Here is a 64,508-nt window from a genome sequence, read left to right as displayed (position 1 = left end):
CTGGAAAAAGTTCTAACCATTTTTTATTTTTTATTTTTGGGTGAATAAGTTCTAACTTCCTTGTTAGAAGCAAGGAAGTATATATATATATATATATATATTTCTAAAAGTGTCATTGTTTTGATTATGATCAAGCTTTGATAGTTTATGAAAATCTCAATTTGATCAAAATCCTAAAAAATGATAATAATAAAAATAAGGCGTGCACTTTAAAACAACTGAATAAGAAAAAGATATGATATAGAAACAGCCCTAGCAATAGCAAAGATCAATGGAGGAATAATATCATCATTTTTGTTCAATAAAATACCAAAGTAAATGATTAACTCATTTTTGTTCAGTATCATCAAGCTTGATAGTTTATGAAAATCTCAATTGATCAAAATCCCAAAAAACGATAATAACAAGAACAAGGTGCACGCTTTGAAGCAGCTGAACAAGAAAAAGATATGATATAGAAACAACCCTAGCAACAACAAGGATCAATGAAGGAACAATATCACCATTTTTGTTCAATCAAATATTAAAGTGGATGATTGACTCATTTCATACTAGAAATAATCACATAAAATCTTTTGATAAGATGGATTCCCATAACACTAACTGTATAGTCTATTAGTTTGTGTTTTGTGCCCATTGAACTGAGTTATGTTACTCACAATAACGAAATTAAATATGATTTAGTATCTATAATTTTGAATTTTTTTTTTATAATTCAGCCTTTTAAATTTTAAAATTTTCCAATGATTATTTAATATATTTAAAAGAAATCTAAAATTGAATAAAACAAAACTAATGGAAAAAAGAAGAAGGCTAAAACATTAAAAAGTCATACGTTATCAGATGACCTTACCACTAAATTACTATTTCATTTGAATTATTCCACTCCACGTCTAATTTTTGATAAAACAGTGCAATGCACATTATTTTAATATAAAAAAGACAGTAGGTTATTAGATTATTCAAATAATCCATCATTCTACTAAAAATGGATGAAACATTCGAAATTCGATAATAAACAAAATTAATAATTGCATCAAAAATGTCAATTTAAACAGCTAAATTCTATTATTATTTTTTTTATAAAAAAATTGCTTAGCAATTAAATAGTTGCATGATACTACAGAGATTATATTCAATAAATATTAGCTACATACTATTATTGGCTTGATTAAAAATATAATTTTAAAGTTTAGGTTCGACCAAGGTTAGGTGATAACTTTTTTTTTTTTAATTTAAAATATATCATAATCTCGATTTAAAAGAAAAAAAGGAAAACATTCTCTCTGAATTATCCATAAATATCATAAAATATTGGAGTAGAGGGTTAATTTTTATTTTTGGTAATCATTGAAAATTATAGAGTTCGAAGACAGAAGAGAAGATGATAGTGATGCGCCACCGTTTTGCAAACATGTCCTCATGCCATGTCCTCCAGTTAAGTCAAATCGTTTACTTGTCAAAGCCTATCTTCTCTTTCAATTGAATCTTTCAAATTCAAATGTTTTAAGGAACTTTAATTTACGTTCTTCTTCATTTTTATTTATTTATTTATTTATTTTGGGTATATGGACAAGCATGCCATAGAGGGAGAGAGTAAAGAAGATAGAGATAAGATCAGTATTATACATAATAGTAAGTGACATTCCAATGAACACTTAGCTGCAAAATATATAAATCTTTAAATAATTATAACTGGATTATTAATACTTGTTACTTATTTCTTTATAATTAGAAGTGTGAGTTTTGATTTTAAAATTATTATCCAATAAAACAATGACTTTAATATTACACAAAAATTGTGTTAATGCATACTAACTTGTGAAATATTTTAAGTCTTATGCTGTAACTCAGCTATGTAAATGTTGCCAACCAGACCCTTAGCAAATCAACTTTATGCTTTTACCATTAGTTTTTTTTTTTTTTTTTTGACTCTTTAGATTGTTAAAAAGTTGAGATCTAAAAGTTCATTTATAGTTATTGTACTTTTATATTCACTTTGCCCAAATAATGATTTAATACTTCAACAAACCATATTTGATCAATAATTGGATTTAAATTCTAATATATAATTTGATTTAAAAGTTAACGATAAAAATTTTTTATATTAAAACCATTATATTAACCTAACGTGAGCCTAACTTTATATGTTGCATACAACAAACCAATGTTTTTTTTTAACCAAAAATAAAAATAAACACACTTGGAAGTAAAAATAGAACGACTGTTTCTACACAAAAAAAAAAATGTTAAAGTAGAGTAAAATAAATATAGTCCAAACACTTACAAATCAACTTCATATAACCAAGATTTTTCAGAGTTGATGGGCTTTTAATATGGCCCAAAACCTGAACTCGAGAGACATCCAAAATTGGAGTTACCCAAATTTATGGATTCGAAGCCACTTCAAAGAGAAAGTATGTTTCGCAGTGTTTTTTTCATAAACACTTCTATTCTATAGATTTTTGTCAAATAACATTTTTATAAGGAATCAGTTAGGGGGGATTTTCTAGAGGTATTTTAAATATTATTATACAAAAATGATGGTTTTTAAAAAATTATTATTTTTATAAATGTTATGGACACCCGTAAAATAAAAATAAAAATATACAAATATTCATGACATAAAATTTTTAATCAATTAGGTATTTGATTAAAAATAATGAAAAACACTTTAAAATGCAAAATAATAAAATTGTAAACATTTTATGTTTACAATTTTATAGAAGCATCTAAATTTTATTTTATTTTATTTCTTTTTCCCCATTCGAAAAGCATCTATTCTTTTTCTCACCAATCACGCTGTCAAATGCTTATTTTCCAAAATAAGTGCTTTTAGCTTAAAAAAAAAAAAAAAACCTGCAAATTAGTGTAAGGATCGGTATGCAATGCTTTGATTAATTAATAATTTTTTTCTGTGCTCAATGCTTGAATTATGTTATTGAAAAAAAAAAAAGGAAAAAAAAGAGCTTTTCTTTTGAGAAACTATAAATAGAAAAAAGCTTGAATTATGTAATAATATAAAATAAAATAATTTCCAGATATGCAAAAATGTTTGTTTTAAGGAAAAATTTGACATTTTTTGCAAGCTTTTTGAGGTCATAAGGTGACTTCTACAGCTTCTTAGGGAAAATAATTATATCGATATATATATAAATAGAGATAGAGAGAGAGAGAGAGAGAGAGAGAGAGAGAGAGAGAGAGAGAGAGAGAGGAGATAAATGGACCAAAATAGACCTATTGGGCTGATTTAAGTTTGATGGACCAACCAACACTATTGGTCTGCTTGTTTCAAAATGACTAAGCAAAGGATCCATTTGGATTGTAATCATCGGGCCATTTTGTTGCATTTCTATAATACTGATGGTCAATTTTAAAATTAAATTAATTTTTATACAACTTAATTAAATTAAATTTCTTTTAATTTTACTAAATTAAAAATTTCTTATGAGTGAAAAAAGTTGAATGCTTGAAATACCTATTATTCATTTTATATACAACTTAATTAAATTAAAATCTCTTAATGAGAGCATGAAATTTGAATGCTTGAAATAATTGATAGATATGGAGCCGAGTATTGAACTTAATGTAAATATTTCAAACAAAATACGAGTAATAAAATTTATTATCAAAATCCAGATAAGTGATTTGATATTATTATAAATTTTAAGTTTAATTTGGTTTGTTTTAGCTTTCAAGAAAATCAACTTTAGCCGTATTGCAAAAGTGTAATACGGCTAGAAAATCAACTTTAGCCGTATTACAAATCAACTTTTTATTTGTAATATTTTTTTTATTAACACATATTTTTAAATATTTAACACAATTTTTTTTTATCACAATCATAGAAAATGTTGATAAAAAAAAGTAAATGGAAAAAAATAAAGAATAAAAAATATTGATTATAGGGTTGTTTATTAGCATATCTATAGATTAAGGACAAATGTGATATTAACTTTTTAATAAAAGTTAAAATTGATATTTCAATTATAAATAATTAGACAAACAAAAATAACATTTTGCTATTCCTCAATAACAATTGTTAAAGAATATAAATTTTTGTATAATCAAAATTTTTAAATTTTATCTAACATTTAAAATAGTTTTAAATTCTTTAATAATCAATTGGAAGCTCCAAAATTATTCTCAAATGGAGCTTTACTACCATCAGCATAACCAAGAAAGAGAAAAACAACTCTTTACAGATTGCACTTGAATTCTTTCATAAATCATAAGTCTTATTTGAGGTGTATGTATATATATATATATATGAATAGACGTGGTGAGTTTATTTATTTTTATATTTATTGTAATTTTCTTATAGATCTTTACTGATAATATTAGTTTTATTTCCTTTTTTATATTTTTAAACTAACAGCAAATAAAGTTCTCAAAAATAATAATAACAAAACAAAAACACAAAGCAAATAAAATAAAATAAAATTTAAAAAATAAAAAAGCCTCGGGGCCAAGAGCTGATGAGTTACAACAAGGTTGCTCAGATGGTTCCTTCTCTCTGGGCAATATTTGTCTTTTAAATTTCCAGATGCCTCTTAAAATTGGCTTTTTCATGAGTATCCAGAAAAAGGAAAAAATATTGGCTTTCTATGTAATGGAATGATTAAAAAAACAAGTTATTTAGAAATTGCATTACTCATTCCTGCCAAAAACAGTATTTTTGTTCTTATTCGGAGCTTGAAACAATATCTATATATATATTTTTGAAATAAAACAATATCTAGTTATTAACTTGTTTTTCTTTTTCAAAAAGGAAATCATTTTATCTTCTTTTAAAAAAAATACAAAAAAAAAAAAAATCTTCCTGAATTTTCATCCAATGTTTCAGTATGCTATCTGATTTTGTTTTAATAAATTTTCCTCCTATCATAACATTTCAATTAGTCCCTCTTTCTAAATTTTTATTATAATAAAATTAACTAATATGTTTATAATAACCTTATTTTTTAATAAAATTTGATAAAAAATTTTGTTATCTCTCAATTTTAAAAATCTTTTTTTCTAAAACAATATAATTTGTGTAATTTTTAAAGCAACACCCCCATGAGACTTTGCAAGTATCTTTGGCAAAGTTTGTTTTAATAATGTATTTAAAAAAAAAATGGCAATAATAGTTTATGAGGTAAAAAAAAAAAAAATTGGAAATACGAGTTTATGAGCTTCAAATTTTAGGTTGGATTCAAGTAATCATAGTTCAATTTTATGTTTAATTTTCCACGATTAGGAGTGGATGTCAATTTAATTCAATCAGCTTTTTGCAAATCAAACCAACGAAATAACCAAATCAAACTGAAATGAGAATCACTGGTTTAGTTCGATTTGGTTTTGGCTATGGCCAAATTCTTTATTTTTTATTTTTTTAAAAAAATATTCTGACTTTTTTATAAATTTTAATTTAATATTATTATGAGTGAATATTCATCAAATAAATATTAGTATGGGTCCAAAAAATAATGAACAAGAAGCCTTTCTTACTTGCTCAAGTGCCCACGTACTTTAAGTCACTTTTGAAAGTTAAAATGGACCATCGAAATAAGATGAACCTCTAACCTCCATAGGTCGTGTTGGAAAGGAAATAAACCTACAAGGGTGGAAATGAACCGTCATTGGTTAAGTTGAGATGAAGGTGAATCTTTAATCTTCATAAGTGTAGTTCAATGAAACGGAACCTTTGTAAATATGGAATTTCTAAATGAAAAATCAAACTTTAAAAAGTGAAATCATATCCTTTTATTTGATATGCTTTCGATGGAATAAAATTAGATAGCTGATATGAAGTAGAATCAGACAACCGATTTGATATACCTTCGATTGAGCAAAAACAAATTATTAATTTGATTTTTGAATCAATACTAAGTGATTCCATTATTATAAGAATCAAAGAACCTAACATCAAGTCGAAAACGAGTATATGCATTTTTAAAAAACACGATCCAAATGACAACGAAGAGTAATTTAGGATAGGAATTGACTCACTAAAAGCCATAAAAAAAAATGAATTATTATTTACAAGCAACATAAAGTGGAAGTTAGCACGAAGCTCATATACCGTCAAAAACAATAAATAAGATGAATAGACCGCATCCACCAATTAAGGAAGATGTGGATATAGAAGTTAAGGTAGTGAGAGAGTACTTGTAGCCATCCCACAAATTTAGGGACATGGGGAATTAAGATAAAGAGCTTGAGTATTCTATAAAAGGAAAAGGAAAAATGTAAAAGATCAATAGTCATTATTAAAGTTGAAATTTTATAAAATACTTTAAGAAATATATTGTTGAGGTTTGTTTTATTAACGAACTTTTATTATTTTAGTGTGCTAGTTTGAATTTCTCAAATTTCAATTAAAATATATATTATTAATGTTTTATATTAAATAATTAAAATTCATAAAAATATATTTGAAACATGATTAATTATAACAAAAATATACAAATTATATTCATATACGGTGGGTTTGGTTTGATTTGGTTTCAAAGAAAATTTGTCGAAATTGAATTGAACTAATCAAGGACAAAAACCAAACGGAGATAGTCATATTTGTTCATTTGGTCCATCTGGATCGGTTTATACCCAACTTTATCCACAGCTCAAAGCTTAAAGATAAATAACCTTGTTTCATGCATGACAAAATGAAAATGCTTTGATTATTTTTGAAAATTAATAAAAAAAGGATTTGATTGCTGTTTGGATGGCATTAAAGGGAAAGTCATATATATATATATATATATTTATATATTATATTTTTGACGATTTAATAAATTATTTAGTTCACTATTATTATTGATTATTTAAGAAAAAAAATTGTTATGTTATATTTATGATTACATCATAAGATGAATTAAATTACCAACAAAATCAAAATTATATATATATATATATATATATAAAATAGTTCTACATACAAACCAATCCACACACTATATATATATATATATATATATATATATATATATATTTTCCATTTGCTTACCATTAAGGATGGCAATATTGTTTCTCCAAGAAATGGAAAAAAAAAGGGTAATATCGTTCTGTGAACTGCCCGCCCACCTGCATGCAAGGATGTTAAAATACCCCAGTTGACCCAGATTTCCATGGGGATATATCTAACGGCTCGAGATTCTCCAATTTAAAACCGAAGTTAGGACAGGGACAGGCAAAATACCTTGCTCCATGGCGGGGGTGGGACGGCACATCGAACTTGTCCAATATATATTTATATATAGTTTTTATTTAAGAAATATATTTACGTTGTACATATTATTATAGTCATAAAAAAAATTGTTAATAAATATAAATATATATATATATATATATATATATATATATATATATATTTATTTTGATTGTATATCATGCATGGTATATATAATTATAATAGATAATTTTAAAAATTAATTTTATTCAAATCGAACTAAATTAATTAATTATATTATTTTTTGATAACAAAAATTGAAATTAAAGATGAAATATTGTTTAATAATTGTATATTTGATTGATTGTGAGTTAAAAATTATTTGTTTTATTACCTATTTATAGGTGAAGGCTTTCAAAATTTGATAAGACATAAATATTGTTTTGATTAATAAATGTAAATTTTTCTCAATTCATAAAATCAAATCATTGTTTCAAATTAAATTTATTTTTTCATTATTTAAATTAATTTAAAAATTGACCATGTATAGTTATCACATTTCTTTTAAAAAGATTAAATAAGAAAATCAATTTTATTATTAAAATCTATATATTATGATGTTGAATCATCATAATTAATTTCAAATAATTAATTATATTATGATATTGTAAATAATTAATTTTTATATACTCATAATGTAATTTAATTATATTTCTTATTGTTATTATTATCATCATTATTATTTACCCTATAAACACATTTTTATCTTTTAAGGTAATTTATTTATAGTTAGATATATTTTATTAAGATCAAATAAGGAAATTATTCATTATTGAAATCCATATATTATGATATTGGAATTTCATTTGTTACATATCTATATATGTATATGTATTAGTGTGTGGAATTTAATTATTAATTATTATATATAACATATTTTTATTTTACAATAAAATAAATATAATAAACTAATAAAGATATTAATATAAAGATTATAAATTTTTTAAATATTTTTTATCCTAACTATTTTTTTTTATTGCTTGTAAGTAATTAATTTTTCTATATTAAATATTTATAATATAATTTAATAATAATATAATTATTATTATTGTTTACTTTTTATTATGTAATGTAATTTATTATTTTATAATTAAATAAATATGACAAAGTAATAAAGATATTAATATATAAATTATACAAATAAGAACATCTATTTAATTATCATATATAAAATCTTATTATTTACCAATAAAATAAACATAACAAAACAATAAAAATATTAATATATAGATTATAATTTTTTAAAATATTTTTTATTATAACTATCTTTTTAGATATATTTTGATTTTAAAATTAAAGAGATCTATTTGAGAAAACACTCATTGCCACTGCAAAACCGATAAACTTGTAGAACTAAAAATATATTTTTAGGGAATATAAAATGTCTAAAATGGAAATGAGAGAATAATTTAAGAATTAGAGGAATTTACTAAAGTCATTAAAGACAATTTAGACTGTATCCTAAGTGTGCCGAGCACAGTCCATGAAGATTACTATGTATTACCATACTGTCTAGTGCCTACTATTGTCCAATATTGTGTTTATTGTCCTGATTACTTGATGATGCCATTATCTTAATTTATTTATTATGCATGAGCAAGGTGTATTTTGGTAGTATTTGTATGTGGTTTTAAATTTGATTTTTTTTTGGGCATAATTGGGTTAAATATTTTATGAAAATATCTGTTTAAGTTTTATAAATTATGCCCGTGGTATTTTTATGGTTGCATCTCGTATTTCAAGAAATTGTGGTTTGTTGGTTATCAATGTTTCGTACCGGGTTATTGAATAAAAATAGGTGGGATGGTGTTTTGTGAAAATTTGGTATACTTCCCACTGTGGTTTTTGGAAAACGGTACGGCTGGTTGTTAGTGTTTATTTTTAGACGCACTCATACAGTATTGGTGTTCTGGTGTATGGTGTATGGACACGTGGTAGCACGCGGTTATTATATGGTTTAGCGTGCGGTTATTACTTCACCCGTGAGTTGCCATTGGACCGTGGGCAGGCAAGTTGTTATTGGCCACAGCCGCCCCCCTCCTTGGCCGGGTGATGGTTTTTAGCAGTCGGTACTGTCGGGACGCTGAAGTGACCGCTGCAGGTTTCTCTCTTTAACCTCCCGCCAGTCGGTGCTCGGGACGCTGGGTATTGGAGGGCATCACCGGTATATGGTGTGGTGCGTCGGTGTAAATTGCAATTAATGGTTTAAACCCCAAAGGTGTTCAAAATTATTTACTATAATTTATTATATTTTTATTATATATATTTGGGGTATTTATTTATTTAATTGTTGTTTGTTAAATTATTTAATCCCTTGGTTTTTGGGAGGTATGTACATTGGGTTTTGCGAAAAGGTTTTAAAAAGGGAACATTTCAAACGGAGCGATTGGTGAGAGTTTTGAGGGAAACTATTATTTTCCAACAGTTATTATTATTTATTTATTAATTGTTGGTATTTGTTCTATTCCTTAATTGTTATTACTATTATTTTTATTATCACAAAAGGTGTTCAGTAGTTCGGGTTACTCACGGAGATGATTAGCATCTCACACTCTTAAATTCCGTTCCCTTAGGTGCAAGTGGTGGTAGACGTTCTTCCGGAACGAACCAAGTTTTCCGCTGCTGTTGTGTTTCGAGAAGTACTTCTGTACTCTTTCATTTCAGTGTATTATTTCTTTCAGCCTTGTTGTATTTCTATTGCTTAGCACTTCTTAAAGCTCTGTATACTATTGGGATACTTCTGTTTTATTTATGCACTGGACTGTTGTTGTTTTTGAGAAGTGCTGAACTTTGTGGAACAACTTGTAGTTTGTGGGAGGAATAAGGGGATGTTTTTAGAAGTGTGTTTTCAGTGCAGGTAGTTTGTGGTAAGTAAATCCCTTAGAGGAGGCTCTGTCGGATTTTCCGTTGGAGGGTCCGGTAGGGTTTCCCTGGGATCAGGGCTTGTCTAGGGTTCCGGGGAAGGAATTCTGGACGGGTCCTGACAGAATAACTTTTGATGTCTTATCTTTTTTATATTTTTTTCCTCCATTATTCTGACAAAGTTGACACATGAAGATGAATTAATAATCAATGAGAAATCATCGTCAGAAATATTTTGTTCTTTTCATCAGTTTTCATAGTATATATTGATTTAGCATCTTCAAGTCGATGGCATAGTTAACGTCCATACTCACGATTAAGATAATCATGATTGGGATCGATCCCAAAAAATAAATTGAAATTAAAAAATAAAAACAAAAAAACTTTAATAACTAAAACAGAAGTATAAAATCTAAATGAAATAATGATAAAATTAAGAAAATATAATGAAAATTTTCCTTCATAAAAATTGAATTCTCATTTTTTTTTTGTTTGAAAAACTTCATTTAAATCTTCTTAATTCTATTTTAATCATAATTAAACCCTATATTTTTTAAAAATTACTATATAAAAAACTTTGATTTGTTAATTGTAATGCTTATATGCTATGATTTTAATTTCATAATGTAATAAATCATAAAATATTGATTTTTAATTGAAAAAATTTATAAATGAATCTTTTTAGATAGTTATTAAAAACTAAAAAAAAATTGAGAGATTAGAATAAAATTTTGATAGAATTGAAAGGACCTAAAAAAATTATCATTTTTGTTAATAATGAACTGTTTTCTTGCTAGTATCCATCAGGAATATTAGAAAAGGTGGAAAAATAACATAACATGTCACCAATAGGAGTGGGCAAAAATCGACCTGACCCGACAAAACCGACCAAACCGACCAAACCGAAGAATTTGGGTCGGTTTGGGTTGGTTTTTATTGTTTAGTCGGTTTGGGTCGGGTTATACATATAAAAATGTTACATTTTCGGTTCGGGTTACGGGTTGGAAGGAATTTTAACCCACCCAACCCGAACCGAACCGTTTCATACCCAAAGAGTCATTTTGCAAAAATTATTTTCATTAAATTATTTCTATGAAATTTTGTAAGCCATTGATCTCTCACCATCTAATTACCACCGTTGGATTTTAAGATGAAAACACAATACACAACAGTGACAGCACTCAACACAATCTCAGATTCTCACAAAACGAAATTGAAGCCCTAGCACTCGCGTCGCTAGTCGCCACTCGCAGGCAGCATCCACCGGCCAGCCACCACCCGATTGAACTCCCAAGCAACGCCACCACTTGAACAACCGCCGGCACAGGACCCAGTCCACTCGTCGCCCTCTCGCCGATCGCCATTCGCCACCACTCGTCGCCCTCCCAAGCTCTGCAGGTAAAAATCATGTCCTATGTCATGTCAGATTAAATAGATCTTTGCATCTCACAATTCATGCTAAGGAGGCAATTCATAAAATCTTTTGTCCCAGTTAAAACCTGGTCTACATGATTTCACACATGGTCCCAGTTAAAAATCATGCTAAGGATCTTGTTTTTCTTTCATGATTTTAGCTTTTTGTGAATTAGCTATTTCAAGTCTGACTTCCCACTTTAAGTTTAAGATGCATGGACGTTCACCTACACCAGCAGGACAAATAATTTAGAAACCTTTTTTTATTTTTATTTTTTTGTTTCTTTTTCTTTCTTGTGTTGGTTAATCACTCAAAATCATTGCAAGCAAATACTGCAACCAAGCTAACCTGAGAGATGGGAATGTAAGTCTCCATTGGCCATGTACTCGTATATGAGCCCTGTATGAGGTCCATCATTGCAGTATCCAACCAGTTTTGTTAAGTTTACATGATGGACTCTCATCAAAACTTTTACCTGGATTTTAAAAAAATATATAGGATGTGTGACTCTAATTGCTATATGTAAATAGATATTGTATGAATTACTTATAATTAATCGCATACCTCGGCAAGAAATTGTTGATGTCCTTGGGCGGTGGATGAGGAGAGCATTTTTACGGCTACTTGAGTCTTACCTATTTGGCCATAGTAAACTTTTCCAAATCCCCCTTCACCAAGAATGGTTGCAAATTTGTTGGTTATTCTTTGTAACTCAGAGTGTTTATATTGTTGTTTGTTTGATTCAAATGGCTTATTTTGTTGAATGGTGGACTTGGCAGTATCTGTCCAATTATTATATAAATTCATCATAATAATGTTCATAATTATGTACAAGCTAAACTTAAAGTACAAGCTGCATATATATATATATATATACATATATATATATATTTTATTTATATATTTATATATATGAGGTTCTTTTCCTCAAGTCACTCAAAATTATTTATGCATAACTAAAACTTTTTGTCTTGATAAATATGAATAAAAACCTTAACCTGCATTTTTTGTTCACAATCGCAGAATATATTGGAAGAAAGCTACTTCTTCAGTCACCTTCAAGGACCAAACAGCTTGCCTGAATCACCTGTTGGACAGGCTTCTCAAACTCTCAGCAGTCAGCATTAATTTGGGCAGTGAATCTAATTCCTCTCCAAATGGTAGAACAGATGTGGCAGGTTTGATAAGCTTCTAATTCTCTGGAATTTATTCTCTTTTAATTTCCTTTGGTGGTTGTTTCCCATTACTTAAAGAATCTATGCTATTTTAAATACATAAAATATTATACATGGAAACTATGGAATGCTGTTTTTTCTAATCAGTCTTAACACCAGGAGTTTGGATGGAAGAAGTGTATAGCAAACTTTTTTTTTTCTGTTTTTTCTAATTAGTATTGCAATTTTATTTTTTTTATTTAGCTTTGTGGTCTAATATATTTTTTTCCCCTGTTTTGTAGATAAAATCAAACAGCCTATCGTGACTTGCATAAATCGAATAGCATTCCTTTTCTTCGTTTAATTCCAAGATCACAAACAATTGTGTGATTGTCTATTATTTGGAGGTAAGTTACTTAGCCTTTTTCTCGTTATTTTTGCATGTGGGAAGGTCAAAAATTGCTTTTGGAAAGTGTAGTGAAGCATAAGCTGTGAAATTGTTTGCTGTGAAGTTTGGAGATTGTGAAGTGATGTGTGACTTGATTGCTGTGAAGTTGTTAATATAACCTGGCCTGCTGATTTTGAGAGCTATATGTATATATATTTGTATAAATATATATACATATATTATATCTATAGCTTTGTATTTTAATGATAAAAAGCAAACTTAATTAAAAGATCCTGATGGGCATTTTCAGTAGGGTCCCAACTCTACCAATTCCTGTCTGTTCAACCAATTTTTCCTTTCTTGTTTCTCTTTATATTAAATTAATCTAGGCAAGAACTAGCTGGTCACAAACCAACCAGCAAAATCTTCTTCCATGAAGTGCATCTATATGTTTGTTTCAAAAAATGAAACAGAATTATGAATTATTCTCAACAATTTTCTGTATATGAAAAAGGTAACACCATGATTTTTCACTCTTTTTTTGGACTGGATAAGCGAGACATTGAATCCGAGCTACAAAAGCTAGCTATTCCCAATACTCATTATTTATCAAAAATTCTCTTTATAAGCAAACTCTCAATGTTCATAATTTGTGGACCAAATTTCAACCAAATTTTTTTTTTCAACCATATACATGATAAAGATCTTTGCTATTATTGTCTGCTTGGTTGTCTAGAAAATAACATGGCCAAAAAACGTTTTATGGGGTCTCAAAATAATGGCAGAAGAAGAAAAGTTTCCATGAACATATCAGCTGCAATTGTTTCTTAGACTTTCCCTGTTTTGGGTACAAAATAAAAAAAAAAAAGGGACTAAAATTTTCTTTACTAGTACCATTAATGAATCCATTTTCATTACTACCAGTTCTGGGAAAATTTTCAATTGGTATTAAATATTTCTGTCTGACTTTCTTCACTAGCGGTACTTCATTCATATTTCACAAATGGCATTGCTTTCATCACATCCATTTTCTTCTAATTAGTATTGTTGACAAATAGGCATGGCCTACATTTTATTACTTATATATAATATACATATCCATTAAATATTCTCAGACAATTGTAGACATAGAAAATGGGTGAGAACTTGTTATGAAAATCTATTTGTGACATTTTCATAATTTATGTGTGGAATTGTGCATGAAATTTGATTATGCTGCTGTTTTTTTTGTATATATGTTTTTCAATATGTTTATTTTGTTTTTAATAGGTTCTAGATGGATGAGGGCCACAATGATTTGTATGATATTAATGAATTGGAAGAGTATTTAAATGAATCAGATAAAGCTGAATCTCAACCTTCACAGTTGGATAAACCTTATAAAACGCAAAAGAGAAAACCTTCTAGGGCTCCATCTTGGGTTTGGGAACATTTTGAAAAAATTCCAGATAATGATCCAAATAATCCTAGGTGCAAATGTAAACATTGTGGGGTAGATTATGCATGTAATACCAAGAGATGTGGAACTAGTACATTGAGAAACCATTTGATGAACCAATGCAAAAAATACCCTAATAGGATGGAGGATAAAAAGCAACAAGTTCTTTCATTTGAAAGTGGTAGTAGCAATTTGGTCTCTATGAGTACAACATTTAGTAAAGAGGCATGTAGGCTTGCATGTGCAGAAATGATCATCATTGACGAGTTACCATTTAGCCACGTTGAAGGAGAATGGTTTAGAAAGTTTTGTAATACTTTGAACCCTAAGTTTGAACCGCCATCTCGTAGAACAATTTCTAGAGATGTGTTTCAGTTGTACTTAGATGAGAAAAAAATTTTGAAGAGTGTGTTTTCATTGAGGAAGCAAAGGGTTTGTCTTACGACGGACACATGGACTTCCATTCAAAATAACAATTACATGACTCTTACCGCTCATTTCATTGATGATGATTGGAAGTTGCATAAGAGAATTTTAAATTTTTGTATTGTGCAAAATCATAAGGGTGAGACAATTGGTAAGGTTATAGAAAATTGTTTGATTGAATGGGGTATTGAAAGGGTTTTCACAATAACGGTTGATAATGCTTCTTCAAATGATGTGGCTGTTAATTTTTTGAAAGGAAAATTAAATTATTGGAAAGGAAATGTTTTGGATGGTGAGTTTTTACATGTTCGTTGTGCTGCACATATTGTAAATTTAATTGTGACATTTGGATTAAGGGAAATCCATGATAGTATTGCTGGAATTCGTAATGCTATTAGATATGTTCGATCATCTCCTTCAAGGTTAAGCAAATTTAAAGAATGTGTAGAGAAGGAGAAAATTGAATTTAAAGAAACCGTGGTTTTGGATGTGTCTATTAGGTGGAATTCCACCTATTTGATGTTGAACTCGGCTTTGAAGTATCAAAAAGGTTTTGATAGGATGATAGATGATGATGGACATTATCTTGGATATTTTAAGGAAGATGAAGTAGGAAGGAAGAGAGCCGAACCACCTCTAATTAAAAATTGGGATAGTGCAAGGGTTTTTGTGAAATTTCTTGCTACTTTTTATGAAGTTACCTTAAAGTTTAGTGCCTCTTTGACTGTTACTTCTAATATATGTTTTCATAAATTGAGTTTGATGTATAATGCACTTGTTGAATGGAGTAATAGTCAAAATCATTTGATGGCCGATATGGCAAAGAAAATGTTGATAAAGTTTGACAAATATTGAGGTTCACTTGGAAATGTCAACAAGTTGTTGCTTATTGCCATTGTGCTTGATCCACGATATAAGCTGGAATATGTATCATATCTTTTTGAGGATGCTTATGAAAGTGGTATGGTTGAATCTTTGACTAGGGATGTAAAAGATACTTTAGTTAACCTTTACAACTTCTATAAGGAAATTGATTCTATGAATGGGAGTTCTAAAGTATCAAATTCAAATGATGGTCAATCAATGCAAGCACAACAAAGTGGGATGATGATGGAAGCATAGATGATCGTCGGCGTTTGAAAGAATCACAATTTAAAAAAAGAAAAATGGAGAAAAATGTATTGGAAATAAAGAATGAGGTTGATAAATTTTTGTTTGATCCATGTGAGGATGTGGAGAGTGAGAAATTTGATATTTTGGCTTGGTGGAAAAATAATTGGACAAAATATCGAATTTTATCTCAAATTGCAAGAGATGTATATGCCATTCCAGTTTCTACAGTAGCATCCGAATCTGTTTTTAGTACCGAAGGGCGTATTCTTGATGCATTCCAAAGTTCATTGGGTCCAAAAATGGTGGAGGCTTTGATTTGTTCTCAAAATTGGTTGCAATCAAAGCCTATGACGTATGATTATAGAGTTGAAATACCAATAGAAGATGTCACATATTATGATTCTATTGAATCGGGTAAGAATTTTTTTTATTATTATTATTTGTAATTTTATTTTTATTATCTTATTTAGAGTTTTTAAAAATTTTTAGTAATATTTACAACTTCTTTTAGCTTACTAATTAATCTAATATCATATTTTAATTTGTTTAGGAGCATCTTGGGTTACAAAACAAAGTTTACCTCCACCTAATTGATATATGATTACTTGGTAAGTTTGTTGTAAATTCCAAATCATCAATTATTTTTTAAGTTAGATAATATTTTAGTAATACACTTAATGTTTATTGATTGCTAATTATTTACATTTAATGCTTAATGTTTAATGTTTATTTATAATTTTAATGTTTGTTGAAGGATGAATGGAATTTGGTTTATTGAGGTAGTGAGCTTGTGGTTGCTGCTGGTGGCTTTTCATGCAATGGAGAATGTGGAAGAAAACAATATTTAAAATAATTTTCATTTTTATGGATTATTAGTTTATTTAATTATAAGTTTATTTTAAAATTTTAGATTTCAAATATGGGTTGTATTTTATTTTGTAGCTAATAATGGTTGTAGACTTGTTATATACTTTATTTGTTGATGTATGGTTTATAAGTGGATGGTGGTAGTCGTAGATTTGTATTATAGTTGTATGATTTTGTGTTGTATTATTTAATATGTTTGATGTTTAATAATTAACTTATTTGGTATTTTTGTTTAGGTGGATGGATGTATGTTAAAATTATTTAACTTAAAGAATAATTTGAAAAGAATATCTAATTTAAAATATAGATTGATGATTAAAAAGGCCTAAAAATTTTTTTATACAATTTTGGTCCAAAAAATACCAAATTCGAAATATATATATATATATATACAATTTGGGCCGAGGCCCAACACGAAGCCCAGATCGGCCCAAACCGCAAATCCAACCCAAACCGATCAATTATGATTGGTTCGGTTGGTTTCGGATTGTATATTGGGTTCAGTTCGATTCGGTTACGTAACCAATCCAAACCGAATTGGACGATTAGATTTAAAAAAATCTCAAAAACCGAACCAATTCGCACCGAGTCCACCCTAGTCACCAATATCTGACAATTCTTATCTCGATTGCTTAATCATATAGCGTATTTCTTCTAATTTAATTTCTATTTCTATTTGATTTATTTCTCATTATTTCTTTTCTAATTTATTCGTTATTATTATTATTTTGGACGGAAAAACAAGAAAAAGGGGATCTTTAATAGGAAAAAATTATATGATCTTTCAATCATTTATTTTATACAGTTAATTCATAAATTTTTCATATGTGATAAAAATAAATTAATATAATTTTAAAATAATAAATGTGATTTAATGTTTTAAATTTTTTGTTATATTTTTTTCCACGTATCAAAATGTTGGTGGAAGGATCAACAAACAGTGTCCACGCTAATGGATAAGTTGGGAAATACACGGAAAATAGAGGGGTAATTTTGTCTTTACGCTGGTTAGATATTTTCGAGGAGTTAAAATATCTGTCCTTTAGGCTTATCTTTTCCATCATCATTCACGTGACAATGGGCCCCCACCGAGACGCGCCATTGTCAATCGTAGTGTGGACAACAAGGAAGTGGAGATTAATTCCGGGTGTTTGGTAACAGTTTTATGATAACCGCACTTTTCTTCAACGACGACTCTCTCTCCTTTAATTTTTAAAATTTTTTTTATTTTTATTTAAATGACCAAATTTTTTTAATTAATCTATTTGGTTTCTTATGGGCAATAAACTAATGAGACTGAAATAAAAATTTCCATGCAAATTTATATATATATATATATATACGTGCAATATCAATCTACATTTTCTTTAGTCGTTATTTTTTAACAAATTACCATAAAACATGATTATGAATAAATTGTTTTTATTCGGGGTTTATTATTCATTAAATTTTTTAGTTTAAATGGTATTTAAACTTATTTAAATTACAAATATTTAAATTTAAAAATCATTTTTACATTTATAAATAAGATCACATATAAAGTATTTTCTCTTTTTCCTTAAAAATATATTTTACCAAAGATTTTTTTTTTTGGTTCTACAAAAACATATAATTTCAATATTTATAGTTTTCTTTTATTTTATTTCCATTCTGCATGAGTACAATAAAAATATATAAAGCGTTAATATCCCTAAAACCATGAGAGAAAAAAAGGAAAAAAAGAAAAAGAGTATTTTCAAAACAAAAACTAATTATATTTCGGGTGCATCCGTAAAGCAAACCCTAATCAGATTCCATTCCTTCACGTATAAAATAAGTTAAAAGGAAAGAAACAGAAAAATCCAGAGGAAAATAATAGTGTTTGTCGTAAAGGGAACGACTAAGTCTTAAAAAAATAAAATAAAATAAAGTCTTAAAAAAAAGGAAAAAAAAGGGCACAAACTTCAATGAGTTCAGAGTTAAATACGTAACCAAACAGAGGGGAGCACAAACACCGCTGTGAATTTAACCCTAGTTAATAAAGGAGCGCAATGCGCACAGGTTTTCGAAACTAACCCTAGTTGTTAGTGTACCCCCAAAGCCATCTATATAATAAGCATTAGGGCTTAACGACTTCCTTCGTGCTTTGTTTCAGAGGCGGATTACTCCTATTAGATCCACCTCCTTTTTTTTAGTGCGGTGTGGTTATAATTTCGTTTCTTTAATTATCAAAATCAATATTAATGGCTGCTTCTGCAGAGATCGAGTATCGATGCTTTGTCGGAGGGCTTGCATGGGCCACCGACAGCCATTCGCTAGAGCAAGCTTTCTCTCCCTTTGGCGAGATCCTTGAATCGAAGGTCCGTTTGTCGCAGAGATCGGATCTGATCCGTTTCGGCTTTGTCGATCCCATCTGATCCTGTGTTCTCTTTTGTGTTACTCTTCTACTACTACTGCTTCTACTTGATCTATGATTCTCTCTCTGTCTCTGTGTTACTATAATGATACTTATTTTACTCACCACTAATCGGTACGTTCATCTTCATTTTATCTCAAAAGAAGAAGATCGATCGGTTTTTTTTTTTAAATTTTTTATAATTTTTATTTTTGGTATTTTCAACTCATTTATATTTTCAGATCTGACCCGATCTATTTGATTTCATGTTCAGATCATCAACGATCGTGAGACAGGGAGGTCCAGGGGTTTCGGATTCGTGACCTTCAGCAACGAGAAGGCGATGAGAGACGCTATCGATGGCATGAACGGTCAGAACCTCGACGGCCGCAATATCACCGTGAACGAGGCTCAGTCCCGTGGTAGCGGTGGCGGTGGCGGTAACGGTGGTTACAGCCGCAGCGGAGGCGGTGGTGGTTACGGTGGAGGTGGTCGTCGTGAGGGAGGATACAGCCGCGGCGGTGGTGGCTACGGTGGTGGCGGTGGCTATGGAGGTGGTGGTGGTTACGGTGGCCGTGACCGTGGATACGGTGATGGTGGTGCTCGCTACTCTAGCAGGGCTAGTGGTGCTTCCGATGGCAATTGGAGGAACTAGGTTTTTAGTTGTGAGTTGGGGGGGTTAGGCGGGGTGGTGTTTTAGTGGGGATTTAGTTGGTGGGGTGGACCGAGTGTGTTTGTTTCTATATTTGTTTTTCGTTAAAACGTTCCAGTTTCTAATTTTGACCGATCGGGTTCCTGTTACTCTGTCACTGCTTTCGCTCGTAATTTTGATCCGTGGTTCTATGTTCCTTGTTTACATAACAAAAAAACCGTTTGGGAAATGAAGTGAAGTTGTTCTTATATCGCATATCTGTCTTTTTTTGTTTTTTCGGTTCACAATATTTTTTAATTATTGAACTGGTCAAGGGTTGGAAAATTAAATGGATGTGAATTCGTTTTATTGGATAATCATAAAATTCATGAATATGTTGTGGATGGATTTGGAATAATTCGGTTTGGATACCCAAAAAAAAAAATTGCAAGAATAAGCTTTTGATGATGCGTCAAAGTTGAGTTTGTGCACTTGTTTCGTAGATGAAAGTTTTAACGTTACCGACAGATACTTGCGTCATACTGGCATCGGCAGTTTCTTGAATTTGTCAAAAAGAAGAGTTATCTGTTATTAAAAATAAGAAGTAATTTATTATAATAGGAGGTGCCCTGTCTCAATCCTTTTATTTTCGGTGGAAGCTGAAAGTGACCTCGGTGGCAGAGGCTGATTTTTATGATTCTCGAATTATACTCGGCACGAATTAGTCAACAATTACAATATACCGTTGTCTATGCTAAAAGCAAAATGAAAGTTATCTACAACCCTATCAATCACTCAAATGGAGAAATCGAGATAATTTGGTTAAAGATGAGATTTTTGAATAAATGCAACAAATAAAATTCGTGCAGGGCACGATGAGTATATTTCTTTAGAAGTAAAATCTTTCTTCCAATTGGTCCTCACCCTCAAGAGTATATTTGTTTAGAAGTAAAATCTTTCTTCCAATTGGTCCTCACCCTCATGTTTCTACATTTCCCGTATCCCTGGGTAAAGCTTTTTTGTTCTTTTATTTTTGTGTTTTTTTTTGGGTTGGTGACAGGTGTTCAAATTTACTTAACAAATTTTGATTACTTAGAACGCGGAACGGACGAAGACTTAAAATGAAGCTTCCCCTAAATAAGGGACTTACCTTCTTCGCTTATAAGGAGCTTGTAATACACGAAAGGAAAGAAAGTTATTAATTAGGTAGACCCATGAATTAATAAGCCGTTTTAATGAATCCTGCCCTACTCGTGAGTGATTATTTTATCTTAACTCTTAAAAAGTATCTTTAATGGTTTCGCATTGGCACTTATCTGACAAAAAATTTAAAAAACACTTTAGCTTAGATGATATAATGTTTATCAATAATAATATCTATTTAAATTTTTTATCCAATAAATCATATTTAAAATTTTAAATGAAATAAATTGAAATATTGAGAAAGAAGAGAGGAGAGAGAAGGCTAATTTATTATGTATGACTCATTTTAATAAATCTTCTACAAATAGAGAAAATATTTGATAGACAACTATTTTTTTTTTTTTTTCACACAACACTGCTGGAGAAAATTTTTTAAAAAGACTATCTATCATTTTGATGTGGTATAAATTTTTTTAAATAAACCGAACCAATTGACATTCCATTGGCATTTCATTGGAAATGCTCTTATAATGCTTTTTCAATAAGATTGAAATGATATTTCAATAGTAGAAGATTTGTGTAGCTCGTATCACAGTCCACATATGGGGAGGAAGGCTTGAATTTGGCTTTTATACTCGAACTCAAATTGCTAGAGTTTGTTTGAAATGCCCTAGGCTTGTTTTAGATCCTAAGGGACACAAATGAAACATGACTAAACTGCACTAGTAAAATTAAAGTGTTCCAAGTATAATCATCAGCAGTTTTATCTAAGCATAACATGATTTATCAGCAACAACTTTTTTTTTTTTTTTTTAATGTGTCAGCTAGACATGCCATTGATTGAACCAAAGTGTTTTTGGAACAAAAGGAAAACCTCATGGAAAATGCACATCTCACCTAAGTTTCTATTGATATTTGAGTTATAGAGATTTAAACTCGAATGAATTACCTGAAAAAACCAATAGTTTGGGATGTCTCTGCATGGATAGTGACCTCGAGGTTAATATCTAGGATTACGGAAACAACATATTAATTCATGTAATCAGAAGAGCAATGCTAATTATGCTTTCTAAGTATTGAACATCTATATGGTTGTCTTTGTATTTTTGTTCTCAATAGGCTTAAATATTTCGGACTTCTTGAACATTTTGAAGATATAAATGTAAAAGAATTCTCAAATGATAATAGAATATTTAAGCCTATTGAGGACAGAAAAATATACAAGAATTATATACTTTATATGGCAGTGTTAAAAGAATATCATATCCCTTTAAGATTTTAGATTTAAATCCAAACAACAATTGCGAATCAACCCACCGGATAAAACATCACTGACCCTATAAATATAAGTCTTAAATTTATGTGTTTTCTTCATATTTAAATTAAAAAAAATCATGGCTTCAGAAAAGAAAAAAGTAAGGCGAATGTTTAAAATTCAAAATCGAAGCCCACCCAGAAACGATGACAAACGGGCCTTAAATACTAAAACATAAAAAAATAAAAATGAAAAAAGGGGGAAAAAAAAATAAAAATAGGCCCTAACATTTCATAGACATTGGAATGCATCATGCATGTCGATTTGTGACGAATATTTACCTCAAAACATTTGCCCAATAAACTTTTGCACAAAAATCTCCACAAATGAGAGCTAAACGTCCCAAGACCTGAGTGTGTATAAGCACAGAATAAAACTTGCACATCTTAATGAAAAGGCCAAGGCATAGGTATTATTGCATCGAGAAAATGAAAAGGCTAAGACATAGGCATTATAGCATCAAGAAAAATGAAAAAGGCTAAGACATAGGCATTGCAGCATCGAGAATGCTCCGTACTTAAGGAGATAGACAATCAACATTCAACAAATTGAAAGCAGGAAACAAGAACACGGCAAGGGTTTAGATTCACTGAATTAGGTCAGTGGTGTTCAATCATATTTTAGAGTCACAGCAAGGGTTTGCAACCTGGATTTGGGAATCATAGTGATAATAGCTCAACATGCAAGATTATTATATTCTAGCTCTGAGAATTGTCATTTAACAAAGAATAGTGAACCCTTACCCCAGTAGAAGTTTTGTTCTTTTCAGTCTCTATTTTTTTTTTTTAAACAAAAAATACTTTTTTCAGAGAGCAGAACTATCAACCAATAGAATGTTTCTATCACTTGATATGATTCTCTGGACCCTAATAATTGTAGCAAAAGAATAATTTTTCCGTAGTATCACTCTTAAGACTATTTGGGATAAATAAATTGACTTTACATTGCATGATTATAATCAGACTGTTGGAATTATTTTTGACCAAATGTGAGTGTTTCAAAAATAATTGTAATAGCAGAAACCGACAGACTTTACTTCTGACCTGCCTGATCAGGATGCTGCAAACTGTGGTTGATGTTTAAAGGGGAAGACCAAAATTTTGAAAATCACAAACTTCAAACTCAAATTTAAAAATTGTTAAATAAATTTCTGTCATCCAAATCAAACTCACAGCTAGATTTCAATCCCAAAATAATGGAGAAGAAATTTCCATTAGAGAAAATGCTAGTTAACAATCATCAAGAAGAGAATAAGACATAGCATTGACTTTCTGTACTTTCATGAGAACAACAACAAGAAATCAGCGTGAGAATATGAGAATCCTTTCCCCATGCTATCTTGGTCTGTTCCTATGGAATCTTCTGACACTTATATAATCAGCGAACAAGCGCATCGACATGAAAACTTTATAATATTTATATATGGGAAAAAAAAAGATTTATAACTCAACCCTACCAAAGTGGTAATTATAGTACAAAATCTTTCTGGACGTGACAATATACGTACAACTTCATTTGTCGATCCGAGACATGGATGGAATGCTTATAATTAATACTTCAAAATGAAAATTTTAATTAATTAATTTAGTAGTTATCGATTTCTTTCTTTTATCTACTTTATAAATATTCACGGACAATCTTTAACGCATCATATCTTATCCACTATATGTAGACCACATAAGTATTATCAACTCTTGAGGCACTTTAAAATACATGTACATATTAGCTACAACCCTCGTGTCAACTTAAGAATCTCATATAACCAAAAATATATTTAGACGTATAGAAGAAAGAAATGCTTATCTATATATTGCTTTTTAGACTTGTCATTCATACAAGTCTACGCATATCCTCCACATATCCAGTTTTCTAAAAGATCCTTACAAAACCCTAATTCCTACAATTAAATCCACCATTTGTACTCACAAATAGTATCTAAATTCCCGTCTTTGTTCAGATTCCATATGAGAAAGATCCTTATGCTTTCACAGCCAATGTGGGATAGGCCGGCCAATTATGAGTGGTGGACTCTTTTTCTCTCACCAAAAAGTTATAGATTCCTGGCTTTCTTTTCTGTTAAGAGATAATATGACTTTAATCTCTACAATATTACTGAATAAGTACTTATTGCAACCAAGCTTCAAAACTACCTAAACGATCCATAAATACAAATAATCTCTTGGATAGTGAAAAAGAGGTAATTAAAGTTGTTCAACTTGTACACATGGACCACTACTCTAGAAGAAGAATAATCCGAGTGAGGGGGAAGAATCTAAAAATATTTCTTTCAATTGGATTGACACAATGATAAGGATTCGAAATGCTGATGGAAGAGTGTATCTAACAGAATCATATTTTTTATTTTTATTTTTGTTTTTAATTTTTTATTTTCCGTATAGATTCCTAGAAAGTTGCCGAAGTAATTTTCAACCAATGATCAGTGATAGCCCCATTAGCATGTGGCCAGTATCCAATGATCACGACTCATGCAACTTGACCATGCGGGCCTAATTTTACTGTCAATGTTAGTAAACCTTGCTACGTTTCAATCAAACTCTAAAAAGCTGTTATTGTCGGCCAAAAAAAAAAAAAAAAAAAAAAAGAAGTCTAAAGTGGTATTTGTAAGAATAATTTATATATTAGGAAATACAAAAGCAGAATTAACAAAGTTCACAAGAAAGTATCATTTTTTTGATGATAGAGAATATATAATAAATAAAAAAATTTTAAAAAATCTGGGTTAAGAAATTAGTAAGACAAACCATATGTAATTTCAGAGGAAACTAAAGAACTAAATACCACATATTTTTCTTGATGGAAGCTTGTAAAATAACTATGATAAACGAAGTGTCCAAATTTTTAAAGCTAATAACAGTATCAATATTTGAAGGAGTCAAACAAATTAACCTGAGGTTCAAATAAGAAGTTTTCTGCCAAAATCTTTACCCTCCTAGTATGAAGTATTGGTTTACTTAGTAGATTCTGGAAGTGCCTGAAATAGACTCAACTCATGTCTACTTGCGTGATATTGCAAATATAGACTCATAGGTTGGGGCTACCTTGACCAAGTTGCATCGCATAGCCATGGTATCGCACCGCCATACCTCTGATCAAGTTGCATCGCATAGCCATGTTTTCTTAGATTTTAGCTTTTATTTTATTTTATTCCGAAATAGATGTTTGGTCTGGTCAAGAAAATGACGTGGATGATTTCGTGATAGAGGTACTCAATTAAACATATAACAAGAAATTTAATAAGATTCACCTGCGTAGAACTACAAGCTTAATTAATTCAGATATACATGGCACAGATCCAGCTTTATTTTTATTGCATATCTAAAAAAACAAACCATGCATTTTGGTAACTCTTAAATTGGTGCTCGGTTCACAAACAAAACAAAGAACTATCTAAATAGAGTAGCATAATTATGATCTAAATGGACAATTTTCGTTAAAAAACCAAGAAAGTTTGCAATAATTATGGAAAAAACTACGAGGTGCCAAAATTTTCAATTAGGAAACAAAAACTCTGCATTTTGTATTAGGTTAATTTCAAAAACGATACTAATGCATTAATCGATATCGACTGGAACTTGAAATTTTCTAATAGTTGTCAATCATAAACTAGTAGAAGGAAAGAAAACATACATAGGCCATCCGAGCTCGGTAACGCTCTGTTCACCCAAGTGAGGTAAAACTTGTAATCACTTTATAGCTCACCTGTCCAATAACCAATTATAGAAATAAAAAAACAATGATTACTAGACTAAAACGAGCTAAATTTTAAGATCAAGTGGATGATAACTGTATGAACTTAGTACTTTTTCACAGCTCCGATGCACAGTAACTTTAAGAGAGCCGAAGGCAAAATAACAAATTATACGAAGATATCCTTGCTATTTATGGTGATACACTATTTGTGTCTCCTTGATATATATGCTTTGGATCTGCGTAGAAATGAAAGACCAGGCTATTATTTTACTACTCTGTTTATCACATTTAGTTTTCTTCACTTTACAAGGCCTATAAAATATAAACTCGTGTTAAACATTAAACTTTACATAGTACTAAAGTTGCATGCTTCACCATTTAAACGATTTTCACCGTCTAAATATTGTATTTATGAATCATAATGTAAAAACATGTTTTCTATTTTTCATTGATTTTTATGTTGTGGTTGAAATGACAATTAACAGGTCAGTCTAACTTGGCGTCGGTGGTTGCCCCTGTAACCGGAAACCAACCAAAGAGATCTAAGAGTTCACTTAAAAAAAATAAAAAATAAAAAAAATAAAAATCCTCCCCTTAACTGTATAACATAACTCCCTAGCTGTCGGTAATGCTGAAAATAGTTTGGTAACATCTGTTGAACTTTTTACACACAAGAAAGCATAAATTCCTCATTGTACGGATTTAGGTTTGGCCAGCTATAGAGTGCTTGGAATGTTTGTTCAGGACAAGAGTACATTAACAAATTCTATCCATAACAAAGAAAGATTTTTTTCCTCTAATACCATGACTCTTTTTCAAACGATTAGAAAAGAAAATTTTGGTTCATGAATATGATACACGCCTGAAAGTTACGTAAGGTCATTGGATATCATTGTGGTTTTGAAGTATTGGTCCCACACCCAAGACCAGAGGGAAAGAACAGACAGAAGAGTAATCTGCATGAAATCCCATCGTAGGGAGAAAGCTCACTTTGAGATTTCTGCTTTGTTTTTCTCTGTATATTGGCATGCTTATCTCTTTTTCAAGCTTATAGCAGCAAATGAAAATTATTATTTTAACCGGGAGGACGACAGTTTTTCCAAAATCAAATCACGTGAATTTGCTAAGTTGAGAGTTTTTATTACCAACTAGAGGTTTCTAGATATATATATATATATATGCAATTTTTGGTATGTAATGTAAAGCTATCTGTGACCGATCACTAAAGTAAAATTCTCCATTTGGTACGGTATCTATACGAGAGAAAGAAAAGGACTTCAATTACACTCTAATTTTTCTTTTTTTTTCTCTTTTAAATTTTCGTACTCATAAAAAATTCTCGGAGATATTGCTTCCCCTACTGTTTGTTGTTCGTCTTTGTGTAGCTCCATTTTGTGGTTCTAAAGGTGACAAATCACTAAAATTGTACTATCAGCTTTTTTACAAGATTTCTTTTGCCAACTGTAGCTTCCCCACCTCACCACCCCCCTCCCTTTCTTCTCATGCTTATAAAGAGCAGGAATTGCCACCTCTTTCCACATACCATCCCAAGACCCTTTCGTAGTCTTCTCTCTTGACTCTCCTCAAACATTCTTAGTAACATCTTTGCCCTCTCTAATCTTTTTCTTCACATTTTTTTTTCCCATCTTTGACTCTCTAATTAATTTCCTTTGCCTAAAGTTTCAATATTCTTTTAGAAATGGCATCCAGCTCCATGTCCTCTAGCTCATCATGGACTGCCAAGCAAAACAAAGCTTTTGAAAAGGCTCTGGCTGTGTTTGATAAGGACACCCCTGATCGTTGGTACAATGTTGCCAAGGCGGTTGGCGGGAAAACCGCGGAGGAAGTGAAGAGGCACTATGAGCTACTTGTGCAGGATGTCAAGTATATTGAATCAGGACAAGTGCCCTTCCCCAATTACAGGACAACCGGAGGGAATAGCTATGGAAGCACGGCTGATGAGGAAAAGAGGTATTCTATTTCTGGTCAACGTCTTCCCACCTAAAATAAACTTAGTTTCCCATATAAAACATTATTATATATTCCAAAAGCACAATATATATTTTTGTTATATTTACACCCCCTTTTTTTCACACAATGTCATCTACATGAATAAAATAAGCAAACCCTTCAAGCCAATCCCAACCAAGTTATAAGAAGAAATTCTATTGACTCATTATTGACAAATTGGAAGGTGGGCTACACCTAAAAGTGGGATTGCCAAAGCATCATTTAACTCTTAGCTCTAAATGATATTAGACTATTACAGCATTCTGAAGGGATTTTTCATCTATTATATATTTTTTATTTTAAAAAACTAATATTTAAAAACAAGTTCTAATTTATTTATTTTTTTATTTTTTAAAATACAGAATAGATTTGACTTTTGAAATTTAAAAGATTTTTCATTCATTATATGTTTTTTATTTTAAAAACCCAATATTTAAAAACAAGCTCTAATTTATTTATTTATTTTTATTTTTTAAAATACAAAGTAGATTTGACTTTTCAAATTTAGAAAGACAAAAGCATTCTTTATTTTTAATATTATTTAATACTTATCAAATTTCAAAATCATTATATTATATTAATATTTTTTAAAATATTTATTGTTAAAAACAAAAAAAGAAGAAAATAAACATAACAATAAATGTCCATTAAAAAAATAAAAATAAAAAATATGATAAAAAAACATTGTTGAAAAAGTTTTAAAAATTCCCCTCTTTATATTTAAAAATATTCTTTATTATATGAAAAATTCTATTTATTTTAAAAAAATCCTTTGGGATGCTCTTAGTCACTTGCTTTTGAGACCAAAAACCAGCACAATTCTCTATTAGTCAAATATTTCACACAAATATCTCCTCAAGGAACCAAAAAACCCACTTGATTTTCATCTTCCAGATCTAAAAACAGCATTTCCATCATCTTTGCATGCATTACATACCTTGCATCACCTCAATATCGTCTTTCAAGAATCGTATTAGACACACAACAAAAATCATCAAATTCCAAGTCCTTTTTTTATCAAGCAATGGCTATGCATCCATTCGATCATATCATCAAATTATCATGTAATTTGTAGCACACTACCATACACATTTAACTTAAACAATATGTTTTAAGTACAAGTTTTTAGGATGTAATTGCAAATTATCAATATTCTTATTCATCTTTAGCTAGAAGTTATAACTTAATAACCAATGTTGTGAATTTTGCAGGATGAGAAACATCAAGCTCTAGTGAACCATGAAACCATCTAGAATCAACAAGAATAAAGATCCATTCCATCCTAATTTTTAATATTAAAATGTACGCTTTTATATAGTAAAAGCTATATATATATATATATATATATATCACCGATCTATAATAGATCACAATTGGTGATTTTTATTTTCTATCTATGTATTTTGGTATGTTTTCCTTTCGGATCTGTAAGATTTCGCTAATGAAATCGTATTGTTTTTATATTTTATAATTCGAGTTTTCTATACGGACAATAAGATCCAATTAATGAAATTCGCCAATAAAACGGAAAAAAATGCATGGAAAAAAAAGAAAAAAAAGCAAAGCAAAGACAAAGACAAGAACAAATCGGAAAAATCTCTGACCTTTGGCGATAGTAGTTCATCGTAATTTGAGCTCCGAATCTTCTTGAAATCTGAAAGAGCGTTTGTTTGATTCGGAGAGCAAACGAGCAATAGAGAGGGGGAGAAAGAGAGAGAGAGAGTCTGTGAAGCCACAGTAGAAGAAACAGATATAGGCGGGAAATTTTGCTTTAAACAAAATGCGTTTTTGTACTTTTCCCGCTTTGTAAAACATTTTATTTTTCTTAATTTTATTTTTGCCTTAAAAAATAAAGTCTGTATTATTTTAGTGGAATATTATTTTCTGTACTATTTTAGCGGGATTATTATTATTATTATTATTTGATAGGTTTATAAATGAAGTTTAATTTCTAAGTTTTTTTTTTTTTGGGTCTGAGTATATTGTTATTTTTTTTCTTTTTCTACAAATTGCTCAAAAGGGTGGTGTACTATGGTACTAGACCTTTTTGTTTAGTTTTTATTCTTCAGAGTTGTGGACCACAAAAGTTATGTATTCTAGTGTTATGGTTAATGGTCCTCGGTTTTCTTTTGTCTTCAAATTTTATTTATTTATTTTTTATAGCTTTCCACTTTTCAATTATTAATTTGTAAATAAAGGGGATTCTTTCGGTTTCTTGGCTTGTTCGATCTTTCCCATCTTGGCTACCTCGTAATTTTATTTTATTTTTTTCTTATTTCTTTGTAACTAAAAAAACAACACCATATATGGTCCAACAAAAAATATATAAAAAGAAAAAGAAAAAAAAATGTCTTGATCATTTGATATGGACATAATCGATATCATTTATCTATATAACTAATACTTTATTAATTTGCCATTTACCAATGCAAACGTAAAACATTATTTCTCAGCATATATGATAATCGGTAAAACATAGAAATTCATGTAACAATTTAATTTGATTGATTATTTTCATGGTCTATTTTTCCATATTAAATTTTTAATTTTAAAAAGTAAAAATAAAATTAAATACCACTTATTAATAATTATCTGGTAATTAGAAAGATAATGACAAATAGCATTTTTATTTTTATTTACTTTATTTTATATTTGGAATGACAAGTAGCTTAAATATAAAAGAAATTCTCTTGAATTGTCTACATCGATATTTTGGTGGTTTAAAAAAAATATATATATTGTATATATGTATACACAATTCGGTTATAGTTTGCATAAGTTCTGCATCATAAGTGGAGCATCATCAGTCTATTATAAATAAAAAACTTGAGTTTTGATTATATATATATATATATATATATATATATATGTGTGTAGTTAATCTCTTATTAGAATATCCATTTAATCATTAAAATTTTATCAAAGGTGTTTTAATAATTTAAGTGGGCTGGGTGATGTAAAAAGACAAAATGATTTTACAATCCTTAAACCATCCAAAAGTTGAGAAGTGGGATTGTGGTAGGAGAATTTTTTATATGTATGAAGTCAGTTGCTAATTAGTATCCTAAAGTTTTAGAAATATGCAAATTAAATCTTAGGGGGATGTATTCAATTTAGAATTTGAAGGATTTTAAAAGTCTTTTAAAGTTTTGAGGTATTCGATTTAAATTTTAAAGGAGTCCATACAAATCTAATGATATTCAATTCAGATTTTGATTGATTTTATAAAAGTCCATTAAAATCTAGATGTATTCAATTAGGATTTTATAGAATTCTTTTAAAATCTGGTGGTATTCAAAAAGTCATTGATTTTAAAAGACTTTAAAAAATGATGGATTTTAATGGATTTGAAAGGATTTTAACAGGGAAATTGTGAAGAAAATTGTCAATATGAAATCCACCTTTAAATTCAAAGATTTCATTGGATTCTTACAAAATCTTTATGGAGTCTGTAGAATTCCATAACAATCCATCAAATTCTTTAAAGTCTATAATTCATTTTAAATCCATCAAACTCTAAATTGAATACATCCCTCTTAAAGTTTAGAATTGTTTATGTTAAACTTTGAAATTTTATATTTATTATAAAATAGTCTAATTCATTAATGGTGTTAATATTGCTATCAAATGACATCAGCATAATGTCATACTGATGTTATAATTTATTTTTCAGCCAAAAAAATTATTTTTCTATTTTATATTTATGATTGTTTATTTAAAAAATTATATCAAATCCTATTTTATTTAAATTAAAACTCGAAAAAGAATTAAATATTTTTGGATTTAAAATTAGATCAAAACTAAAAAATTTAAATAAAATTATTTTAATGGATTAAAAATTAATAATAATTTTTTTATGTCCAATCCATAAAAAAAGTCCAAAATAAAAAAAAAATTATACCAAAAATAAAATAAATAATAATTTTTATGATTTTTTTATTTTGGTCTAAGAAGAAAATGATAGTAGATCTACCTACACTCACTTGCTAATCAATGAATTTGATAAAAAAGGAAACAATCATAAAAAAAAAAAAAAAAAAAGTAGAAATAGATTGAATCACTTTTGCTTAAAAAGACAAAGATCTAAAAATAATAAAAAAAATTATTAAACCAAATAAAAATATAAAAATAAAATCAATAATTAAATTTATTTTATTTTTCATATTAAAATAAAATAAGAAAAAGCATAAAAAATTAAAATTTATTTTTTATTTTTATTTTTTGTCAAATTATTATTATTTTTTTATGGTTTGGTCATTAAAAAATTATGATTTTTTTTAAAATTATTTTATTTAATTTTTGGTTGAATAAAAATATTTTTATTAGAGCAAAAATTCCAATTTTAGTTTTATTGTTATTTTTTGGTAATTTTAAGTCTAATTTTTATTTTTGTAATTTTGGTCTAAATTTTTTTTGGTTTAGGAGAAAAAAAAAATCATAAATTTTTTTATTAGACCCAAGATTCCAACTTTATTTTTATTTTTTGTCTAATTTTAGGTTCAAAAACATTTAATTTTTTTGAAATTTTAATTTGAATAAAATAAGAATAGATAGAATTTTTCAAATAAAAAATCATAAATATAAAATGAAAAAATAAAAAATTTATTTTTTTCAAATTTTTAAAAATTTTTTGGTTGAAAAATAAATTATAATGTCAGTATGTTGATGTCATCTAATGTTAAAATTGACACTATTAATTAATTGAACCGATTTGCAATAAATTTAAAACTTCAAAATTTAATTCAACCAGTTTTAAACATTAGAAATTGATTTATATAATGCTAAAATTTCACAATATCAATCAACAATTAAAAATGTTATATAATTTGCCCCCAGAAAAACAAAAAACAAGAAAAGTGAGGTGGGCTAAGAGATAAGTTTCCTTGAAATGAGGCATGGATAAATCCAAGATGAAAAGTAGTATAGCATGGTCTGCCAGTTTAGGGTAGAAGGTTTAAATGATGTTAGGTTGGTTTGTTCAACTACTTCTCTCATAGTACGAGAGCGGCATGTGCCTTGGGAGCCTGGGAACTTGTTCATATCTCAATCAAAATGGACCATCCCTCAATTACCTCCACAGCCTAGATTTCTCATAACTCATAAGTAAATGATTTTTTGGATGAACTTGGATTGGATTATTGATTTTGGTAGCTCGTTGTCATGTATGAATATATACAGGTATAGAATGTGGTATTCAAAACATAATAGCTTATATGTTTTAACACTCGGTGTATATTTTATTATCAAAAAAACACTTGGCGTATAATTTATATTTTGGGGATTGTCATTTTATTTCACGTTAGAGATTGGATTCCACCACGAGCTAAATTGTGACTGTTTAATATTTTTGACGAAAAAGGTAACTTAATGAACAAAAAATGCTTTTCAAAACCCTACAAGCTAGAGTTATCCCCTAAATAATGACCCTCTATCTTCTTCTTCTTCATCTTTTTTTTTTTTTTTTTTGAGGCAAAATGACTTCTATCTTTTGGATGGAACATACCAGCAATTAGACCATTTTAATTATTAATTAATTTTTATAAAATTAATATCTATGAAGATGCAATAACAAAAAAGAACTTGTCATATAATAGTAACGGAATGACATCTCGAGCTCCTAATTACTTGAACTATGAGAGGTCAAATACAAATTCACATATAAATTAAATGCTAAAAATCTTAAAAATGAGAATTTAAAATATTATTTAAAACTCATCCGTTTGAACAATCATGTTTTGGATTCTTACCTTTAAAACACATAAAACAGAGAGGGAAAAAAAAAATTAAAAAAAATACTTGGGCTTTGTAACAATTTGGGTCTTCACCAAGCTGTTATTGCTTGAATATGGGCCCTGTAGTCTACTGTTTGTGAATGCTTTACTAGACCCTGTAGTCTCTGTTGCTTTTGATGAATCAATTACCGCTAAAAAGACAACGCACAACCAATGGGTCTTTATTGCGTAGCTCTAAGGGACATGATTTTTATGTTTATCACTTCTGGCTTGTTGTAAAAGCACAGAACCATACTCACTATCTTTGAGCTGTACAACTTCCTTCACTTGAAAGATTTATGCTTATTTGAAAGCTACAAATTAGTAAAAAGCCTTATTCAACAGTGACTAGGAACCAAAGAGGTTAACCACAATTTGCATCAACAATAAAGCTGAGTTTTTAGGAAACTAGATTCTAGACTATTATAACAAGGTAAGATGCTCTAGTTTGATATTATTATACTTTTAAGTGGCAGAGAACTTAAAACATCTAGAAGCACTCATTTCGGTGACTATCTTTGACATTCATAAAATTTAACGAAAGTCATGTTATCAAATTAACAATGCGAACAAAATTTTCTATAACTAGCAATATAATTAGCATGTAAATTGAAACGGAGATGCACAATTTTGAATTTTATTATTCAAGCAACTTTTATGTTCATGAATGGATGCATGAGTAAAATTATCCTTTTGATCCTTAATTAAATAAAAGTGGTGGGTGGATTCTCTGAAGCAGAGAAGATGGCTGTCTTTCAGGTTGACTTTTATGTGATTCCATCAATGGCAGTGTGCCCTATATAGAACTAGTTCTCACTCAAGATAATAATAATTAAAAAAAAAAGAAAAAGAAAGATATAACCATATATCATATGACATCATGATAAACACAGTACAGAGTTATCAAGGAACTGTGGAAACCATCTGATAAATCATATATCTAGATCACTTTATTCTTATGTGCTACAGGGCTGTATAATTTTGTTCAAACTCAAAAAACCACGAACAAAACGACTTTCCCGTCAATTATATGATGAGAAAAATATATAAGAAGCTTCTCAACTTCAGTAAAAACGGTGTTATGGAGCATTACCATCAAAGAGAAAACATTTTCAAAAATAGTTTCAACTTCAACCATGGTACAATAGTTATTATTTTCAATAACATGGATGAATATAAAATTAACTAAACCACTTTCAGAGACCTACATGTTTCCTTAGTCTAAGCTAATGCATAAAGTCTATGCAATACCTAACGATAAACAGCCCCTCCAGAGCATGGAATAGCATTAAGCAAAGTATTGGAAATTATAAACAAATTAGTTACGGTTCTACCTTTATGGACCTATAGACCCATTGATATGTGTTCGGTGAAATGCCGCAACATAAGTGTATAATAACAGCAACAACATTGCTCTGAAAAGCATTAAGCAAAGTATTGGAAATTATAAACAAATTAGTTACAGTTCTACCTTTATGGACCTATAGACCCATTGATATGTGTTCGGTGAAATGCCGCAACATAAGTGTATAATAACAGCAACAACATTGCTCTGAAAAGCATTAAGCAAAGTATTGGAAATTATAAACAAATTAGTTACAGTTCTACCTTTATGGACCTATGGACCCATTGTTATGTGTTCGGTGAAATGCCGCAACATAAGTGTATAATAACAGCAACAACATTTCTTTCAAATCAATGAAATTGGAATGACGACAAAACAAAAGAACAACAACATTTCTTTCAAATCAATGAAATTGGAATGAAAACATTCCTCTTGTTCGTAAAAGGAATTTTCATTGCTAAGCATTCCAAGCTTTTGGAAATTTACCACTAAATTCCTTTTAGTTTTAATAAATTATCAAAATAAACTTCTTCTTCATTTTTTAATATTTAATTTTAACAGTAAAAGATCAAAATTATATTTAACAAAATTATATAACCATATAACATTGATTTTTTTCCTTAAAAAAACATAAAGAAAAGGTTAGATTTGATGAATTGCATATATATATAAAGAAAAGGTTAAAGGAGCTTAGTAATAACTTAAAGAAAAGATTAAACATAAAGAAAAGGTTAGAAAATGTTTTATTTTGTTGTTTTGATGAATTATAATAACTTAATAGTTTAGTAATTAATTTCCAAAAGCATAAAATATAAATATAATTAAGACAAAATTAAAAAAAGTTTCAATGAAATTTAAACCGTAGAGTTTATAACCTACATATGATCAGATAGTTAATCTACTTGATTTCAGTTGTAACTTTACCGGTGATAAATGAAGTATAGGGAAGTTAAAAGCGACGACTTTGATCTTTAAAATTCGGATCCATTTATCTCTAACCCCTAGGGAATGAGGATGAAGTTCATACTTGACGTTATGTTAAAAAATAAAATAAATTTCGTGTATGACGTAAGGCCTAGAAAATTTGTCCGCTTAATTGTCATGTCAAGCTCATCGGCCTAATGGTAATGAAAGCCCACTTTGAAGATTTTATGGGCTTATGTTATGTCAGTTTTCAACCCCATAGAGCAACTAAAAACCAAGCATCATGGTTGGTGAATGAAAATTGCGTTAAAGCACAAAAGGAGCCTAAATGGCCATTATAAAGAGGCTAAAGTCTCAGATTCCTCTAGCTCAAGACAACTACGAATGGCTAGAGGCAAGTCTTTAAAACTGCTAGCATTAAAACCTAAAGAACAATCTAAAGAAAGAGAGAGTTTTGCTACAATATCCGCAGCCTTATTAGTCTCTTTTGATGACCACGCAATAGACCAAGAGTTTGCCTCAAACAGCTGCCTCAGAGACAGAACTTTATCCCTGGTATACCAATTACAAGGATCTTCCTCTGAGTTGATTAAAGAAACCATATTTTATACCAAACATTAGGGTCATTTTATATTATATATATATATATATATAAGGATATGGTGTTTCAAATTTATAATCTTATAATGTGGATGTGAAGAATATATCAACTAAATTAAAATTACTAAACTAATATTGCTTAAATTTATTTAATTTTATATTTATCTAGCAACTTCTTACAAACTTTATAAAAATACAAGGAAAAAAAAAAAAACAATAGGGTTACAAACAGCTAAATCTTTAAAAATCCCTGGTCCCTGCATTATCTTCAACAGCATGTGAATAATTTTATGAACCTCATGCTTATCATATCTTAGGGTAACTTGATGGGGAATTCTATTGAAAAAAGAAAAAAAAAATAAATAAAAAAGGGACTTTTTGATATAAAACTTTACAGGTAAACGGTTTATAGTTCACACTAGAGGATTCTTTTTTTCTTTTTGATAAAATCACACTGGAGGATCTTGGAAAAAAAAAGTGATTGAGCATTTGAAGATTGGAAGGTGACGCTTCGTGTTTATGATGCTCGTAAAGAAAGTTGTATTGTAAACAAATAAAAATGCGGTCTAGGTAAAATTTGCTTTTCCAATATCCTGCGATGGGAAAGGACACTAACTGTGCAAGATTCTTTCCATAATAATAATAATAATAATAATAATAATAATTGAAGATAATGAATTGGCCTAAAACCTAAATTACTTTTTTTAAAAAACAAAGCAGCCCGTAGGAGCACTTTTCCTTTATTTATTTATTTATTTTAATTTTTAATTTTATTTTTATGAGAGCCAAGGAGAACTTTTAGTTGGGCAAACGGTGAACCTTGTTAGTTATTAAATATGTCTTTTTTTTTTTTAAATAAAATTTAAACAGACAAGTAATAAAGTTTATATGAGATAATCGATTGTTTATTATAAAGAGTCTTTTTTAAAAAAATAATTATAAAAGAGTAATTTTTCTTTTTTGGATAAATGGAGAGAATAAATTTTAACATTCACTGTTAAACTGATAATTTATATATAATTATTGGAGAATATCCATTGTTATATCTATCGAAAAAAGCCTTTGCCATATAAGATGCATAAACAGTCTTTTAAAAAATTATTTTTCATTGATGCTGCGCAAAAGATCTATTAAGGTGAAGTATCAAAGACAATATGAGTTAAATTCACCATTTTCTCTTTCACCTCTGCTTATTAATTCACAGCTTCTTCTCTATGCTTTCTCCTTTCATCTTCTTTTCTAGCATGCTAATTTATTTTATTTAAAATTATAAACATGACATATTAAATAATAAATTAAAATAAATATTATCTATTGATAGATACTATATTATTAAAGTTTCAACACTTTTTAAATTTTTTATCATATAAGCTCTAATTGACAAAATTGTTGAAGATGCTATAAAAAAAAAAACAATCATCGTAAGGAGTTGTTCTAGATATTTCAACCATGTATTATCCTTTGCATCCTCCAAGTGATATATAATGATCCTATATGAGATGGCAGTTATATTGCTTATAACTGACAAATAATTTTTTTTTTTTTTTGGAAGATAATTGACAAACTCTTACATATATATAATTTGTTCAAAGCTCTTCCAGTAAAGTAATTATATGCTTCTAAAAAGAGTATTACTTTTATGTTAGTAAACTTAGTAATTAATCAGTTCAGAGCTCAGTCCTCTTCTCACTTGAAACGCATGAATAGCTTATAATTAAATATGATAAATAAAAATTAAAAAAACTACCTGTTACATTTTATTAGTATAAGACTTTCTGTCCAAAAAGAAAGTATATAAAAGACTAATTGTGTCAGTTTCAAGTACTGGCAATATTTTCTTACCAAAAAAGTACTTAACAATATTTTTATTTTATTAGTATTTTACATGCACAAAGTGTTCTTCCTGTACTGTAAAGAAGAACAAGCATATAAAAATAAACTTATTAATAGATTTCCTTTTTTTTTTCTTTTTTTCTTTTTTTGGGTGTTGGGGGGGAGGAGAAATCCACCAACACAAAAATCCGTTATTTATTTTTTTATTCACACAGTACAATATATATTCTTGCCAACGAATTTTTGTTTGTGACTAATTAATTTGATTTATGCAAAAAGTACAACTTAATACTCGTAGTAGTGGATAAGGGAGATTGATAATTTTGGTCGTCATTTTTATTTATTGGCGAATAGAGAAAATTCGTTTAATATTTGAAACACATGATTCATATGCAATATCCTCCAAATTTGGATTTTTTTTATTTTTGGTGTATTAAAATTTTGTTTTAGGTGCATTAAATTTAAATAAATAATAATGATAATAACAATAATAAAACAAACCCGAACGCCTGTTGAAAGCCAACCCAGAGAGCCCTCTTAAAGGCTGCTTGGCCACCAAATGCGGCTGGCAATTCCCTGTCGGTGGACCAATAAAGTTCAGTGGGTCCGCATCCATCAAATCATGAAAGATAAATTCGTGCGCGTTTGTCTGGCTGACATATCCGACGGTCAGAAAAGTGAGAAAGGTGACAGATGACGATAACGATGGTTTTTGATTGTGCTTATCATGAATCTGCATGCATTGAATTCGAGGGCCTGTTGGCAAATTGTCATTTTTTTTTCCCATTTATTATTCGCAGCAGAAAAAACTGAAAAAATGTTTCCCTGTTTCCAAAAATTGCCTGCTGCGTCGAGAGACGTCAAATTGGTGGTTTGGTCAAACTTCCAAACTTTGATGCTTTTCTTCGTTTCTTTTATCGCGATTCACAATATAAACACGCATTATTCTTTGGGGAAAAATAATACATATTATTATAACACGCTTCGCACGCACTTTTTTATAATATCACTTTGCTAAAAAAAATTAAAATAATGGATTAAAAAAATTAAAATTGTACGGAAAGTATATGTGACAAATGGAAACGCAAAGGTGAATGTGCAAAATATTCAAAAAAAAGAAAAAAAAGAAAAAAAAAAAGGTGAATGTGCAGTAGTTTGAAACTACATGGAAAATTTGTGAAGTATCTTTCTTTTTTTTTAAAAAAAAAATTTCGATGTTAATGATGAATTGATGATATTTCTTTTGGTGAATATCTTAATGATGATATTTTTTTGGGTGAATATCTTAATGATGATATTTTGATCCAATATGATATGCTACAATAATAGTATTAACCAACATGTACTTTATAACATTTTGAATTTTTATTCCATTGAATAATATTCGGTCTATAAAGTTAAGATTTTTCTTTATTTGGAAAAGGTAATACAAATACATAATTTGTTTTATACTTAGGATTACACATAAGGCCTTAACATTCTAAAAAAATATGTTTAATACCTTAATCCACACTGTAAATGATAGCCAGAGCGAATAATTGAAGAAAAAAATTATTTCTTTTCCTTCTTCTTAAAAAAAAAAAAAAAGGTTTTAAAACAGAACCTCAATTTGTTGTTTAACCTTTGAAATAAAGTTTATCATTTGTTATCACTGATAATTATCAATGAACTCATTATTTACATGGTTATTAATTATTAATTGCAGTTAATTATTTATTATAAAAAAATTAATTTGAAAAGATAATTTTTTTTATAACTGTTTAAATTGTTAAATGACAAATAGATTCTACTTGATGATAATAAATAACTCATTTTAAAAAATATATTCATACATATTTAATTGGGATTTAATTATCTTTTAGATTTTATTTTCATAAAATGATTTTATATTCATAAAATGATTTTATATTATACATTAGATTGGCAAATTATGGTTGGAATTAAAAGGCAAGCATAAATATAAATAATGATGAAAAAAACAAACACAGCATCATAGTTCTTAAAATATATGGACAATTGGACTATTACTCACCATATTCTTCACGAGTCAACTAAATGAGATTATGCCTTTACTTTTTCTTCTAACCACTAAAACAATTTTAACCTTTTGAGTTTGTTGATTCCCATTTTTCCATACCTTTTTAAATGTCCACAGCGTAATTGCATTGCTTAATCCAAAATGCAAAAGGAAAAAGTAGGACTTTCTAACATACAATTTATTAATAATTAACCCCAGCTGCCCACAATTCTTTTAAAAAAGAAAGTTACTATTTTGTACCTTTCCATTATTATTTTTATTATTATTATTATTATTATGTTTTTCAAACAGAAAACCCATTATGAATCTCTAAAAGCAAATGTTCCAATCGTGCGGGTTGTGCTTGGGGTAGAAGCACATGATTGAAAAGCTAAATGAGCTGTACAAAATTGGAAACTCCACACTGGATGTCCCCAAACCAAACACGCCTTTACTTCCCATTCTCTCTCTCTCAATCTCAGTCACTTCCAAGGTCAAGACGTGTAGTGAAACCACTTTGAAGCTTCCGCTCCCTTGTGTTTTGACTCTTTTTTTTTTTTTTTTTTTTTTTTCCCTTATTCAATCCAAAATTCCCACCTTCTCGTTTAAGTTTATTTATTTATTCATTTCCAATTCCTTAAATCACTCTCTCTCTTCCTCTTCCTTCTCCTAAATCTCAGCGACCCACAATAGACATAGAGAAAGAAAAAAAAATTGGTAGCAGAGCAAACAGGGCAGCTTCTCAGGCAAACCTCTCCAAGTCATCATCTTCATGATGTTGTACATCAATCTTCGTGGTACATAATCCTAACAGGTCATTGTTGTAGTTGTATCAACCTTTTCTAAACCCCACCCAACCCCACAAAATTTACACTTTCTCCAATTATCTCTCTCTCTCTCAGAGTGGTAGTCCGATCCGTATTCTATACGTAGACTGTTCTTTGTTCTCCACATATAAATACTCTGAATTTTGCTTTTTCCTCAGTATCTCAGACAAACCCAAATCAACTTTCTAATTCTCCCCCCATAATCCAAAAAAGAGAAAAAAGAAAAAAGGAAAAAAAAAAGCGCCACTAATATCACATCCTCTTCATCTTCACCATGAACTCCGAAGCAAGCATCAATGGCGGCGTTCAGATCCACCAGAGTCGGAGACTTCCAGATTTCTTACAGAGCGTGAACTTGAAGTACGTGAAATTGGGATACCATTACTTGATGACCCATTTGTTGACTCTGTGTTTGGTACCTCTAATGGCGGTCATTGTCATCGAAGCCTCGCAGATGAACCCAGAAGATGTCCACCAGCTCTGGCTCCACCTCCAATACAATCTGGTCAGTGTCATAATCTGCTCTACCATCGTTGCTTTCGGATCCACGGTCTACATCATGACCCGACCACGACCCGTTTACCTCGTGGACTATTCCTGTTACCGTCCTCCTTCTCATCTCCAAGTCAAATTCCATCAGTTCATGGAGCATTCCAAGCTCACCGGCGATTTCGATGATTCCTCACTTGATTTCCAACGCAAGATCCTCGATCGCTCTGGTCTCGGAGAAGAGACTTATGTCCCCGAAGCTATGCATTACATCCCTCCCAGGCCATCCATGGCGGCTGCTCGTGAAGAAGCAGAGCAGGTAATGTTTGGTGCCTTGGATAATCTATTCTCGCATACCCATATCAAGCCCAAGGATATTGGCATTCTCGTGGTGAATTGCAGCTTGTTCAATCCAACACCATCGCTTTCGGCTATGATTGTGAATAAATATAAATTGAGGGGTAACATTAGGAGCTTCAATCTAGGTGGGATGGGATGTAGTGCTGGTGTGATAGCTATTGATCTTGCTAAAGATATGTTACAAGTGCATAGGAATACTTATGCTATTGTTGTTAGCACTGAGAATATCACTCAGAATTGGTACTTTGGTAACAAAAAATCAATGTTGATCCCCAACTGTTTGTTCCGTCTTGGTGGTGCTGCTGTTCTGCTTTCGAACAAGCTGTCTGATAGGCGTAGAGCTAAGTACAAGCTCGTTCATGTTGTGAGAACTCACCGTGGCGCGGACGATAAGGCCTTCAGGTGTGTGTATCAGGAGCAGGATGGTAATGGCAAAACCGGAGTCTCTTTGTCCAAGGACCTCATGGCCATTGCTGGTGGTGCTCTCAAGACTAACATCACCACATTGGGTCCTTTAGTACTTCCAATAAGTGAGCAGCTTCTCTTCTTCGCTACTTTGGTCGCCAAGAAGCTGTTCAATGCCAAAGTCAAGCCTTACATACCGGATTTCAAGCTCGCTTTCGAGCATTTCTGCATCCATGCGGGTGGAAGAGCCGTGATTGATGAATTGGAGAAGAATTTGCAGCTTCTTCCAGTTCATGTTGAAGCATCGAGGATGACACTCCACAGGTTCGGTAACACTTCCTCGAGTTCGATTTGGTACGAATTGGCTTATACAGAGGCAAAGGGGAGGATGAGGAAAGGTAACCGGGTTTGGCAGATTGCATTTGGAAGCGGTTTTAAATGTAACAGTTCAGTTTGGGAGGCCCTGAGGAATGTAAAGCCATCACCAAATAGTCCCTGGGAAGATTGCATTAACATGTATCCGGTGGAGATGGTTATGTAGCTCCAAAACACACAGTTTGATTAGAGGCTTTCGATATTCGAAGGAGTATGTGATATATTAACCAGTCTCATTCTCTCTTCTCTCTCTCTCTCTCTTTTTTTTTTTTTTTTTTTTTTCACTTTTATTGTTCTCCCTAATTTTATTTTGTTTTTTGGTTTATTGCCATGTTATGTGTTATTGGGTTAAAGTCATAGTGTCTCATATGTACTATGCTTCTGTAATTTGAATGGCGTGATCAGTTCTTGAACCTTTGCCTCTTGCAATTTTTTTCTTCTTTTGATGTTTTGTTTACTATTATTATGCTTGAGACAGTAGTAGTTTTAATTACTATATGTTCTCTACAATTCTGGACAACTTTCTTTCTAATTTTTGACCAAATCCCATTTACAATTTCCATTGTAAAAAGCTTTTAGTTTTGTTGATGTGAATTAAAAGAGAAAAGTATTTACTTTTATCTGCAATTTAGACTTGAATGTTCCAAAATGCTACCTCATAAATATTTGAATATTGCCTGACAATGTTAGTGCAAGAAGTTCTCTGCTAATTTCTCAAATCCTTCTACTACCTGCAAGTTGATGCAGATAAACTTCCATTACATTTTCTCCAAGACCAATGCTCTAAATTTTCATATTTCTTAGTATGGTTGAGAGCTCACGTTTTTCTCCACGAAGTCATACACCAGCCTACTATTTCTGGCTAAACTTTATGCAGGAATGAACTCAAATTTTGTTCTTTTAGCGCGTACCTTATGGTAATTGCTAGGGGTGGGCAAAAACCGAACCGGACCGATCAAACCGATCAAACCGACATATTTGGTTTGATTTGGATTGGTTTTAATTTATTAATCGGTTTGGTTCGGTTAAATATATAAAAAAAACCAAAACGGTCTGTTCGGGTTGTAGGTTGGATGAAATTTATCTAACCCAACCCGCACCAAACCGATCATCAATTAAACTAATATTTTATTTTACTTTTATATATAAATATAGTATATAATTATAAAATAAAACTATTATTTTATTTATTGTAAAAATGGGATTGAAGAGTATGGAAGAAGACTTTTTAAAATAATTTTTATTTTTATGGATTATTAATTTATTTAATTATAAGTTCATTTTAAAATTTAAGATTTCAAATATGGATTGTATTCTATTTTATAATTAATAATGGTTGTAGATTTATTATAGAATTTATTTGTTGGTGTATGATGTATTTGTATAATTAGGTTGTAGTTGTAGACTTATATTATAGTTATATGGTTTTATTTTGTATTATCTTACTTGTATTGTAGTTGTATGGTTTCATGTTACATTGTAGTTAATAGTTAGTTTATTTGGTATTTTTGCTAGTTGAATGTATATTAAAATTATTTAATTTAGATATTATTTAATTTAGATAATAGCTTAAAAAAGATGCTTAATTCAAAATATAATGCATGAATATGATTGAAGATTGATAATTAAAAAGGCCTAAAAAAACTTTATACAATTTTGAACCCAATGTGTACAATTTTTATCTCAAAATAGCATAAATAAAAAAATTTGGACCGAGATCCAAACCAATCTAAACCGTTAACCCAACCCAAACCGACCAAGGATCATTGGTTTGGTTCGGTTCGGGTTGAACATGGTGGTCGGTTTGATTTGGTTTGTATCCAATCCAAACCGAATTGATCGGTTCGGTTTAAAAAAATCTATAAAACCGAACCAAACCGCACCGAGCCCACCCCTGGTAATTGCAATCTTGACAGGGTATTTTAGATACTTATACGATCTTCGATTCATCAGATGTTAAAAAAAAAATAAAAAAAAAAACCTGAAAATTGTGTTATTTTCATGTTTTATATTTAGTTTTTGATGACAATCTCCCCTAAGTTGGCAAATTAAATATCTCATATGAAACAGTGTGGTCAGATCACCGTCTGTTTTCATGAACCTTTACAACATTATATTCTTGACTAGGTTGCATTTGGTCAGATGCTATTATTATATACTAATAGAAATTGAGACATTGTTTGAACCTTGTCACTTACAAATTTCTAGTATTTCATGCTTTCTTTTGAAATTGTTTTCTGTCTATATCTGGATGGTAATGGTTGTTTAAGGTACTAGTGGACCTCTTTTTTTGTTTAATCATCTATAATACGTTTTCTATATCTCCAATAAATTATTGGAAGTGAAATTATTATTGATAAACTTTAAAAATCATGCCCTGTTTCCCATCTCTACTTCATTTTACTTGTTCCTTTGTCTTGGCTTTACTTATTTTGGTAAAAAATAAATAGCCTGATTTCATTTCGTTTTAAACTGGGTTTCTAACGGCCATAAGAAGTCAAATGAGGAAAAAGCAAGGAATTTTCTGTCTATGTGAAGAAAAACAAAAACATTAAGGAAAATTCACTAATTGTTTAAATACTTTTTGCATTGATATGATATATCCTTAAAAAAGGAGTAATGGATATGGATGACGCTTATCAATCTCTTTCAAATCTTTTACACTAATGGAAATTCAAACCAAACCTTCCTATCACTTTATAAATTTTTTATAAAATTTTGCTTTTAGAAATACTATCACTTTCCTCCGATTTCCTTCTACACTAAGTTCCTCTCCATACTTAATGGAGGACGAAGAATTTTTATATACAATTTTCCTCTCTCTCAAGTCTCCACCTACCATTTCTCATGCATTAAGAAATCAGAATCTTATCCGTTTTAATGAATTTAAAAACATATAAAAACTCTGAAAGGAGGTTTTGTAACTTGTGGTTGATACCAATCATGGGTAGTTATTATTATTATTTTTTTCATTGAAAAATTAATAATAAATAATTGAGAAGCTTCCAAAGGGATTGATTTGATTAGATGTATATATATATATATATATCATTTGCATGTGATTTAGAATACGTTAATTTAGGTGGTGAATCCCAATCTATTTGACAACGATGCTGATACTGATTTGAAGCTTTCCCATGTTATATTTGAGGATGGAATAGTAACATACTCTGCTTTGACACGAAACATAATGTATAATATATCTTTGGCCATGAAAATGACCCATCAGGCATATTTTTTTTATTTTTCGAAATGTCTTTGTCTTTTTCGTGCTTTTGTGGACTTTGGTTACCATTTTCAGCCATGATATCATCGCAAGTTAACGTGTAGATTTCTGGTTTTGGATGGTGAGGGACGATGTTTTATTGCAGTCATGTGTGTCATTTAGAGTAATTTGGAAGCTTGGCTTTAGCATTTATTTTGTCGCTCAATTATTTAATCGTACTCTATTTTCCAACTACCGGCTGCATTTCTGGTTTTTCATATTTTAGTTCTCTTGGGAATTGTTGAGAATATTGTTTATTTCTTTGTGGGATTAAGAAATTTAGTCCAGGTTAAGTTCACGATCCGAAAAGGACCTAGGATACGATGATTGTAACTTTGAAATTAAGGATGTGTTGTTGTGATTTGGTTGCTTAGAAATTGTGTTTGGCACAGGCTTTGAAAATAATTTTCCAACTTGAAAAGAAATATATGTTCTTATTTGGATAAGCTTTTAATTGGCCATGGTTTAAAGGACTTTAAATATCATGCGAAATTGTTCAGTATATGAAATTTAATTTTTATATTTATTTGTAGAAAATAACGAATATAGAATTGACAAGATATCTAGTCCAAAATACTTAATGTTTTTGTTTTAAACAAATAAACGTTCTTTAACTAACAAAATAATAAAAAACAAGGGGAAAAGGTCAAAAAAATATGCTTCAGAAAGTAGCCTACATACAAAAATGCATTATAAGTTTATTTGTATTTTGGACATATAAATTGATTAAGAAAGCAAGAACTATGAACAAAAACATAAATGCAAACAAAGGTTGGAAGGGCTTCTAGTCCATTTGGTATGAATATTTATTTAAAAAACATTTAACTCAAATTTTTTTTTCAATGATTTTGTCTTAATTTCAATTAATTTTTATCATTTTTTCTTTAAAAAAATAATAACAATTAATAGTGATTTTTGTATATATTTTTCCTTTTAAATTTCAATTAATTCACATATATTTTAAAAAAAGAATTGATAATAATTTATATGTATATTTTTTCCTCTTCAAAATCTTGATAGTTTCTAACTTTTTTTTATTTTTATTTTTTTATGTACATTTGCTTGACAGAACCATAAGAAAGTTTTTTTTTTTTTTTGTTTCTCTCTCTTTAATATTCTAAGAAATTTTTTTTTTCTCTCTCTCTTTAATGTTCTATTTTTTTTTTTAAGTTTTTTTTCCTCTCTCTTTAATGTTCTATTTTTTTTTTAAGTTTTTTTTTTTGTTAATTATTTAAAACAAATTTTCTCCATTATATGTCATGAAATCACAACCTGAATAACTCAGAACCCGTACATGAATAACTCACAAACTGAATTTGAATGCATATGAATTAAGCTAATCTTACTCGATAGAATGGTGTTTTTAATTTTTTAATTTTTTTCCATAAAAGTAAAACATTAGAGTTAAATATATAGACAAGAGTACCACACATAGGTACGTCTGGTAAGGAAAATTGAATAGTCATGAATTATGATTTGACTGATCGTGACAAGTAACATAGCAAACTTTTTTCTCCACAAAAAAAATGATATTTATATATATATATATATATATATATATATTTTGAAATAAAAACATGATAAATTTATATGAATGGTAGTCAATATTCAATAATATTTTTTTTTTTTGGAAATAAAAACATGATAAATTTATATGAATGGTAGTCAATATTCAATAATATATATATATATATATATATATATGAAATGATAAAATGACCATCCTCACTTGTCCTCGAGTTTGAGCTGTCTCTTGGAGAATGAAACCTATAATGATTGTCTACTTTTATAAGAAATAAAATGAGGGTGTATAGCAAGATTACGAAAGAGAATGGTACCATTATGAACATGGTGTATATACCTCTCTAGTTTGTAAATTTCTTTAAAAAATATCTTCTTTTCCTTTAAATTGTTAAAACCTCTCACTGAATCGTGTTTTTGTTGCATTATTTCCCTCTTTTAGATTATTGTACATAATTTAAAAATATACATTTTTATATTTATATGTATGGTGCAGGGAAATTTAATTAAATTTTAAAGGATAGAATATGTCTGTATACAATTATTAAAAACAGCAAGGTTTGTCCCTAAGATTTCTAGAACTAAAGGGAGATATATTAAGGAAATTAATTGAAAATAAAACTTGCAAAATCAGGAGAATAATCTATGAAAGCTATGATGGAAAGATTTAAATTTTGGATGTCTTGTATGGCAATGAATAATTGTGGGTATAACTTCTAAAGAAAAAGATGAAGGTAATTTGCAGTGGTGAAAATGACTTCATTAATTGCATCTCTATCAATTAGAAACAATTGGCATGCAAGTCAGTTTTTGTAACAAATTCCAATATATACATATATATATATATATATATCTATATACATTATAATTTAATGTACTATTTGTTATCATTCATGAATAATAATATGATCTATATTGAAAAGATATATATTAATCAGATGCATTTAATTATATAATTTGATTTTTTAAAATAAAAATTTGCATTTAATTATATAATTTGATTTTTTTTAAAATAAAAATTTAACATAAAAAATGAACTTTTTTATAATAGCCAATAAAATATTGATATAGGATATATAGGTTTATTGATATTTCATTATCGAAATATCAATGATTATCAGTAATATTTTTATTTTTTATATATAAATTAACACACAAAGGAAATTTGTTAATGCTATTTTGAAAAAAAATGAAAAAGAATGAAAAGGAGAGGAGATAAAGACGAGTCGATCTTTGGGACCAAAACTGCCAGCTACCTGGCTATCATTTCTGGCCTTTGCACTCAAAGGACCGACAATAATGTGGAAAGTAAAAAATAAATTGACACCGTATATTATTTGTACATTTATTTTGCAAAGATATTACGAGAGAAATTAATTAATGGTATGGCCATTTGAAAATGAAAATTAATATATTTTTAACATTTTTAAAAATTCTTGTCATGAAACTTTTAGCGACAGATCTAGAAGTTGTAAAAACCTGGTAATTATTCAGACTTAAGTCACTAAAGCTTCCCAGTTATGGCTAATGAGACTTGTTCGGTAATCAATATCCCAACCCTGTTTTCCCCGAATTGAAGAAGTAAGTCACAGAGATTTAAATAATAATAACAATAAAAAAAAAAAATACACGAACTTATCCTTATAAAGAAAGCATTAAAAAATTGGTAAAGTTAATAGCAAATGCAACCATAATTGATGCCGTTATACATGCTAAATATTGTTGCTAATGAAAAAGTTAAAAAAAACAATTAAGATCATATAGATTCAAATTTTGGATCTGTATGGATCGCTGTTGTTAGTTTAGTCTTATTTCACATTTGGTGCAATTTGTTTTTTTATTATTGAACTGGACAATAAACAGTTCAACTTTTATTCTATCCTTTTAATAAATTTCAATTTGATTAATTAAATCCCATTAAAAAGCATGGGTTTAAATCTATTTCATTATAAGGTAGAAACTACTTACTTGCGTTGACCGATATTGACCAGCCATCAGTGTTGATAATCGTTGACCAACTGCTGATCGGTGTTGATCAACTCATCCAAAATTGCACCAAGTCTGAAAATAATTTTAAATTAATTTTATTTTAAATTTATATTACAAATTGTTTAAAATTTACCCAATCCAACTTTTATTAGCGTTCCAAATAAGTGAAATCTTGTGCTATAGTCACAATCCAGTCCAATATTGCCATCCAAGTGAACAGACTATGGCTTTGCTTCCCAAGTCATACACATAAATTCTTACTTCTTAGCCAATGGCCCCAATTTATATGTCTCAGGCGTAGGCTGTGTGTCTATGGTGATCAACTGGAGTTTTCTCTTTTTTTTTTTTTTTTTTTTTGGGGGGGGGGATAATGAGGAAAATTTCATCACCAAATCTTAAATTAAAAATTTTAAAAATTATTATTAACACGTTGTCCCCAAAGGAAGATGGTGATGAACTAGTTTGAGTACTTGCACCTTTAAGCCATTCATTTATTCGATATCTAGGGGAATATCAGTTTTTTTTAAATAAAGATGTGTGCCATGGCATGTGGTCCTTTAGTTTTATTTTCATGAAAAAGACAAGTATAAGGAGATTAATTTGTTTGGTTGGAGTGCACAGTACAATATTAGTCCAGACTATAACCCAAAAAAAAAAAGAAAAAAAAGAAGAAATTAATTCAGACTATTTAAGTTTTTATCAGGCTAAATTTAAATATAGTTCAAATACAATGCAGTCTACACTTCAAAATTCTTTTTCTATCTCATTTTTCTCGTCTTCATACCAACAAGTGATAAAATCAAATCTCATGCAAAAAATGTATTTACCTTCATTTGCTTATTTATTTATTTATTTTTACCCTCTTTGTTTTATTATAATTATTTTTTAGATGAGGTGAGAATTTGGACCCAAAAAAATGGAAAAAATCTGGATGCGGAAAACGCCTTCATTGTCTGAAAATTCAGAAAAGCAACGTGCAATATGTACGTGACCCAACTCGTGGCCGTAGTGGTTACGGGATATTTTTGCTCTTTGAATGCCAAATGGTTAATAAATATGGAAATAGGAATATAGAAATAAAGCTCATCTTTTGCATGAACAAGTTTTTCTTTCATATGTATAAAAGAGAAAGCTTCAACATAATAATCCCCCAAAAAAAAAAAAGGCAAAAATGGTGAACCTTTTCACTGCACTGAATCCACTCCTCCGAGCCTTGATGAAGCTGTACGGAATGGGCGCTCAAGCAGTGGAGATCCAACCAGGAAAGGTTATCAACTTCTGGGCTCCAATCCAAACCATCAAAAACTACAAAAACAACAAGAAGTCCAAGAAGCCCACCACCACCATCAACGACACCGAAAAACCTGTTGTAGTTTTTATTCACGGCTTTGCGGGAACAGCTGTCCTAACATGGTTGTTTCAGGTCGCAGCATTGTCGGGAAATTACGCAGTTTATGTTCCCGACCTTCTCTTCTTCGGCGGCTCCATTACCGACAGCCCACATCGGTCGCCGGAGTTCCAGGCGGAATGTTTGGCCAGGGGCTTAAAATTGTTGGGTGTGGAGAGGTGTACCGTAGTTGGTTGCAGCTACGGCGGGTTTGTCGGGTCGAAGATGGCGGAGTCGGATCCTGTATTGGTTGAGTCGCTGGTGCTGTCCAACTCAATTGTGGGTTTTTCCGAATTGCAGAGCCAAGAAGCACTTGACAGGCTTGGGTTTGAATCTTGGACCCAATTTTTGATGCCCAATAATGTGGAAGGCCTTAAAATGCTTTTGGGTCATGTAATTTACTGGCGGCCTTGGTTCCCAGATTGGGCTTATAAGCACTTCTTGAAGGTATACCATTTTTTTTTTAATTTAAAAAAAAAAGGAAAACTTAAAAAAAGGGGATCTTACCCTGATCGATGAAAAATTACAATTTATGATCATGAACATTAATTGGTTTGAAATTTTGTGATCGTTTTGATGCATAAAAACATGTTTTTAATTAATTGCAGGTGATGTTTGAAAATCGAGAGGAGAGAGCTGAACTTATGAAGGCCGTGATTATCAAGAACGATGAGTATGTTATTCCTAATTATTCACAGGTGGGCCATTTATCCTCTTTTACACCACTCACACTAATGATAAATTATTTTAGTGTTATCTTTCTAAGAACGCTATTTGATATTAATGGTGATAATTATATTATTATTATTATTTTTTTATGAAATATAATCATATCATTGCTGATTTATGACAATTATTAATTGTTTGCATTTAGACAAAGTTTATATAATAGTGGATCTGCATATGGTATCAAAATTCCAAAAAAAATTAAAACTGTTTTATATTGTAAAAAATAAATCATATAAAACTGTTTATTGTCTCTTAACTAGCACGGATGTAATAACTAAACTCAAATTGCTTATGGTAGATTCTGATTTCCAAACTATAGTTTGAATTATCTAACTATAATCTTATCGTGTTTAGTGTAGGTCAAAATTGTTCTTCGAATGCTAATTCCCTTCTAAGTAATTAAAGCAATATTAGCCCAGTAAATATTATCTATCTGATCTCCAGTTCTCTTTGAATACCAAATCGGTCAAATTAACAGAAAGAGCCTACACGAAACCGTATGATTTTGTTTTCTACATTAATTTGCTTGATGAATTAACCATTTAGGGTGACCATTATTATGTTGTTGTAGAAAATATACATATTGGCCGGAGAGGAAGACAAGGTTTTCAACCTGGAACTTGTCCACACAACAGCAAAGTAAGTAAATCTCATCATAAGGGTCTAAATTAATGGAATTTCTTTGACTTTGAAGATATGTATATATATATATATATATATATATATAGATATATATTGAGGGCTCAACGAGGATGGATCATAAAATTGGTTGTCCTTATGAAACGCTGCTGGTTCTAATGCACTGCAGTCAACTAGGTGAGAAAGCAAGTCTGCATTGTATAAAGAAAGCAGGCCATCTTGTTCACTTGGAACGACCCTTTGTCTACAATCGCTGCCTTAAGAAAATTCTTGCATCTTTGAGACCAGATCAAGATGGTGCTCATCGCCTTCAGTGACACTCATGAAAATTTGATGCAATAATATATCTATATCTGTTTATTATCTATATATCTATATCCGTTTATTATCTATAATATATAGTTTTTTGGACATAGAAGTTGTAATTTTTCTTAGCATTTATATTGTTAAGGCTAAGGAAAATAAATTACAAGATGATAAGGAATGGAGTACTTATTTCTGAAATTGTTGCTCTGTTTGATATTTTGTTAATTTGTTTTCAAGTTAGACTCGTTTACAGCTTACCTGAAATTAATCAATGTTGATCACCCAACTATTTGTTCTGTGTTGATTGTTGGGAAAATATCATAGATGAATATATGTAAATACATGTGGACAATTTAATACAAAATAAATAAAAATAAATACAAATAAATAAAGCATTTTTGAACCTGTAGGTTTTTGAACTTGATCTACTTTCTAGAAAGGTTGACCGAGGCCTGTGTGATACCATAGTATCCTTAAGATGTTTTACGCCCACCGGTGCAGGAGTTTTGTAGCGAACGTCTCCCAGGATACAACGGCTGCAAAAGCTTTCAGATTCAGCACCTCTGAAGCTTTTCTCTTCGAACACTCTGTGTATCTTCACTTTTCCACTATTTTTTTTTCTTTTGTATTTCTCTCCAAAAATAAAATTGAAAAAGAACGTTTTTGGTACGTGCAACCTTCAAACTCTCATAAGGAGTTATTTTCCCGTAAAACTCTCTCCCACTATATCAAAAATATTATTTTATTTAAATAAATAAATAAAATTATTATATCAAAATTCAACAACCAAAAACCCAAATCATTCACACTTGTGGGTCTAGGCCCAACTCTAACAATCCCCCACATGAATGATTTGATTTAAAATACAAACATGACGCTAGTGGTAAAGCTCTACAGTCGGAACCTACATATGATAGGTAGATGTTACTCTTTGAACATTCCCTTGAGAGACTACATTTTCTTTACTGACTTATGGTAGAAGCGATATCTTTGAACCATTTCGTCTTTTGTGTAAATGACAACATAGCCCACACATGATTCCTTCCTGATACACTTCAGTTTTCACTGTTGTGTTCATTTTTGGCCCTAAACACCTCCCTGGTTCTGCGAGAGTTTCTAAAGAATTGTGCCCTAAACAATTCTCCTTTGAAGCGGCCACTCTTCATCTCACATAGGTGATTCCTATTTCTTTTATAATCAGCATACCTATGCATAGATTACTAAACACACGCTTATAGGAATCATTAAAAGCATACTTTTATGCTTAACCTCTTTTTATCACTGTTTCATCATAGGAATGGCCAGAGGATTAACCCCACACAGTGATCCATACTAGTCTTTACAATTGAGTTGTCCTATTGAACCTAGATCTTGGAATCTCCAGTCAACTAGGTTGGGTTTCCATTGTATTGACTTTATTCATGGGCTTCAATCCCATTCCCCTCGATGACTTCTCAACTAGTTCTCTATTTAACCCTTTGGTTAGCGAATTCGCAATGTTATCTTTTGACTTTACATAGTCTATTGAGATAACTCCAGTTGAGATTAATTGTCTAATGGAATTGTGTTTACGACGAATGTGTCTAGACTTTCCATTATACATAATATTCTGTGCCCTGCCAATCGCAGATTGACTATCACAATGTAAACTTATTGCTGGCACAGGTTTAGGCCACCTCGGAATGTCCTCTAAAAATTGGTGTAGCCATTCTGCATTTTCACCACATTTATCTAGAGCAATAAACTCGGATTCCATAGTGGATCGAGCTATCACAGTTTGTTTCGAAGACTTCCATGTCACAGCTGCACCTGCTAATGTGAATATATAGCCACTAGTAGATTTTGAATCCTTTATATCTGATATCCAATTTGCATCACTGTATCCTTCTAATACAGCAGGATATCTTGTATAGTGCAGTCCGTATTCACGAGTATATCATAGATATCTTAGTACTCTAACGATCCCTTTCCAATGATCTTCATTTGGATTACTCGTGTATCTACTTAGTCTACTTATTGCGTAGGCTAAGTCTGGTCTGGTACAACTCATCAAGTACATCAGACTTCCAATCACCCTAGCATATTCTACTTGAGATACACCTTCTCCTTTATTTTTGGATAAGCGTAAACTCATATCTATGGGTGTTCTGGCTATACTAGTATCATCATTACCAAACTTAGCCAGTATTTTATCTACATAATGAGTTTGACTAAGAATGATTCCATTCGAAGTTCTCGTGATTTTCATACCTAAAATCACATCTGCAAGCCCCATATCTTTCATGTCAAATTTAGAATTTAACATGGCTTTTGTAGTTCGGACCATATTGTCGTCACTACCCACTATGAGTATGTCATCTACATACAAACATAGAATAACATATCCATTCTCTGTATCTTTTATATAGATACACTTGTCACATTCATTTATTTTGAACTCATCTTTTAGCATGGCATTATCAAATTTTTGATGCCATTGCTTTGGAGCTTGTTTAAGTCCATATAAGGACTTTAGCAATCTACAAACTTTCCTTTCTTGTCCTGGAGCAGTAAAACCTTCAGGTTGCTCCATGTAGATCTCTTCCTCTAGATCTCCATGCAGAAAGGCTGTTTTCACATCCATTTGATGTACTGCAAGATCCCGCATTGCTGCGATTGCCAGTACCATCCTTATGGAATTTATCCTCGTTACTGGAGAATAAGTGTCAAAATAATCAAGGCCTTCCTTTTGCTTGTATCCCTTAATTACAAGCCTTGCCTTGTATTTATCTATTGTTCCATCTGTTTTCATCTTTCTTTTAAAAATCCATTTGTAACCCAAAGGTTTACAACCTGGAGGAAGATCTACCAACTCCCAAGTGTGATTCTGCAGGATGGAATCAATTTCACTTTTAACCGTTTCTTTCCATAAATTCCCTTCAAAAGAATTTATGGCTTCTTTGAAGCTTTGAGATTCACTTTCTAGCATATAAGTAAGAAAATCCGGACCGTAGGAATTTTCAGTTCTTACTCTCTTGCTACGTCTGAGCTCAACTTCAGTTTCTTGTTCTTGATCACTATCATAATTATCATCATAAATAGTATCATAAGTTCATTTAGACGTACTCGGTCCTTCTTCCACTTTATATGGAAAAATGTGTTCGAAAAATGATGCATTTCTCGATTCCATTATTGTGTTCTTGTGTATATCAGAAATTTCTGACCTATACACGAGAAACCGATATGCATTACTATTCTGTGCATATCCTATGAAGATGCAATCAACAGTTTTGGGACCTATCTTCACCTTTTTAGGTGTAGGTACTACTACTTTAGCTAGACACCCCCACATTCGTAAATATTTGTAGGAGGGCTGTCTTCCTTTCCATACCTCATAAGGTGTCTTTACCTTATCTTTTCGGGGCACCTTATTTAAAAGGTCATTTGCCGACAAAATGGCTTCCCCCCCATAAGTTCTGAGGTACTCCAAAACTTATCAACATTGCATTCATCATTTCTTTCAAGGTTCTATTTTTCCGTTCAGCCAAACCATTTGATTGTGGCGAATATGGTGGAGTAACTTCATATATTATGCCATGTTGAGCACAATACTCTCCGAAAGGAGTTACATACTCTCCACCACGATCACTTCTGATCACTTTAACTTTTCTGTTGAGTTGATTCTCAACTTCCGTTTTATAGAGAATAAATTTCTCTATAGCCTCATCCTTACTTTGAAGCAAGTATACATAGCAGTATTTCGTGCTATCATCAATAAAGGTGATAAAATACTTATTACCACCTCTAGTCGGTGCGAATTTTAAATCACATATATCACTATGTATTAAATTCAAAGGTTCGTTATTTCTATCAATTGTTTGATATGATGACCTCGTTAATTTTGCTTCCACACAAGTTTCATACTTATGATTGAAATCAATTTCAAATGTGGGAATATGATTTAAGTTAATTAATCTCCGCAGAGAATTAAAATTAACATGTCCTAGTCTACCATGCCATAAAATGGAAGACTCAAGCAAGTAAACAGAAGAACTACTAGCTTTATTCATTTCTTTAGGCTTTACAGTCATTACATTTAGCTTAAATAAATCATTGACTACATAGCCCTTTCCCACAAACATCCCAAATTTAAACAAAATAACCTTGTCTGACTCAAACACTAAGCGAAAACTATGTTTGCTCAGCAGCGATCCAGATACCAGATTCTTGCGAATGTCTGGAATATACAATACATTATTCAGAGTCAGCTCTTTCCCTGAAGTCATCTTCAGAATTACTTTGCCATCACCTTGGATTTCTGAGGTAGCGGAGTTACCCATATATTTAGCTTCTCCCCATTCTTCTTTGGTTCGAAGAAAGTGAACATACTCCTATCCGAACACACATGGCGGGTCGCACCAGTATCTATCCACCACTCTCTAGGATTAGATCCCACCAAGTTCACCTCAGATATCACAGCACTTAGGTCAATATCGTCAACCTCTTTAGTGATGTCCTCCATCACTTGTGCCTGGTTCCTCTTTCTTTTTGGCAGCCTACATTCAGTAGCTCTGTGACCCATCTTGTCACAGTTGAAGCACCTGCCTTGAAATTTGGCCTTCTTGGAGATTCCTCCTTTTGGCCCTAACTTAGAAGCTTTTCCAATTTGCTTCTTATTCTTGGAGCCCTGACCATGCTCCACAACATTGGCCTTCAACACGGCCTTCGAAGTTCTCTTATCAGACTTCCTGTTGTCATCTTCTATGCGAAGCTTACTAATAAGAGCCTCCATATCCATCTCCTTTTTCTTATGCTTCAGATAATTCCTGAAGTCACTCCAACTCGGAGGTAGTTTCTCAATCATGCAGGCCACTTGCAATGCTTCATTCATTATCATCCCTTCAGCAAGTATTTCCTGAATCAACACTTGCAACTCATGTACTTGATTCATTATTGGCTTTGCATCCACCATCATGTAATCCAAGAATCGGCATGTAATAAACTTTCCTGAACCCGCATTCTCGGTCTTGTACTTTCGGTCCAGTGTTTCCCACAGCTCCTTTGCTGATTTCGTGCCACAGTATACACCATACAGGGCATCAGACAAGCCATTCAGGACATAATTCCGACATAAGTAATCGGAATTATTCCATGCATCCACCGCCATGAGAGTCTCCTTATCACTCTCTTCATTACTGGGTGGCGCATCTTCAGTCAAGTACTGCGCAAGTCGCAAGGTGGTCAAATAAAATAGCATCTTCTGCTACCATCTTTTGAAGTTTGCTCCATTAAACTTCTCAGGTTTCTCTGCATGACTAGCAGAAGGAGGCATCTGAATTCCAGAAGTCTGAGTGGGCACAGTCCTGTTGTCTCCAATTGCCATTTCTGTAACATCACAAAACAGAAATCAATTAGTTGTTATTTTCTATATTAACAAACTAATTATATGCAATTTCCATAAGGAAAACACACAAAAAATGATTTTTAGGATTTCTGAATACACCACAAAAATTACTATATACACCCCAAAAATACTATTCACAGTCACTATTCATCGGTACTGTTCATGCCACGTGTCCCCATGTTGACGTGGCACCCCTGCCACGTCATTATGTCGCTGACGTGGCACCCCACCATGTCATCGAGCGGCACACGTGGCACCATGCCACGTATCATCCGCTGACGTGGCACCCTGCCACGGCATCATCCTGGTGACGTGTCATTGCCACGTCATACCTATGCTGACGTGGCACCAGGCCACGTCATCACATTGATGATGTGGATATGCCACATGGTGATCCTGTTGGCACTATTTATGACACGTGTCGCTACTAGAGACAGACACGTGTCACCTGTAGCAGGTCGACACGTGGACTGTCCAGAGCATAAAACGTGGCCGGCCGAAAATGAGACACGTGTCATCTGTATCATGTCGACACGTGTTCCATCCGTTGGGCGACACGTGGCTCATTGTTTTGGCGACACGTGGTAAGCCCATTTGTCATTGGACCGGTTCTCTTGGGCCTTGATCTCAATCGGGCCTGGGTCCTGGGTTGAACAGTAGCCTGTTCTAACCTGGTCTGGGCTTTAGAACTGGGCCTGACCCAATAACATTAGAAAAACCGGCCCAGCCTTTCAGATACAGCCCAAACCCTATTTCTTTTCTTCTTCAACCTTCAACCGGGTCATTTTGATCTGATTTCTCTGGTAAACGGGTCATACGACCCAGCAACAATTTTTCTTCTCTTTTCCACTCTCCCAGTGGCCAAAAAATTACCAAAAATACACCAAAATGTTTAAAAATTTATGGGCAATTCAATTTTGGAAAGATTTTTGATCAAAAACAAAAAATTAATAATTACCCATAAATTTTTATACCCACGGGTTTAATAAATTTTTTTTTTTCTTCTCTTGTTTCAACGGTGAAACACACATGGAAATATTTAACAGTAAACAATAACATAATAAACAACTTAAATTTCCACATTATATTTACATATATAAAAATTATAAGACGTCTTAAGATTGTTGGGAAAATATCATAGATGAATATATGTAAATATATGTGGACAATTTAATACAAAATAAATAAAAATAAATACAAATAAATAAAGCAATTTTGAACCTGTAGGTCTTTGAACTTGATCTACTTTCTAGAAAGGTTGACCGAGGCCTGTGTGATACCACAGTGTCCTTAAGACCTTTTACGCCCACCGGTGCAGGAGTTTTGTAGCGAACGTCTCCCAGGATACAACGACTGCAAAAGCTTTCAGATTCAGCATCTCTGAAGCTTTTATCTTCAAACATTCTGTGTATCTTCACTTTTCCACTATTTTTTTTTCTTTCTGTATTTCTCTCCAAAAATAAAATTGAAAAAGACCGTTTTTGGTACGTGCAACCTTCAAACTCTCATAAGGAGTTATTCTCCCGTAAAACTCTCTCCCACTATATCAAAAATATTATTTTATTTAAATAAATAAATAAAATTATTATATCAAAACTCAACAACCAAAAATCCAAATCATTCACACTTGTGGGCCTAGGCCCAACTCTAACAGGTGGAGACTCGGTTTTGCTTTCGAACAAGTTATCGAATACGAGTTGGCCGAAGTATAAGCTTGTTCAAACCCAGCTGTGGGACAGATGATTTTTTATTTTACTTCTTCTTTCCCCTGCTACAAATTTTCATCAAACATCTTCGATTCTGATATCAAGGTTTTCAACATATTGCTTTTCAATATATTTCTATGTTATGTTTTTATGTTGTCACAGGTTAGTGTTCCATTTTTCATGACCATTTTTAGGTTGGTTGAGATCAACTACGATTATGTACTGCTTATAGCCTACCTATTAACCTATATATATATATATGTGTGTGTGTGTGTGTGTATATAAACACATTACAGTAATTTCAGGTAGGGCATGGAAATTTGATAGTTAAGTATATTTGGTTTAGCATACGTGACTACAAATTCATGTCTCAAATATAATTTTTAATCAGCCTGTTTGGTTTGTTTGCATACTATGTGGGCACGAAACAGAGTCACCATCACAATATGAATTTTAACGGCAGAGGAGACACGGAGACATGATTTTGATATCATTGTGAAAGAAATTGAGATATACTTTTGTTGTTCTAGTCTACCAAGTCACGAAATTTCTCTAAAAATTCTCTTCGTTTGCAGTGAAAATGTTCTCTCAGTTTACCCTATGGACAATTTGTAGTCTTGCAATTATTGAGGGGATTTCATGGACAAGTCCTCCTCATACCTACCTATCTACCCGTACAAAAACACATGGCATTGCAAATCTAAATCTCAATCGCTTTGAAGCAGCGGAAAGTCATTTCTAGTTTTGTTTTGTTTCGTTCATTTTCAAAATAATGAAAATGGGATAAGGAAGAAAATGGTTGTAACTTACTACATTGGTTGGTATCCTTCTCAGTCAAGAATAATTGGGGATCCAACACAAACCCACCACGTATTCAATAATACTTATGCATGAGTCGGTAGTAACTAATTTAGGTTCTCATTTATGATGTACAGAAATCTCGAGTGCAAGCACTTCATAGCATTTTTGTGAAGCTACTCTTGGTCTCAGAGATTTAGTTTGTTCAATTGATGCTTAATTTTAATCTCTATCAGTCTAGCAATCCAAAACATTTAATAAATTAAGGCAAATGTTCCTATACAGTTTTTTACAAAATAATATTTGAATAAATTAAAATATTAAATTGAAAAATTAATATAAGATCCAAGCCATGATTAGAAAAATAAAAAATTTCTATGAAATTTTTATTTTTTAAACATATAGAAAGAAAATTTAGGTTTTATATGAAACGATTATAATTTTTATAATATCTATTTAAATTTTTAATATTTTTTCATAATTTCATGGAAAATTTTATCAAAATATTTATATTAAATTCTTAACAATTTTGAAGATATCTATAATTTGTTTAAAATTTTTTTATCAAAAAAATTATAAATATTATTGGAGTAATTCTACTTACACTGCAAAAATATCTTTATACAGTTTTCAGTAAATTATTTTACCAAATTATCATTTCCTTTTAATTTCATTTGAAATGGAAACGTTCAACCTTTTTCTTTTTTAACTTCTTTCTCTCTACCAGTTACTGATGACAGAGAACTATCACTTGAAGGAGGTGCACATCGTGGCAAGTCCCTCAAGGCATTTACCAGTTCTCTATTGATGGTGATTTTTTTAATAAATTTAGTGTTTGTGAAAGTTTGTGTTTTCAAGAAATAAAAATCAGTCACAGAAAGCAAATGTAATGGATGATTGAAGATCTAAAACCAGTCTTGTACTGGTAGAAATATTTGAGGAGGGAGAAGTTTTCTGCCAGATAAAAAACGATTGAGAAGAAACGACAAAAATAAAGAAAAAAAAAGAAAAAGAAACCTCAACAACCACAATAGCCACCTTTTCCATTGGTGGATTCTAGAAGGATATTGGCTGTTGGTGAAGTAATAACCCAATCAGTAAAAAAAGGGGGAAAAAATTAGGATATCAAATAATTAAGGAAGAAAAGGGTACTTTCGGTAATCAATTTTAAACGAGATTGTACAAAGTTTATTTTGTATTGCAAAAATAACTTCCGATATTATTAATATTTCCTGAAATTTTTTGCCGAATCAATTTTATTGATAGTTTTTTTTTATATAATTATTTTAGTTGACTTCCAAATATTTAGTGATATAAACAAGATAAAGTAAGTAAATTAAATAAATATGATAGGTTCTATTAATTTATAAAGTGTATATATATATATATATATATATATATATATATATAGTTTTTCTACAATACAAACGGTTCGTATATAGACGCATCCACAACTAATGCTTTTTGAATGAAAGCGTCGGCTTTGCTGTATATTATAAACATCAAAGCCGACACTTTCATCCAAAAAGCTTTGGCTTTGGCCTTTAGATAGAGTCAACATGTAAACCATCCGCACCGTAGAATTCTCTTTTATATATATATATATATACACTTTGTTATACATTTTGTATGGAGAGAATTGATTATAATATTATAATTATAAGTTAATAGTTGTCTGTATAAAAATGAAAAATAATAATATGGAAATACAATACTATGAAGAATCAGTGTTAATATTATTTTGATTAATATTATATAATGATTATTGTTAAGGATGACCACATTGAATATAAGATTCATAGTCAACATATAAATAATTATATGCAAAATTCGAAAATAGATATATTTTTTTAATAATTATTTATCATATTTTATATTTCAAAATGAGAATGAAGAAGAGACCAATAATTTTTAATTATCCAAGAACAATATGTGATATTGAAATGACATTTATAAAATATAATGTAATTATAACAAATATTTTATATATCTTAATTAGTAGAAAATTTTATCATGTATATTTTTTTGCATATTCTTATTTATAATAGTTTATTTATGATCATTAATATTTATTACAAATCAATTAATTATGAAAAATATAATATATTTAATATTTACGTAATTTTTACAGTTAATTTGATAATTAATTGATTAAATAATTTAATTCTAAAGTTTCAATAAAAAAATTTATTTTTTAAATAAATTTTTATCTCTTTTATAAGTTTTTATTGATATTTGATATTTTTAATATTTCATAAATTTTTAATATTTTTGTCAAGATCAAAATTTTAAACTTTCGTCCAAACAACAAGAGAAGATTTATTAAATCAAATTATTGGACTCAAAAAAAATTATTATAGATTTATCATATCAGTTGGTTATAGTTATAATCTTGGATCACAGCCTAGGCCATGCCCATAATTTTGCTTCTTTGCTCTGCTGGATATATTTTGGTTATTTATTTAATTATGTCAAAGATATGAAATTCGAATACGGCATCTTTGTCAATGGAACTACTTAGATTTTGAGACATTTCAAAATCCAAACCAAATCAAAGACCAATATTGTCCAAAACACCAGAAGATGGGAAGTTCATGGGGGAAATATATAATATTTGATAAAGATAGAGACGCATTAATTAAGTCATGAAAGATTTGGTCCAAGTATATATATATATATATATATATATATTATGGCAGATCATGTATTTATTTTAATCAAACTTGTCTCTCATGATTTGATGGGCCTCCACCTTATCTGAAGTAGCATGATCTGCAGCCCTGCAGGGTAGACCACAGCAATATATTAACTAATCTGAAAAAAAAAAAAAAAAAAGAACCTTCATATATAATTGGTAATTTGGTATAAAGCTAGTAGAGAGCGCAACATGGTTGCCCATTTTGAATAATAAATCATATATAATTGCATTCTTGGTAAAGCTCCAATATAATAAATTTTGATATGATATAACACATAAATAATTACGGTGGGAATGATTTTATTAAACATACAAGCAAGTACTTATATAATTGATTTCACCAAAAAAAATAAAAAAAAATAAAAAGTACTCATATGATCAATGAAAGCAATTGATATGTTGAAGATTCCTTCCTCCTTGCGTGTCTAATCTCAATCGCTAATATTACCGAAAAACACCTATATCACTAAAGTTTTTTATTTTTTGGTGGAAATCTCAATCGCTAAAGTTAGAACCAGCTAAATTGCCATTTCGTAGAGAATTAAAGTTTGTTTGTTTGTTTTTATTTATTTATTTATTTTATTACATATATATATATATATATACACATATATCAGGAAAATAAAATTTATTAAGAGGAAATATATACAAAGTATCAGCGAGTTCATGCTGGGTCCAATCAAGTGGAAGAAAACCACCTAGGCTTTTTTGGCAATCCAGTTTACTGTCGGATTTAGACCCAAGCACCAAACAAAAATTACAAGAAATAACAGAACCACGCAAATGACTAATGTCATCTAACAAGGCACCGGGTCTCCAATTGCAAGACCATAAACCCTCCTCAATACCTTTAATAAGATCCGCACAATCCGATTCCACTTGAAGATTTGCGAATCCCATCTATCTTGCGGTCAGGAAGGCATGAAAAACAGCTTCACCTTCAATAGTTATATATTTATCATGTAAAGTATACATGATAAATATATAATATATTATATATGTGGAGCTATGGTATAGTGAGTTTCATAGCAAAGAGAATGGAACACTATATACATATATATAATGGCATATCTACAAATTTT

At 30.4% G+C, this 64,508-nt stretch overlaps 4 protein-coding genes and 1 long non-coding RNA gene across 6 annotated transcripts; 4 read left to right on the top strand and 1 right to left on the bottom strand.

Annotated features, from left to right (window-relative positions):
* Nucleotides 1–18,980: 18,980 nt before the first annotated feature.
* LOC107403632 (glycine-rich RNA-binding protein-like) lies at nt 18,981–20,149 on the top strand. The gene is made up of 2 exons (XM_048480949.2): nt 18,981–19,214; nt 19,524–20,149. The coding sequence occupies exons 1-2, from the start codon at nt 19,098–19,100 to the stop codon at nt 19,902–19,904; spliced, it is 498 nt and encodes a 165-aa protein (XP_048336906.2). The 5' UTR covers nt 18,981–19,097; the 3' UTR covers nt 19,905–20,149.
* On the bottom strand, nt 19,923–30,233 carry LOC107403627 (uncharacterized). Its single transcript, XR_009640884.1, has 3 exons — nt 29,664–30,233; nt 25,987–26,058; nt 19,923–22,687 (listed from the first exon to the last, which is right to left on the bottom strand). It is a non-coding gene; the product is annotated as an uncharacterized LOC107403627 (long non-coding RNA).
* Nucleotides 27,374–29,530, top strand: LOC107403626 (protein RADIALIS-like 1). The gene is made up of 2 exons (XM_016010542.4): nt 27,374–28,020; nt 29,271–29,530. The coding sequence occupies exons 1-2, from the start codon at nt 27,749–27,751 to the stop codon at nt 29,290–29,292; spliced, it is 294 nt and encodes a 97-aa protein (XP_015866028.1). The 5' UTR covers nt 27,374–27,748; the 3' UTR covers nt 29,293–29,530.
* Nucleotides 30,234–41,169: 10,936 nt separating the features above from the next.
* LOC107403372 (3-ketoacyl-CoA synthase 4) lies at nt 41,170–43,418 on the top strand. The gene has a single exon (XM_016010249.4). It carries the CDS (start codon nt 41,651–41,653, stop codon nt 43,169–43,171), a length of 1,521 nt encoding a protein of 506 aa, XP_015865735.3. The 5' UTR covers nt 41,170–41,650; the 3' UTR covers nt 43,172–43,418.
* Nucleotides 43,419–50,716: 7,298 nt separating this feature from the next.
* LOC107403368 (uncharacterized) lies at nt 50,717–53,055 on the top strand. 2 transcript variants are annotated; one of them, XM_048481411.2, is made up of 4 exons: nt 50,717–51,614; nt 51,776–51,865; nt 52,468–52,535; nt 52,713–52,852. In XM_048481411.2, exons 1-4 carry the CDS (start codon nt 50,952–50,954, stop codon nt 52,714–52,716), a joined length of 825 nt encoding a protein of 274 aa, XP_048337368.2. In that variant the 5' UTR covers nt 50,717–50,951; the 3' UTR covers nt 52,717–52,852. The 2 variants fall into 2 exon arrangements, with proteins under 2 accessions (XP_048337368.2, XP_048337367.2); XM_048481410.2 differs by having other exon boundaries at nt 50,720–51,614; nt 52,705–53,055.
* The last annotated feature ends 11,453 nt before the right edge of the window (nt 53,056–64,508 follow it).

This window comes from Ziziphus jujuba, chromosome 9 (genome assembly GCF_031755915.1).
Source record: "Ziziphus jujuba cultivar Dongzao chromosome 9, ASM3175591v1".
NCBI lineage: Eukaryota > Viridiplantae > Streptophyta > Magnoliopsida > Rosales > Rhamnaceae > Ziziphus > Ziziphus jujuba.
The sequence above is the reverse complement of the archived record's forward strand: the minus strand, read 5'-3'. Positions and strand labels throughout refer to the sequence as shown.

Bases quoted from the DNA above. Each gene is read 5' to 3' on its own strand.
- LOC107403626 (XM_016010542.4), top strand. From the start codon at position 27,749: ATGGCATCCAGCTCCATGTCCTCTAGCTCATCATGGACTGCCAAGCAA. The intron at 28,021-29,270 runs GTATTCTATTTC...TGAATTTTGCAG, and splicing joins ACGGCTGATGAGGAAAAGAG to GATGAGAAACATCAAGCTCT.
- LOC107403632 (XM_048480949.2), top strand. From the start codon at position 19,098: ATGGCTGCTTCTGCAGAGATCGAGTATCGATGCTTTGTCGGAGGGCTT. The intron at 19,215-19,523 runs GTCCGTTTGTCG...TTTCATGTTCAG, and splicing joins GCGAGATCCTTGAATCGAAG to ATCATCAACGATCGTGAGAC.
- LOC107403372 (XM_016010249.4), top strand. From the start codon at position 41,651: ATGAACTCCGAAGCAAGCATCAATGGCGGCGTTCAGATCCACCAGAGT.
- LOC107403368 (XM_048481410.2), top strand. From the start codon at position 50,952: ATGGTGAACCTTTTCACTGCACTGAATCCACTCCTCCGAGCCTTGATG. The intron at 51,615-51,775 runs GTATACCATTTT...AATTAATTGCAG, and splicing joins CTTATAAGCACTTCTTGAAG to GTGATGTTTGAAAATCGAGA. The intron at 52,536-52,704 runs GTAAGTAAATCT...AATGCACTGCAG, and splicing joins CTTGTCCACACAACAGCAAA to TCAACTAGGTGAGAAAGCAA.